Source organism: Atractosteus spatula, chromosome 10 (assembly GCF_055471065.1).
Source record: "Atractosteus spatula isolate fAtrSpa1 chromosome 10, fAtrSpa1.hap1, whole genome shotgun sequence".
Classification (NCBI taxonomy): Eukaryota; Metazoa; Chordata; class Actinopteri; order Semionotiformes; family Lepisosteidae; genus Atractosteus; species Atractosteus spatula.
This window is the reverse complement of record NC_142715.1, coordinates 18578563-18650416: the sequence shown is the minus strand read 5'-3', so window position 1 is coordinate 18650416 and position 71854 is coordinate 18578563. Positions and strand designations below refer to the sequence as shown.

The window sequence follows — 71854 nt, the reverse complement described above, 5'->3', positions numbered from 1 at the left end:
ATTGTGGGAAGAGTTTTAGTCAATCAAGTAACTTTAAAACCCACCAGCGCATTCACACAGGAGAGAGACCGTTCAGCTGCAGTCAGTGTGGGAAGAGTTTTAGTCAGTCAAGTAGCTTAATAGCCCACCAGCACATTCATACAGGAGAGAGACCATTCAGCTGCAGTCAGTGTGGGAAGAGTTTTAGTCTAAAAAGCTACTTAAAATCACACCAGCGTAGTCACACAGGAGAGAGACCATTCAGCTGCAGTCAGTGTGGCAAGAGTTTTAGTTGGTCAGGTGGCTTAAAAAGGCACAAGCGCAGTCACACAGGAGAGAGAGTGTTCAGCTGCAGTCAGTGTGGCAAGAGTTTTAGTCGGTCAGGTGGCTTAAAAACCCACCAGCGCATTCACACAGGAGAGAGACCTTTCAGCTGCAGTCGGTGTGGGAAGAGTTTTAGTCTAAAAAGCTACTTAAAATCACACCAGCGTAGTCACACAGGAGAGAGACCATTCAGCTGCAGTCAGTGTGGCAAGAGTTTTAGTTGGTCAGGTGGCTTAAAAAGGCACATGCGCAGTCACACAGGAGAGAGACCGTTCAGCTGTAGTCAGTGTGGCAAGAGTTTTAGTCGGTCAGGTGGCTTAAAAACCCACCAGCGCATTCACACAGGAGAGAGACCGTTCAGCTGCAGTCAGTGTGGCAAGAGTTTTAGTTGGTCAAGAAGCTTAATAGCCCACCAGCGCATTCACACAGTAGAGAGACCATTGTAGCAGCAAGGTTTATTAAAATACAGGAATTAAGTTTGCTGCTCCCTTGCCAGTCTCTCTCTCCCTCATCTCAAGTGGTGCTTGATACAGAGAGGTCATTCCATTTGGTTCACATTTAAGGTGTTTTTTCTAGCTGATAGAGTGTCCTGATAAGGAACAACTCCCAAAGCTGAGACACATCAACCACCCTAACAAATGGTCATCTCTGATGCCTCACTGTCTGGGAGATTCCAAGGGAGAGTCTCATCCCAAGTGGTTTACAACCCCAAGGTCAGAGTGCATGGTTACTCATCCTCACATGGGGAACCAATAAATGTAGGCATCCTCTCACGAGGCACCAAAAAATGTAGGGGTTTGTGCATTTACTGGGACAATTGTTAATCGTTCCAGTTAGTCACAAAATGATTCTTGAATGTCCATGGATCTTCCAACCAATGAGCGACCGTAGTTCCTCCAGGTACAACTCCAGCTCCTCTTGGACATCCTCAGACTCAGCTCAGACAGTCACGTAACGGCCAGTGTGTCCCAGTGCCAGGACTTTTCCTTGTTCGAAGAGTTGAGAACGGAGGTTGCCAGCATGTAACCAAAGGATCCACCCGAGGTTAGCCCAGCAGCAAGCCTCGTGAACCCACCGCAAACGCTCACCTGATCGAGTGAACTATGGTCAGAGCTGTGGACAGCTGAATATCAGTACTCAGGACTCGCGCTACATCGGGAACGAACCGGTCTTCTTCCTGTCAAAAGAGTGTGACTTGCTCGGATCTGCAGTCACTTTTCTGTGTGCAAACTCTGCTAGTTTCAACCAACACTAACTAGCCGGTCTTCAGAGAGCATCAGCAGCGCACCGCAGCAGAAATCTCTCCCTCCTTCTCCTTCTCTCACGTCGAACCAACACTACCTGGCACCGGGCCAGAGAGCGCCGATTGGACACGGCAACAGCCAGCCACTGCTTCTTTGCGTCTGCAGGAGATCTGAATCCCCACAGAGCGGGCGAGTATTCAATGTTCTGCATTACAGCTCGAGAATTCAATTGTTACCTCAACCAGAGTTGATATCAATTTAATTCATATGAGTCATGTACTTGCTTTTGAGTATCTAATGTACAAGTTGTAACAAAGTTCATTTACAAAATGGTCTAAATGAATGATATACGGAATGTATGTCCCTCTTGGTTTGTAACTCTTCGTGATGGAATGTATACCTTTTGTATTCTGCTAACCCTCACTATAAGATCTGTTATGTTTAAATGCTCATTTTATGCATTAATAAATGTATTAGTATCCGAGTGTGTGTGTTGCTGAGTTATCCCGCAAGGTCGGTTTTCTAATAGCCATCAAAGCCATTTTCTGACTTAATGCTACAATTAATAATTGTCCCTGTAAATGCACAAACCCCTACATTTACTGGAGCCTCGTGAGAGGATGCCTTCAAGCTCCTCCAGTCAGGACAGGAGGATCTACTGTACACAGAGAGGGGTGGGGGTGTGAAACAAGCTGATAACCTGGCTCTCTCTCCATGCACAGCTGGATCAGCTTCTCCAGTCAGGACAGGAGGCTCTACTGTACACAGTGAGGTGTGGGGGTGTGGAACAAGCCGATACACTGGCTTCCCAGTGGGCAGTGATTCGTCAAATATACGTATATATCACAGCAATAATATAGCTACATGTATATATACATTGCCGCGACGTATAATCAATGTTGAATTGCAACCGTAAAATTGACTACATTAATAAATACATATATAACGTCGAAAACACATCTAAGACAGTGCCAAAGGCTTTTATACATTGTTTGTGCCGCATCTAGGAGTATATGGCAATCTGCATAGTGTACGAAGTAAATTATTTTCACAGTAATTAATTTATTTACACAGCTTTGCATACAAGGGTTTTGCGGAGGGGTCTCCCCCCTGCCTGAAAAACAAAAAGTAAAATGTTTGAGTGCCTATAGATTTTCTATTTTTATTTTCTTAAGAAAAGTTGATACCATATCCTGGACACCCCGTCCCCCATCAGAGCCGGTGCCCAGGGCGTAGGGGGCGTCTGAAATTCTGATATTTCGGGTGAAATGGAGCTGTACGGTGCAGCTACCCAAATGAAATCTCGCAGCTATGCCATTGATTAGTGCTTCATGATAGAAGATAAAGACTAGCGATCTGGTATTTGCGATGAAGTTCAGTTTCACATTTTTCGTCACTCTCGCGGTTTGGATTGCCTGGACCGAAAAGTACCACAAGCGTTCATTTTTGCAGCTACATCAACGGAGGTTCTGAATCGTTAAGAAAAAATAGTTGTAAAAACCAACAGAAAGCACAGACTGCTATAACTAGTCCTAGTTATATAACGATTTTAAGTATAATGATAAACTACTGCAAGGAATCGGTCCACCTGAGCAAACAGGGTCGTAATGTTGACACACTAACGACACTGATGCAGTACGTGCCCTTCCTGGACAGAGAGTCCTCCTGCACATCAAACAGTCCGAATGACTGTTAGTGTCAATTAGTGTTGTCTGACCATTGACAAAGTACAACTATTTTATTAGGGCGCAAGTTAAGTAAATCCTTTTGCCCAAAACTGAAGGGGCGACACTCCTCCCTCCCCCCGTGATGCCAAGCCTGTCCCCATCCTATTCCATAATGTCATTATATATAATACCTTACAACAGTGACCTATCCTTACTAATTGCATGCGTTAAAATTGCACATCAGGGGGGCACATAACCGCGATGTATTATCAATGTTAAATTTCAACCATAATATCGATAACATTAATAAATGTGTAGTGGTTTGATGGGTTTACTGAGACAATTATCAATTGTAGCAGTAATCACAAGGTTGTTCGTTGGGGCTTTTAGAAAATCAATCGTCAGAACAACTAACAACGCACACACACGGGTTTAATACACGAGATACATTTATTAATATAAACTGTGCACCAAACATATACTAGTCTGCCTGGATACGAGCGGCAGACCTTACTGTGAGGGTTATCAATATACAAGGTATATAATCTCGAAGAGATGCAAACACAAAGAGATACACAACAGAGAATATATGTCAATATATTTCGTTCGGTTACCAAATCGCTAATCAGTGTTATTACCCACTGTTACTCTAAACTCGGAAGTAAATACATTACTCATGAATTAAATTGATAACAACTTGTGTTGAGGTACAATTAAATTCTCGAGACGCAATGTAGGACATGGGGTTTACTTATCCACTGTGTTTGGATTTGGAATTTCCCGGCACAAACACCAAACCAGCTGACAGGCTCTGTTGCAGCGGTTGTCCAATGGGCGTTGTGTTGGCGTCCTCTGGCTACCGGCCAACCAGTCGAGGTGCAGCTCGGAGTAGGACGGGCGGAAGAATCTGACTGCGGCGCGCAGGGCAGTCGTTGCTCCGAGGGGATCTACCAGCAGTCCGGCTGGCTAGTAGAAAGTCTCTATGCACAGAGTGTGACCGCGAGTCTTCACAAGTCACTCTTTTGCCTGGGAAGAAACTGGTTCGTTCCCGGTCCAGCGCTGCTTCTGAATAAGCTATTCAGGTTGTCGACGAGGGTCCAACTGTAGGCTGCCGTTGATCAAGCGGAGCATTCACGTTGGTAGAATTCTGAGTACGTACGGGATCCTCGGCCTCGCGCTTAGAACAAAGTCCAAGTCCTTTTGCAGACAACAGCAGTTGTCACGTGATTGTCTCTGAGGATGCGCGAAAATGGCCAAGGAGAGCCCAGAACTGAGCTTGCTCTCCCTTTTTGATCAAGACCCAGATGTGTGCTGATTGGTTGAGAGTTTGGCGGGCATTGGAGACCCATGTGGTATTACCAGTCCCTGATTGGTTGGTCAAGGTGAGATATAAGTCACTTACTCTTGACACTTAGGAATGCAGTCCAGATGTCCATTCGGCACTCCCTAGACAGATAGGCGCCAGTGGATGACCATTGATCATGATGGCCAGGCTTAGCTACTTGCATCCCCGTCTGGGAGCTTGCTTCTTATCAAAAGAAAAACATCTTAAATCAGCTTGCCTGAATTCTTTCTCTGTGGCTGCACCACAGAGATGGAGGGTGAGATGGGGCCTCCTTTAGGAGCATACCAACGCTTAATTCTGTCTTATTAACAAGCATTGCCGCTACATATCCCCCCTTTTTGAAGGTCACGAGGTCCTGAGGCGTTGTTGCCTTCAAAACAAAAACAGAGTTAAGTGATGTTTGTTGTACCACGGTGGGTTCTACCACCCAATATTCACATTACCTCTCGAGAATTTGTACAGGAAATAGTGTTGGAAAGAACATTGCGTATACCTGCTCTCAGTTATAAGGTACCTAGGAATGAGGCATTGGGCATCATCATTAGCTCTAGACCTTAAACTTCCGGCAGTTCACTATCAGTATCGGATAGCTCTGCAGCAGGCAGACGTTTGGGAGTGGTTACCTGATTTCGGTGATAAACCATTGCTCCCTTTGTCTCATTCAAACTACCCCGCAAGGCTTTGATACAAGAGAACAGCATCCAACACATTACCCCAGCCATGATCCAGCTACCCAGCAGCAGTGTCAAGATGACCACGTTTATTGTTCCTAGCGCCCCAGAGGATCCACAACGACTGTGCTTGGGACCTACCAGTGTAGTTTTTAAGTTTGTGTCGTTGAGAACAAATTCGACTAACTGTACACCCTCAAGACTTACTGTCTCTTGGATTCTCTCATCCAAGTCAACGCTGTGTCCTCTGAAAGCGTCCACAATCTCGAGTTCCGTTTCATACAGTTCTGACTCCAGGTAATACAGTGCTAAATCGTTGAGATGCACTATAGCTCCTTCAGGAACTTGTAGAAAAACTGTTTGGTTGGGTAGCTGCACTTCGGTAGCTGTATCATGTCTGTCATAGGTTATTGTAACAGTTAACTGTGGTGTGCTGACCAGCCATTTCTTTCCCACCTGCTCAACCTGGGGTTTGTTAACCTCACTTCTGCTCGTCACTGTGGCTTTACACTTTTCAGTGGCAGCCCCCTTTCTGATACCACACAACCTCTGAGTTGTGTCCCTAAGGAATGGCTTACTTGGGCATACCCAGTGGATATCCTCGGTTGATATACACAGTTCCAGGTTTGGAACAAGATACAAATTTGGGTCATCCTCCTGGTAAGCTACGAGCGGTGGGGTGGTCAACTTCACATGCATGTCCCCCCTCCAGAAGCCAACGTTCGATGTAGACTTGAGTCTATAGATATCCTTGCTACTCACGATGGGAAGGTTCAACAGGAAACCTATTTCCTTGGCTTCGGGGTTGACATGTATAGGAATGGCACTGCCTAGACTGTATGCAAGATGTACCTGCAATGGCTGCACCATCTCAGAAGTGGTTGTCCTAAGTACTTCTTCTACTAAGGACAGTGGAACCCAGTAAGTTGGAATCTGTCCCATGGCTAGGCTAGTTATCGTGGCACTAAGCTCCCTAAGCAAATCCTGCATCAGCATCTTGACCTGTTGCACGTAAGCATAATCCCACTGTAACACGTCGACAATCCTGCCCACGGTGTGGAGGGTGTTATTTAACACTGCTGCATGAAGGTTTACTGCTAATATTGTGCCCTGTAAGGTTTTCCCTAGGCTTTCCAGCCGCTGCTGCTGTTGATACAGCCTGTCCTGAATTTCTGGCATTTCCTTACGTAACCCAGACACCTGCCTTCTCAGGGTGGTCAGGGTGACAGTGTTAGCAGCAAACAGACCAGCTGAAAATAGCGAGCCCATGGCGGAGGCCGCAGCAATCAGACCCCCCAAGAACCTTTTGGGGCGGCTGAGGCCTGTCATCTCCTCCTGGCTGACTGTTGCCTTCCTCAGCTGGCGGAGCATGTGTATAGTGTCTAGCTGGGCATGCCATACAGCATCCTTAGCCCACTGCCTGCCATGATAGGACACCCTACTGTTCATGTTGATGTGCTTCCGAAACACATCACTTGGGTCCAGCCGCACATACACTCGCTGAGTATATGTTCTGCAATTTGTTAACAACAATCCGGGAGCGTCCTGCAGGACTATGCCGGTAGGAGGACCGGGTTCCACAACTTCAAGGGGCTGTGTCGAGGCGATCCACAGCACTGTCAGGACCAGCCGTGGCAGTTTTAGGATTCCCATTCTGGAACACAGATGAGGCACATGGTACAGTTCCACTATAATTTTGAATATATTTTCCTAGGAGGACCTACACTACAGTACCTAACTACCTGCAGCTACAAAGGGGCACCCCCCTCTTGATCGGGTTTAGACTTTTGACCCTATTCTGTGTCCTCCGGCGCCATTTGAGGTGGGCGATACAACCGGATTCTATAAGTGAATCTCTGGTCACTTATAGACCAGAGATTGCCTTCCTTTTTCAATCCGAATTCGATAAGCTACCGGTGATACCTTATCGACAATCTCGTGGGGTCCTGTCCAACTGGGTAAGAACTTCCGGGCCACCCCTGTGGGTTTGGCAAATTGGAAGTACAGGACCTTGTCTCCTACTTGGAGTTCCTGGTTAACTGCCTTTCGGTCATAGTATGCTTTCCTACCCTCTGCACTCCTTCCCAGATTGTTCTGGGCAAAAGCAAAGGTTGCCTGCAGATGTGCTCGCAGGTCTGACACATACTGATGGGCCGTAGCAGCCCCCGTCGTGCTCAGGTCCTCCACCCCATAAAGACAGTGTAGGGGAAGAGTCATCTTCCGACCTGTCATCATCTCAAAAGGTGGGACCCCCGTAGAGCAATGGGGCGTGGCTCGGATAGCCATCAGAACCAGGGGCAGCTTAATGTCCCAGTCCCTACTGCTGGTGGAGACAAACGTTTTGAGCATACTAACCACCGTTCGGTTTGCCCTTTCTGCCTGGCCCGAGGATTGAGGGTGGTAGGATATATGCAACTGGGCCTTGACCCCAAGCATATTCCACAGGGTTGCCATTACTGTAGCTGTGAAATGGGTTCCCCGATCCGAGTCCACGGTCAGGGGGAGTCCCCATCGACTGAACACATGGTTCACCAACAGCACTGCAGTTGTCTCTGCCGTGTCGTTGGGTGCTGGGAGGCACTCAATCCATTTTGTGAATGCACACGTAACAGTGAGGAAATATTTGTTCCCTCTGGATGACCTCACCAGCGGCCCCACCCAATCCATTTGTAGATTGGACCAGGGGAATGTCATGCCCTTTTTCTGGAGTGGTGCACGGTGCAAGGGCCGTGATGGTTGGAACTGGCTACACGTCAGACACCCCATTACATACGCGGCGATGTCTTGGCCCATGTGAGGCCAGAATGCCACCTGCTGGATAGTGTCGTACATGGCCTTGACCCCCCGATGGCAGCGGGGAACTACCCACTTTGGGACACCTTGTGCAACTGGTACACAAACCAACAACCCCTTTATAATTTTTAGGTTGTCTTTCACCTCTGCCAGCTCCTTCAGCTCCGGAGACTGGCTCAGCACCTGCTCCGAAAGAGGTTGACGCACTGGGTCAGCGATATGCTGATACATTTGCCCAATTGCTGGGTCCTGTTTCTGCATTTCCGCAAGATCGGTGTTAAAACCCTGTGACCCAAGCACTACAGATTGAGGGTCAGCTCCGACATCCTGTCTAGCCCTGCTTCAGGTGACCGCCTTGACCTCAGCCACGGTTTCTGGGGGTAGCCATTCCTGCTGGAACTGCCAGGGTTTACCCTCTAAGGCGCCAGATTTGGCCAGCCGGTCGGCCTCATCATTCCCGTCTTTGTCGGGTCCCTTCACCTGGGAGTGTCCCTTCACCTTCCTCCAGTAAACCATCATTCCAGCCTCGGTCGTGAGCTTGTCACTGGCCAGGAACAACTCTTTGTTCTTTACTTCCTTGCCCCGGGCATTTTTCATGCCGTTACCCTTCCAATACGGAAGATGGGACACGAAGCTATGTCGGGCGTAGTTCGAGTCACTACAGATGACAAATTGTTTAAGGCCATTTGTCAGGGCCTGCTGGAGGGTGATCAGCACCCCAGCTACTTCCGCATACTGACTAGTCTTTGGTCCTAGCTTAAAGCGGGTCGGCCCACAGGAAGTATTGTCTTGCCAGACTACTCCTACCCCTGCTAGCACCTGCTGTTCGTGGCGAAAAGAGCAACCGTCAACATAGGCCATGGGTAAGCCCTGGCCCACGTTCTCATCGTAGTACCGATGATTGTTCGGTAGCTCAGCAGCGGGAATTGTTTCTGGAGCTTCCATGTCAGTGTCACAGCCGTGACACACTTGGCCCAAAGCCAGGCCCTGTTCCAGGTACATTTTCTTGCTCTGTGCATAACGTACCTCTATCTCATAGCCTTGTAGGGCCATCATCCATGCCACAATCCTGCTATTTGACACCCTGCCCGCTTTCAGTCTCTGGCTATGCAGGAATGTCACAGGTTGGTGGCAGGTTTCGATGATGATCTTTTGTCCCCCTACATAACTACGGAAGTGTTCTACCGACCAGACCGTAGACAACAGGGCCTTCTCGCAGTCCAAGAACTTTTGCTCCACTGGGCTCAGGGCTCGACTGGCATACGCCACCACCCTTCGTTCTTGGTCATATTCCTGACTCAGAGCAGCCCCAAGGCAGTGCTCTGAGAACCCTGCTTCAAGGTAGAAGACCTTATTTTTGTCAGGGGAGGCCAAGCACGGCGCACTACCGAGTCTGCGCTTCAGCTCCATCACAGCCTGTTCTGAGGAAGGTCCCCACTCAAAGGGCACGTCTTTCAGCAACAGCTTGTGGAGGGGCCTTGCTATTTCAGCGTAATCCTCAATGAACTGCTGGGAATAATTACATACTCCCAGAAAGCTGCGCAGTTCAGACAGGTTAGTGGGTGACCTCATATTCTGGATAGCTTGGACTCTGCTGGACTGTGGCTGTATGCCTTGGGCTCCAACCAATAGTCCCACGTACTCCACTTGGGTCCTACACCACTGTCCCTTAGCCAGAGACAGTTTGGCCCCTGCACGGGAGAGCTGGGTCAACACATGCCTGATCTCGGCCATGTGTTCTTCCCAGGTCTGACTCCGCATCAGAATATCGTCCACATAGACCAGGTTGCCCCTGGCGGCTGCATCACTCATGGCTTTGTGCAGAAATATGTTGAACTCCGCTGGGGAGTTGGAATACCCAAAGGGGCATCGATTCCAGGTGAACTGCCTGTTCCCAAAGGAAAAGGCCAGTTTGTACTGGTCTGTCGGTTCTACCTTAAGGGTCCAGAACCCATTGGCCACATCCACTGTGGTGAAATATTTCGCTGTTGTCACCTTGGCTAACTCCTGATCTAGGTAGATCATTGGCCATCGTGACAAAGGAACCTGTTTATTCAGCTGCCGGTAGTCAATGGTCAGACGCCACTTACCATTGGGTTTCAGCACCGGCCACACTGGGGAGTTATAAGTGGAGTTACACTCCCTTATGATCTGACGCTCTAGTAGAGCATCCAACGTCTGCTTTATGGACTCGTATGCCGTGAGGGGAATGCGATACTGCCTGACATAGGTTGGGCGGGTGCCAGGGGCCGTAGGAATGCGCACTGTGTGCAAATCTGTCACCCGGCAGTCATAGGCGTCCCGTGCAAACACTTCCTGGAAATCCTGGAAGATCTGACGCAGCTGCTGACGCTGGCTTTCCGTTTCCAGGGCATCTGCCTTACCAACCTGTTCCTGTACCTGCTCTAGGAACCCCGCTTTTGACGGCATGGCGGTATCCCGGGTCGCACTCTCGGCTGAGTGGTCCGTCGGAACACCTGCGTGTACTGTATACACAACCATCTCATCCTTATCGCTAAGGTCCACTCTGCACACCTCCTGGTTGCAGAATCCCTCTATTGGCACAATTGCAATCATCCGTCGGGGGTAGGTGTAGTACACCTGCTCGGTTCCCCCCTCCCTGGCCAAGGGACCAGGGAGCTGCCCCAGTACTGGGATGGCCAGTTCGAAATCATAGAAACCACTGTCAATTACCAGTCCCATGTCAGTGCGAGCAGGGATTTTGACATCTTGTTTTGCTATGTTCTGCACCAACAGGCAGGTGGCTCGGCCATTCTGTTCCAGTCTGGGGGTACCACAGACTGCTAGGTTCAGTCTGATAAACTGAGCTGATGGTTGGAAGAAAACCATCTCAGCATCCATTCTCTGTCCCTTCTTTAGGACAAGGCGTGCCGGAAACCCTGCTGTTGACACAGGAACGATCACGTCCGATTCGTTTACTACCTGGCAGGCCTGAGGAATCGTCTGACCTGACCGAATGTTCTCGGGGTCGCCGCTTAGAGAGTGGGCATCTGGGTTCACCCGTGTCCACAGCACACTGTTTACTGTGTCCAGCTGGGCGCCCAGTCGAACCAACAGGTCTGCACCAATACAGACCGAATGGGTCAGCTGAGGTGCTACCTGGAAGTAGTGAGCAAACTTCCTTTTTCCGATGGAGATGGAAGCTGCACAGCTTCCTTTGCTCCAAATGGACCTATGAGGTGGGGGTGCCCACCACAGAACCTGTGATTGCGTCACCAGGGTCACCTGACGGCTTCGCAACAGGTCCTCGAACAGACCTTCACTGATTATGGACTTCTCAGAGCTGAGGCTGAGAATTACATCATCAACCTGCACTTCTGCCACCTGGACCCCTCCCACCACCATGGGGTGGTAGTCCTGGTCCCCCTGAGGTACCAGGGCGCACAGAAAGGACTCCTATTCATTACCGGACAGGGAGATCCACTCTTCTTCAGGGATGAAAAAGGGGTGTGCTTTACCTGGCGGGTCAAGCAGCTGCTCGGAGCACTGCTCCTGTAGTTGGGAGACCATGGGAGTGCTGGCCTGGGCAGGACTTCCCTGTAGTTTTGGAAAGCAAGAAGAGGCATTTATTTCTCGTCCAGAGGAACCAGGAGGATCCTCCAACTCAGCTATAGTGTTCAGTGGGCACTGTGTGATCACAGCATAACCACTGAACCCCCCTTTTTGCTGTACGACAGGCTTAGGGTTTTTGACCTGAGCCCACAATTTTCCACGCTGGCAGTCCACCAGAGGCTCCAGCCTGTCAAGCAGGTCTTGGCCAATGAGTAGTGGCTCTGTTTTAAACCTAGAGATGTAAACAGGATGCACCACATTCATTGGCCCGAACCTAAGTGCCACCCACACTCGGTGTGTGATCCTGGCATGATCCTGGGTATAGCTGGAAATATCTATCTTACACGGTTCTACCTTAAGTCTGATGCCTTTTCCTTTTGCTACTCGTTTGAGCTCGCTGAGTAGATCGGCTGACATCAAACTAATTTCAGCCCCAGTGTCAATCAGTGCTTCTCTATCTAAGACGTTTTCAAGAGAAACCTTGATATAAATACGCCTTGCTTTGCCTTTCTGGCTGAGATTCCCTAGGAATTGTTGGAAGCCTGCCTTTTCTTTGACTTCAGGGGCGGAGTCAGCGCCCAACTCAGAGTCACAGCCTTCTTCCAGGCAGGAACCCTCCCACCCAATCAGATAGACTGAGGGAGGGGTTTGGGATGGATCCCCGCCTCCTCCAGTGGGAGGGGGCGTGGTCCCCCTAAGCTCATTCACGCTTCCGGCATTCGGTGCGGAAGGTTTACCCTGTCCTGATCTCTCAAGCAGGGCTTGTTCAAGCCTGGCCAGGCGGGTTGCAGTCGACTCCCTTCGTCCAGCCTTATGATAGGCTCTGCCTGTACCCTTGCCTTCCCCGTAGCGCTCACGGCGGCTCTGACGCTTAGTGCGGTCCTGCCTGTCTATTTTGCGCCGGGCCTTAGCGGGCTCAGGAACCTCAGCTCCCTCGAGCTGAGGCGAGTCGTCAACCCTGCTGGCTTTAGTGGCGAACACGGCCGTTTTAGCAGGTTTTCGCTCTGAGGACGCAGAGACTTCAGCTCCCCAGGCTTTTTGAGCCAACCTTCTAATGTCAGCCATTTTCATCGCTTTTGCATCAGTGTGCATCACAATCATTTTCCTGATTGAGGGATGCAGATTAGCAATGAATAAACCTTTGAAATTCACGTTCTCTTCGCAACCCTCTTCATTCCGCCCTGCAAAATAAGTGCGCCTAAGCCTCTCAAAATAGTCGCGAGGGGCTTCAGCTTTTTCGTGCTTAATATGATGCGCAGCGGCCACGGCAGCTATGGGATCGATAAAAGCCGAAAATTCTCCGATCATTGCCTGACACAGCTCCTCAAAGCTATTACAGACCTCCGGTCCTTGTCTAGACATCCACTCGTGGACCGCCCGGCTAGTAGTTTTCCTTACTAACATAGCCTTTTCCTGTTCGGACGCTCCGGGCATAAGCTGCAAAGTATATCTCAGCTCGTCGATGTAGGTTTCCACATTATTCCCTGACACTGACGGGTCAAACTTTTCTACCTCTTTGGCTAACTGCCTCAGGGAGTGGAGGTTAATTTTTACGGTTTCTCCGCGGGCAGGGGGTCCATGTCTGAATTGCATCGCCCCTGCGTCTCGCGCAGGACTCGGCGATCTCCCCCATGCCGATTCGACCACAGACCCTGGCCGGGAGAAACCTCCTCCCGGCGTGCTGGGTAAGCGCTCCGGGCTGCTAGGTGGGCTGGCATGCAAGTGGAATCTAGCCTGTTTTGCTTCCAGTACGGCAGCATCTAACTCCTTTTGCCTTTTCTGGCTGAGCTCATTTAAACTCTCAATCTCTTTTTCTTTTTCTTTCAAGCTCGCTTCCAGGTCTCTCCTAGCTACCTCAGCCACAGTTTCTCTAGCAGACAGGTCATCTAATTTACCTAAAACTTCCCTGAGTCTGTCTTCACTTTCCTCATTTTTCACTCTCTTTTCTCTGATTATATCCAACAACTCAACTCGCTCCGCCTTATATCTTTCTAGCTTTCCCTGAAGCTTTTGAAACTTTGTCAGCTCGGACAAGGACAGTTCCAGCTGTTTAGCTAGATTTAAGGCGAAACTCGATAGGACCTGAACTGCGTTCACGGACCCTCCTGTGTTAAGCTGGTTCGCTACCTTAGCTACTAAATCTATTTGCAGCTTCTCAATATCATCAAAGTTCAACTTTTCGATACCGCTCCAGTAACCAGGATTGTCGTCGCTAGAAATAGTGCTTATAAGCGACTCCACTTCAGACATTTTAGCAGCCATTGTCATTACGTCAGAGAAACTTTAAGAGTATTACTGTTTTTCTTTTACCAAAATAAAATATGGAATCTAAACACCGGAGCAGATGGATTTCCAATCAGCACACGTTACACTAAACGCTAGAAATCAGGGGGATTTCTTTACGCAGTTATCAGCACACCCGGTATTCGCGTATAGAAGCCGCGGTGCTGTGCTGAACTTGAACTCACAGCAATATCAGTTATTCTGTGCGATTGATTCTCATTTCATTCTAAACTGCCCACCCAGGGACGCCAGTAAATGTAGTGGTTTGATGGGTTTACTGAGACAATTATCAATTGTAGCAGTAATCACAAGGTTGTTCGTTGGGGCTTTTAGAAAATCAATCGTCAGAACAACTAACAACGCACACACACGGGTTTAATACACGAGATACATTTATTAATATAAACTGTGCACCAAACATATACTAGTCTGCCTGGATACGAGCGGCAGACCTTACTGTGAGGGTTATCAATATACAAGGTATATAATCTCGAAGAGATGCAAACACAAAGAGATACACAACAGAGAATATATGTCAATATATTTCGTTCGGTTACCAAATCGCTAATCAGTGTTATTACCCACTGTTACTCTAAACTTGGAAGTAAATACATTACTCATGAATTAAATTGATAACAACTTGTGTTGAGGTACAATTAAATTCTCGAGACGCAATGTAGAACATGGGGTTTACTTATCCACTGTGTTTGGATTTGGAATTTCCCGGCACGAACACCAAACCAGCTGACAGGCTCTGTTGCAGCCTCTGTTGCAGCGGTTGTCCAATGGGCGTTGTGTCGGCGTCCTCTGGCTACCGGCCAACCAGTCGAGGTGCAGCTCGGAGTAGGACGGGCGGAGGAATCTGACTGCGGTGCGCAGGGCAGTCGTTGCTCCGAGGGGATCTACCAGCAGTCCGGCTGGCTAGTAGAAAGTCTCTATGCACAGAGTGTGACCGCGAGTCTTCACAAGTCACTCTTTTGCCTGGGAAGAAACTGGTTCGTTCCCGGTCCAGCGCTGCTTCTGAATAAGCTATTCAGGTTGTCGACGAGGGTCCAACTGTAGGCTGCCGTTGATCAAGCGGAGCATTCACGTTGGTAGAATTCTGAGTACGTACGGGATCCTCGGCCTCGCGCTTAGAACAAAGTCCAAGTCCTTTTGCAGACAACAGCAGTTGTCACGTGATTGTCTCTGAGGATGCGCGAAAATGGCCAAGGAGAGCCCAGAACTGAGCTTGCTCTCCCTTTTTGATCAAGACCCAGATGTGTGCTGATTGGTTGAGAGTTTGGCGGGCATTGGAGACCCACGTGGTATTACCAGTCCCTGATTGGTTGGTCAAGGTGAGATATAAGTCACTTACTCTTGACACTTAGGAATGCAGTCCAGATGTCCATTCGGCACTCCCTAGACAGATAGGCGCCAGTGGATGACCATTGATCATGATGGCCAGGCTTAGCTACTTGCATCCCCGTCTGGGAGCTTGCTTCTTATCAAAAGAAAAACATCTTAAATCAGCTTGCCTGAATTCTTTCTCTGTGGCTGCACCACAGAGATGGAGGGTGAGATGGGGCCTCCTTTAGGAGCATACCAACGCTTAATTCTGTCTTATTAACAAGCATTGCCGCTACAAATGCATACGTTGAGAAAATATCTAACCCAGCATATTTTCCGGTTATATACCACAATGCATTGCTAGTATTCGTTGGTCACCATTTTGGACACGTTTTTCAAATGTAGAAGATTGAAGTATTCGCAGATATCTCAGCAGTCCTCTTTTGACGAGTAAGTATGAATAATAATAATACTATCTGAATACAAACAGATCTTTCTTAATATTATTTTGATTAAAATAGTACGTGAATAAGCAAAAAATGGCACATAAAAATAGTGTGAATGGGGAAGATGACACAAAATCGTTTTGCCGTTTCTCTAATTATTCTTATTCTATGTTGTACTTTCAAACTTTGGGTACTCTTTAATTAGGACAGACTTTATTGCTCAACTGCTATGATGCAAGCTAAATTTTATACATTTATTTCAGCTTTGAGCTTAGTAAACCGTTTCATTTTTGAGATTATACTAAAGAAGATATTAATCATCATTTATTTGGGAAGTAATATTATATAAGTTTCTCCTAGCTGCGGTGCTGAAGTCCCACCCTACATCAACAGAAAAAGAAATAAAGAAGCACGCAATACGTTACTTGACGAATGCATATGCAAGGCAGGGGGCCAGTAGATCTGGACACTGAAAATAATAGGTTTCTGGTTCTGTTAGGACAATTAGACAGGGTTTGCAAATAGTGGACAAAAATCGTCTTAACTTCCATTGTAATATTTTTTTTCTTGGAAATATAGAAGTTGTACATTTTAAAATTTATATTTGAATCAAAATGAGTTAGTGTGTTAATGTAATTAGTTTGTGTTTGTCATTACTATACTGTATATTGCCATGTTACCAGAATTTGTAGCTGAAGTTTAAGACTAGTTTTGTTTTTTATGGTTATTGCCCATATGTTGATTGTTGATTGATTGTATACAATGTATAATTTGAAATACATATTTTTCAGGTGTGAATGTGTATTTTCAGAATAAATTTCTAAAACAAATCATTGGCTTGATTTACTATTTTCTACACCTGTAAAACCTATCTTTGATGTATAATAGACCTCTACCCATATATGTATAATAGTCCTCTAAAGTTATCTGTATAATAGACCTCTAACCATATACGTATAATAGACCTCTAAAGTTATCCATATAATAGACCTCTAAAGTTATCCATATAATAGACCTCTAAAGTTATCCGTATAATAGACCTCTAACCATATACGTATAATAGTCCTCTAAAGTTATCCGTATAATAGACCTCTAACCATATACGTATAATAGTCCTCTAAAGTTATCCGGAACTCCAACCATATATGTATAATAGTCTTCTAAATTTATCCGTATAATAGAACTCCAAACATTTACGTATAATGAACATCTAATCATAGACGTATAATTGACGTATAACAATAGACGTATATTAGAATTTCATTCTAGACGAATTGTGGACCACATTTAGACGTCTAAGGTATGCATTTAATAGACGTATATTATACGTCTTTTGCCCACTGGGGTGTTTTTGTATCCACGCAAAACCTCGCATGAAAGTGAAGTTGATAAATTTTACTTGCAAAATATTTAACACGTTACAGTGCCAAACTATTAAAATACATCAGAAAAGTACCCGAACTCATCCAATTTATGCATTTGAAACGAACGGATGGGGGACTTTAACATGCCTTTCAGGAATCTGGAAATTCACTTTTAGGAGTCTTCGGAACTCTGGACCCAGATGTGCTCGTACAGTGAGGAGGAGTGTTTTGACTTCCTGCTTTCAGCTTGTGCATTGTTTCTACTTGTGACCACCAATAGAGAGACGCTTTACCGGTTCACAAAAACGTCCCAGGAGTTTTCTGGGTTAAGAGGGAAGAATAAATGTAATAAATGGAGATGTTATAGCCTCTGGGGAGTATGAAGGCGGTTTAGTGAGGTGGTGGTGTGTGGAGGGAGGAGACGCGCATTCCGCACGGGCAGCGCAGAGCAATGAGTCGCACCTGCTGCACGCCGAGTCCTGTCCTATATAACCGCTGAGCTCGGACACACACAGCATCTCCAGCCAGTGCTGGGGATGGAGATAAAGGTAAAAACTGAAGAAATGCTCAAGCAAGCACTTCAATGGATTGAACTGAGAGATGCATTTCATGATGCACTTTTCACTGATGAAACAACAGTGGCTTTGGAACAGTTTTCAAGGTCCATGGCTGGGGGTGGAATATCTAGAAGAGGCCCAGGACAACTTCTTAATTTCAAAGGAATAATGGATCGGGAATTCTTCGAGGAAGTCATGATCAAACAATCTACTGCCCCATACATCAGGGAGCACTTTGGATCCAGGCATCATTTCTGTCAGGACAACGATCTGAAACGCACAGCAGCAAAGGGAAGACTTAAAGCAGAGGAAATAAACTGGGTGAAAACTCCAGCAGAATCCCCAGATTTAAATCCAATAGAAATGGTATGGCATTCCCTGAAAGACTATATTTGGGGGGAGGAAGCAAGAACTCCTCAGAGCGATAAAAAAACTGCGACAATTTTAATAACAGGCGGTTTTGTGTTCTTCCTTAGATTGTTGAGTGCAAGGGGATACATTCGAGAATGTGATTTCATGAAGGCTTTTGTTCTGTCTTGCTTTGTCAGATTGTGAATCAATAAAATCATTTAATTAAACATGCCTTTCCAATTTTAATTTAAAAAATAGTATGAAAATGTTTTCTTGACCCTGGGGGGTAATTATAAACGTAAATATTAAGCCCCAAAATAAACACACAGTAATAAATAACGTTTTCTACGTTGACCTTTTTATTAAGTGATAGACAACAAGCAGGGCGATGACTTTCTATGCAAGCTAGTAGAAGAAATAAGTAGGAGACTCGAAGCTCAGCAACAACAGTAATAGAGTGTGTATTCTCCTCACACGGTACAAAATAGAACAATGTAGAGCACATAACGTGGTTATGTATCGGAAATGTTTACAAATATTGTGGTAATTGTGCAGTATATGCTTCTGGGAACACATTTGTTTCTCTAGCAGGTAATTGCTCACATCTGCTGCCGTAGAGTGTTTTGGAATCTACATGCTCTCCCCCCATAGTTATCAACAATGAAAATGTCTCTGGAACAGGCATACTGCGTGGATGATAAAGCGAAGACTGGGGGATCCCAAATCACCTGCTACTGAAAACAAGTGTTTGACATGTGAATGTGATGCCTGTGGCGCACCGAGTGCGTATCCTACAGTGTGAGTGCATTTCCACAGCTATTAAAAATGGTTGATCAATTTAACATTCCGGGTGTGGCAAGTTTTGACTGTTTCCTATCAGTCTTGTGTGAAAAGGAACCCCTCGTTCATTGGAAGGTTCACCTGTTCTACTCATATATGAGCCTGCACTGCAACAGCCATAGTATGGAGTCAAAGACTTTTTATGGGAAGACACATGGTGCATCAGCTGCTCGGGCTTGTAAAGTGAGAAGGGTAATCAAATCCAGAGAGCTTCATTTGAAATATCTGATTATAGTGCAAAATACCATATATTTTTGCTGTGTTAAATTATACATTCTATTATAAATATTTATTTGCACACTGGCTATGTCCCTGACCTCTACAAACGATATATTGATGACTGCATCGGTGCCGCCACATGCTCCAACGATCAGCTTGAGTTCTTCCTGCACCATTTCACCAACTTCCACCTGTCCCTCAAATATAGGGTTAACATATCTTCCACTACTCTTCCGTTTCTAGACATCAACTTCTCCATCAACTACCCCCGACTGTCCACTTCAGTTTATTACAAACCCACGGATTCACACAGCTACCTCCTGTACAGCTCATTTCACCCCAAACACACTAAAAACTCTCTTCCTTTTTCATAGTTCCTTAGGCTACGACGATTATGCAGCGACGACATCGACTTCGAGAACCAAGCCCTCGAAATGTACTCCTTTTTCATCAACAGAGGATACCCCAGCAGTGTGATTGACAGGGCCCTTGCCCAAGCCAAAAACACCCCCAGGACCATCAACCCAATCAGGAACTCCCACCGTAACAACCGCATTCCTTTGGTGCTTCCTTACCACCCTAACACACTTCCTATCCCCACGACCATTAACCACAACTTTTCCATCCTACAGGATGATCCCTCCATTGGGGCCCTCTTTTCTGATCACCCTATCATCTCATATCGCCGACCACCTAATCTGCGTAACCTCCTTGTTCACAGCTCCCTTGACCGTCCCCAACAACCATTCACACCAGGAACTTTCCCTTGCAACAGAGCTCGCTGTATCAAACCTGCAAGTACACAGCCACCACCACACGCATTCAAGGCCCCTCAGGACAATTCCAGATCACCCAGATGGCATATTGTACCTCCAACAACTTTATTTACTGTATCTCTTGCAGTAAATGCCCCGCCATCTACATTGGTGAAACAGGAAGGAGACTCGGAAACCGCTTCAGAGAACACGTCAGGGCTGTGAAGATTAAAGATCTTTCCAAGCCCATTGTTTCTCATTTCACCTCTGACGGCCACGACCACTCTAATCTCTCCGTCTGTGTTCTCAAAGACGGTTTTCCGAACTCAGAAAGACCACCGAAACCAAAATTATTCTGCAGCTAGGATCACACATTCACATTCTCCCTTCCCTTAACGACAGACTACTGTTCTTTTAAATTTTCTCCATTCATTGGAAGTTTCATTTCACACCTCTCTGCACCCATTCTGACTTCACACCTCTTGATTGGCCTCTCTTTCTGTCCCCTGCTCCCGTCTCTCACTCCTCCTCCCTCCCCACCTTTGTTCTCCCGCTACTTTACCTTTGCCTACTGCCCTGTCTCTCTCACACCTGAAGAAGGCTCCATGGCTGAAACGTTGTGTTCTTTTTCTTCTTTTTTTCAGCATGGAATAAACCTATTACTTGTTCCTTTGCAGCCTACGCATGCTGACGCAGCTACCCACCAATATTAAATGTACTTGCCGCCACACTACCATGTGCACTGGCTCAAAAGTGATCTCGGCAGACGTTGTTCCCTACATAAAGCTGAAAGTGCCAAAGAGAATTTCTCTTGAGAAAACAAAATATTTTTTCTTCCTTGATGTTAAGCTGACAGCCTGTCTTTTAGAATGTCTATCTCTAAACACCTCACGCAGCCTCTCAACAGACTAACAAAAAGAGCTTTTACTGATCGTATTGCATGTCTTAAAACACTAACATTTGGCAGTGGTGGGACTCGAACCCATGCCCCCAGAGAGACTGGAGCCTAAATCCAGGGCCTTAGACTGCTCAGCCACACTACCTTCCACCATGCCCATCTTCCTCACGTTGCTGGCTTGGCCTGGGGGGGCTTCAGCTCTTGTCATCGGATCTAATGGTATCATGACATGTGGAAGTGACTGCACCTTCATCCTCCAAGCTGCTTTCAATAGCACAAACGGTACTTTCACCAGCACAAATGTAGCAATAACGAAAGAGGTGGGATTCATCCTTTGTGCTGTTTGTAGGGGCGCAACTCCACTGGGATCTACTGAATTGAAGAGCAAAAATCAAAATCCTCTGCTATTACTGTTGCTTTTTTCATAGTTTCTTCAAATCCTTCATTTGAACGTCAATTTTGAAGGATATTGATGATAATACCACATAAATTGTGGTTTTCCTGTGATCGCCAATTTTTTTCAAATACCAGCCTTTTTTACAGTTCCTTGCTTGTTTCACAAGGTGTAATTGCCCCCCTCGCATCCTCAGCTAACATATTTTAAAATTACAATATATTATACAGCATGCATGTTTACATTTATATTAAAATTAAAGTAAATATACCAGAATACATACAGTGCTAACCCAATAATTCTTGTGAGGTTCTCCAACAAATCTGCCTTGTTATTTTAACATGTTTCAGCTGAGGGCGCAACAGGAGTATAAATGAATTTTCCCGCCAGCCATTCAAAGACCAAATTCCATGAGTGAACATTATTTTCTCAGACATTGCCAGCATTGGACTTTGCTGGTGGTATTGAATTACTGTATGTCCACAACTGTTGTAGTAGTTTCTTCTTGAAGTTCGACTCGTGCAAAGCACTCGTAATATCATAGGTGTTAAAGTTTCGCTGAGTCTAATCGACGTAATTGAAGCTGTTTTGTTATTCTGTTGTAAAAGCCGAAACCCGAAACAATAGTAGTGTTAAGAGGAAATGCCTCCTAACAGCTGACAAGTGCTCCTAGTTAGTGTCATGGTGTGTATCCCTGCCTATCATTGGGAGACGGGTAGCTTTTTTAAACTCAGATTCCAATCTTCAATGCTTTGTGTGAGAGCTTACATAACTTTCCTTTTCTCACTTTTTCTGACGACTATTCCAAAGGGGCACCCTGTCAATTCCGAATACTTTTCAAAAATCTGCCTGCATGTTTGATCACTGTCATTTCATTTCGAAAAAGTTCAAATAATGATCACGAACAAAAAAGGGATAAAGATGCGAGTCAATCTTGAATCAGAGCTGGGTGACACGGTCTTCTGTTCTGATATGGTTGTACGAGAAACAAGAGGAATCGCCAATCTCCTATAGAACATGAGTTGAATCAGGAGTGAGACATTTCGTATACTTGTGCATATGTCAACGCCAGACCTACATCGTAAAACTAAATTAAAAACTAACATTAAGTTGTCAGAGACATTCATTTATATACAAACAAGAGACAGACCGAGTAGTAATTCTACATTAGTTCAGGTGGGTAAACCTGAACTAACTAGCTAATAAACCTATTAATAATTCTACATTAACGTGTCCTACACTGATCAGACTAATTGAAATGGTCTGATTCAGAGCCTGTGCAGTTCGTGCTTATTACAACAACGCCAGTTCTGAACCCTCATCACCGAACTGAGCACAAGTTCAGCTGTTCTCCAGCTTTGTTACGCATAGTTTTTCATTGCAATTAAGTTCAGAGCAGGAGCTGATCTCCAGACAGTACAGTGTTAAGTTGTCTGCAGCCTCATGCGAATTTCGACAACTTTTCCCAAAGTGTTTTCTATAGATTTCAGGTGCAGTTCATTTATATAAAAGAATGTAAGTGGTATAAACACAATGAGCCAGACGGCAGTCGAACCTATAATCTTCTGACGCGAGGCCTGACGCGTTATTTATTACGCCACTGACCCTGCTATTGGAGGGCCAAAAAAACACGTTTTCTATATTTTTGTCTGTTTAAAAATCACTCTAAAAAAGACAAAGGGTTTGTGTGTCACGCTAAAATTCCGCTTCATTTCGAATGCAAATAAAAAACGTTTTGTTCCAAGAAATCGTAAATTTGTCACATCCTTCATACTATACTTCTCTCTTGTATTAGTAAAGCATTTTGATTTAAACTGAACACACCTAAGTGTATAGGTGTATAGGTTTCATCTATACACTTACACATAATAAGTATACGAATAAGTACTCGGAAGAAGCTGCAGCTCAGGTATTAGAGAGATTTAAAATCGGATCGGAGGATTTAGAGTCCAGACTGCAAACCGACAGCTGACACAGGTCTTCTATAGGACCGTTTTGATTTCCTCTACTTTGTCCCCGTGACGTCATTGTCCTGCTCGCAGCCGAGCCCGACGCACGTCTGGTTTCTGTCGCTGGGTGCACACCCTACGGTCCATGCAGGTCCTAATACCCCAGTACAATGACGGGGACACTAAACTGTAAACAGGTGCCGTCCTACCGGGGTAAAGTTAGCTTGAAATTCGAAAACGATTTTGGCACGCCTGTAGCGTTTACACGAAACCTCTTAGAATCACGAGAATACTTGCTTTGTGTATAAAATACATTGTGAATGCTTTCTCAGCCTTTACTTTTTCGTTTATATGACATTTTTTTGACCAAGCACGAATATTCTTTTGTCCATATCTTCGCAACGGAAGCACAGAACGCCTTCAAACCAAATGCATTTTAAAGACCACGACGTGGATATTTCCACATCCTCTACATCAAAGTATCAGTGAGCTAATTATCTTTTTTTAAACCGCCGGTTTTTCATCGACGCGTAATTACGCACTAACTGGAACCCGGGGGACCGCTGTATACACAAGTTCACAATGCGAGAAATACTGTTCAATACGGCTTCATGTGAAAAACCCGTATATAACCATAGGCAACAGAATAGCGCAGTCTCCAATTACTCAGACTGTAAGCTCGGGAATTCTGCCGTGACCTGGATTCGAACTGGGGTTGTTGTGGCCACAACGCAAAGTACTGATCCCTATAGGATCACGGCGAGTTACCGAGACACACATGGGTGGGCGGAAAAGGCTGTGCTCTCTTCGTGTGACATAATTCAGAAAAGTCCTGACGTTGCATTTCAACTGAGCCCCAGTATACATCGACCCTTTGACAACTCTCTTGCATGTTTTCTCATAATTATGTAGTTCGCTTGCACGATGCCCGGAACAGTGTGGTTGTGTGCTCCCCTAGGGTCTCGCAGTTAGGATTCCTGGTTTTCACCCAGGCGGCCCGGGTTCGACTCCTGGTATGGGCACGTGTCAGTTTTGCCTCCTGCTTTCCAAAAGATCAGCACCGTGTACGAAGGAGCCACATTAAAACCACTCGAACGTGCAAAACGTGCGAGAAGAGGGGGAGCTTGTTTCCAACCGAAGACTTCTTGCGTGTGAGACAAACAAACAGTTATACAGTTAATTAAATCATCAAACTGGCTGAGGAGCTGAGAGCTCGGTGGGAAATAAAACCAGGAGATACTCTTCAACCTTCAGGATCAGGCGTCTGATCCTCCTGGCTTCTATTCTGTGGAGATTTGTTTAAAATGCTTAAAAGAGCTCATTACAGGGACTTGTGCCCTTTCTCTTCTGCTCTACGGAAGTATGCTATAGAATTATTTTAGTCTGTGAAGTAAACTTTTTTTTTGGTTTAATGAATTTTATTCCTTGGTTTGTTGCTCTCCATTGCCAGCTGTTACGAATCGCCTTTATTATTGGAGATGTTATATCTGTAAGAAAAGCCCCCTGGGCTCCGGACAGGAGTCTCCTCCAGCGGAGACATGTCTGCTCCGTCAGAAAGAGCGCTGTGACGTCATGGACACCAACTAGAGCACCAGGATCAGAGAGCGAGACTGCGGGAGGCGAGCGGAGCGCACGGAGGAGAGTTATTGATCACTTATCTATCGACAATTAATTAATTCAACTGAAGAACCATAGAATAATCGATTAACTTCACGGATTGGTGAGTACTAATTCTTTTCCCATTTTGACCCTGTTTTTAATATCTAGAAAACAGTCAATACAACCTGTGACGATCAATTACCATAGTGCCTTTAGTGTTAACAATGTTCAATCCGAAATGAAAGAACTATTATTCAAATGATTGTTTAGGAATTGTATGCTAGAATTTAAAAATTATGTTTCAAGTTGATAAATTTGTGTAGGTAACAGTTTAAATGCATTTTCCCACTGTTTACAAATCATCAGTATGGTAACCACAGCAACAGGCGCCACGTCACTGCCCACGGCTAGGTGTCTCGCCTTCGTCACAAAGAGCGGTGTGACGTCACGGACAGCAACTAATACTAATATTAGTGTCTTCATGTTAAAATTAGTGTGAGTACAATCGGTAGTTTTAATATTAATGACAGTTTTCATGTGAGTATTAATGATGATAGTGCTATTGATTGTTTTAATGCTAGTATTCCTGTTAATATTAGTGATAATTACAGAGATAAGGTTAGATTATTTACACTAGTAGTCATGTAAGTTTTTAGTGATAGCATTACTGTTATTATTAGTATTATTAGTGTAGTAGTATTTTGTGTCAGTGTTAGAGAGGATGATAGTGTAAGTCTTAGTGATAGTGTTACTGTTGCAATATTAGTGGTATTTGTATTAGTGTTATTTATAGTGTACTTGTGAGTGCTTCCTGCTTTTACTTCAACGCGTGTCCTTATGTTGAGTCGTGTGCCGTGCAGAGGCTCTGAAAGCGAGAGCAATGAAAAGGTGCACAATCCTGTGAAAGAAGACACAGTGAAAGGCAGTCCGATCCTCTAAGGAGGTAGAAGCAGAACTAGCAAGTGTAAGACGGCTAAGCCCCCTCTCTTTAAGCCCAGGTTCAATCTGTCTCCCAGAATCACCAGGGCGCGGGCACACACACACCAGTACCGTTGAAGTGTTCTGCTTCATTTCTAAGGGCTACTCAACATTCACTCTTACCCCGAGAAAAGAAAAGAGAGCGTCCCAGCAACAACAGCTCGAGTCTAAGCAGCCCCCATCTCCCCTGCTCCGCTCCTCTGCTCTGCTCTGCGGCTCCTGCGGAGTGGAGTCCTACCTGGAGCCGTGTGGCAGGCGGTGGCTCCCGTCGCTCTGTCTGTGCGTCGTGTCCAAGCGCTCCTGGGAGGAAGACAGTGCCCTGCCACTCGGAGGTTTTCCACGGTCTGTGTGAGGAGGGGCAGGTGTATCCAGTAGCTTATCGAGCGGAAGCCTGGGGCGTCGGAGAGCTGTGATCGTGCAGACTTTGAAGTGTCACCTCTTTGTCTGCTTTCCCACCCCCCCTCCGCCCAAGTTCTGGTCCAATCTGGCCTGGCAACCCCTCACACCTGCACGTGTCACAACCTAAGGTGTGGTCATGAGACACCCGTGGGGTGTTGTTCTGTTCATGCTAATTGTTTCCTGCCTGTCGCAGGCAGGAGTCCACATGAGCAAGATGCGCTGGACAGAGCTCAGAGGGCGCAGCTGGGTGGCTTTCCTTCTGAGTGACGTTCCTGCAACACTCTCCCGCTCCTCTTGGTGTGCTCATGCCGCAACACAGGAAGGCTGGAGCAGGTGGCTGTGGGCTGTGTGCACCGCTGAAATAGCTCAGTTGGGAAACCAGGTGGAAATTGCAATTGGGCTGTGCCGACAGACCAGGAAGAGCTCTGTCGGCTCAAAAGCAGCGCAGCACCTGCGAGAACAACAGAAAGATTAGCATCCAGCGGGGGCCTCTTAGTGAGCCGAAAGTCTCATCAAGAATCGGCTCCAGCAACAGGGCTGGGCGCATTGTTCCATTCTCCGACCACTCTCGGTGTAAACAAGTCCCTTCTGGTCTCTGCTTGAAATGCACTTTCCTGCATTTGCTTTGGTGTAACTGGCTTCCCCTGCATGGGCGAATGTGAAGAAGATCCTTAGTAAGTCATTGAAGAAAACCAAGAAGAGGTCGGAGTGGCCTCTGTCATTCATCAACCATCCAGTCAGGCAGTACTCCTCCTATTCTGCCAGGACCCGGAATCGAACCGGGGTTGTTGCGGCCACAACACAAAATACTGGCCACTATATGATCACAGCGAGTTACCGAGACAGAAACAGGGGGGTGGGAAAGGATGTACTCTCTTCGTGTGACACTAGTTGGAAAAGTCCTGACGTTGCATTTCAACTGAGCCCTAGTATACATCGACCCTTCGACACTCTGAGTGCCAACTCTCTTGTGTGTTTTCTCCACCAAGCAGGTCATGAAGGCAGCAATTACAGTTTGCTTACATGACGCACTCACAACATGGCTGTATGCTCCCATATGGTCTAGCGGTTACGATACCTGATCTTCACCCAGGTGGCCTGGTTTCAGCTCCTTGTATGAGAACGTGTCAGTTTTGCCTCCTGCTTTCCAAAAGATCAGCACCGTGTACGAAGGAGCCGTATTTAAACCACTCGATCATGTGCAAAACGTACGAGAAGAGGGGGCGCATGTTTTCAACCGAGGACCTCTCGCGTGTGAGCCGAACTGATCATCGCTGCAGCTCGGAAACCTGCAGGAGGTGGGAGGGGTGACTCTGGTAGACAGTGTTGACCTTCGGCAATAGGATTTATACTCTCTAAGATGATATTTGCACTTTCTGGAGTGGAGATTTTCTCCAGTTCAGTAGCCCGATTTTGTCGATTGTGTGGAGAGGGCTGTAGAATGTGGGGCCGCCTTTCCTGCTCCGTCCATGACAGGCATGCTGGGCTCTGGTGTGAGAGCGCGGTCAATCAGTGCACTCCAACATAAATACTGGAAGCAGCTGAATAGCTTTGGTGAAGCTCAGCGCTTGGCCACTGGGCACGAATTCCCATCGTTCTCTTTCTCAGCCCAAAACGCAAGCAAGACACCAGCAGCAGCCCCTGCATGTTTCCGTAGTGTAGCGGTTATCACATTCGCTGTGTGACTCTGTTGGTGAAGCTCTTCTGTGCCTAGACCTGTAGGAGGAGCTTCTCCCAGACAGCCCTGTCAGTCTCACAGTGCACATCCTCTCCCTGAGACACTGACACAAGGAGGGTCGGGACCTCAGTTTTCCGCCTCCCCCAAAGGACGGCGCCTGTTTGCGCGGTAGAGTGTCGCCATCAGGGTGCTGGGGCATAAGGAAGCCACATGGACCGCAGGGTGAGTGCTCCGTACTGGTCCCAGTAACACCTCTTGCAGGAGCAGCAGCAACCTGAGCTTTTCCGGGGGGAATCTCCCATCCGGGTGCCGGCTAGGCTCACACCTGCACTTGAAAAGGCCGACAAATGACTCGTTCCCGCCGGAGCTGAATGTACCTGCATGTGTCGTGTCGTCTACTTCCCCCGCCCCGCTGTGTTTGCTGTATTGTCTTTGAAGCCGGCCCCCGAGACGAGACGGGCTGTTCCTGTGCCCCAGTTAACACTTTACAGGTGCCATTCCCCGGCATTGTGGCCATTGTCGGTGGTCACATGCGATAAGATAAGGTGGAGGAGGGCGGGGCATGCCCAGCGCCAGACATTCAAGGAGGGGGCTGTGCGAGGTGAGGTGAGGTGCGACACGCCGGAGCCCCGACGCTGCTAATGCGGAGCACTTGTTGAACTGGCATTGAAAGGACGTGTGCGCACGGAGCGAGCCTTCCCTGCGGCGGAGCGTGGAAACTTTCTCCCCGCGCTGCAGGAGTTGTGTGCGCTGCAGCGGTGCCGAGAGAACAGCACAGAAGGCAGCAGGCTCTGGAGAGCGGGTAAGAGACAAACCTTGTGGGCAGGCGAGCAGGCCCGTTTTTTGGAAATTGTTGAAAAGGCTCCGGTGTTTGTTCGGTGTGTGGCAGGCGCACGACGCGAGCTTGCGTAGCGATCTGCCGGTCTGGTGTTATGCAAATGAGGCCGAATTGCGTCCCGGGACATGCTGCGAATGCGCATTGGCGACTGCAGATGTGTAGGAAACGGCGCGCTCGTTTTCTCGTTTTGCCCACCCTTTTGAGTGTTAGTGTGGCGTGTGAGTGTGCGAAAGAGTGGGCCCAGCAGGAGGCGGTGGTGTGCGGGGCGAAGAGCTGGCCTAGGCTGCGCGCTTTGTGCTGTGGGTGCGGGCCGCTTGCAGGGGCTTGTACAGCTCATACTTACCTGGCAGGGGAGATACCTTGATCAAGAAGGAGGTTCACCCAGAGCGAGGCTCGGCCGTTGCACTCCGGCTGTGCTGACCCCTGCGAATTCCCCAAATGTGGGAATCTCGACTGCATAATTTCTGGTAGTGGGGGACTGCGTTCGCGCTCTCCCCTGATGTGCTTGGTCCAATATCAGATACGGAAGAGTTATGACACCACGAGCTGCGATAAGATACCAGTTCGAAAGGAGTCGATGCCACTGCTGGTTCCCGGTTTCTTTTAGTTAGAGGTCCGGAGAAGCATTTCAAGCTGGTTACGCTACTCCTTCCGGACATTCATTCCCTTTTCAAAGTCAGTCATTTTGCTGTAGTCTGCATTATTTAGGCTGATTATCGAGGTTAGCCTTTATTTGGTCATGGGAGCCTCGGTACTGTATGCTAATTCTCAAGACAGTTTCACCCGTTTTCTGATTGCTAGGTTCTGTACCAGTGCAGACATGTCAAACAGTGAATGGCTGTACCTCTATTGTATCCGTGCTCAATGAATGAAATCAGTAATAAATGAATATATGTATAGTTATACGAAAAACAAGTGGTTTATCGACTCATCTTCATTTGCAGATTTAGAGGCAGCTTCGATATTCGTTTTACAAATGGGTTTTTTTTTTATATGGGTCACACACATGCCATAGCAACAAAACATCTCTAGAGATGAGGCTATAGATCACCTTTCCATCCTCCAGGTTTTCCTCCCAAAACCTACGGTACCAACGGCGACCCCTGCTGGCCGAGAGAGCAAAAGCTTGCAGCACCTGGTATTCCCAGGCAGTCTCCCATCCAAGTACTAACCAGGCCCACCCCTGCTTAGCTTCCAAGATAAGACGAGATCGGGAACATTCAGGGTGGTGTGGCCGCAAGCAAAAGCCGTGGCGCCTGACTTGCTACTTGAAGCTGTGTGTGGCTGGGGCTCCGCACCCCCCGAGCGGGACTGAAGGATCGTTCGTGTGCAGCTCTTTGGAAAGGAGCTTCTTTCCAAATCGCATTGTGTGCCTGGATGTTGGCGAATGTGCTCCCTTGTGTTGACTTGTCCCGCACTGGAGGAGAACAAACAAACTGCTCGGAGGAGCACAAGGCAAGTCTTCACAAGACAAAAACCTCCAATGCACAGCACTCAAAACATTTCTGGGCTGTCGCGTGTTTATTTCAGCACATAAAGCGCACCAGTCCAACACGTCGGCTGGGCGCGCGGCACCTCCGCCCACTTGTGGCCTTGCGGCGTCAGAGCAAGAGGCTCCTTCTTGCTGCCTTTCCGCTGTGTTGCAGAGCCCTGAGAGGGAACCTGGAGCGCACACTTTGTGGGGGGCGGGAGACCGCGTTCGCGCTCTGCCCCCGATCTCTTGCGCGAGTGCTTAATCTCACGGCGCCAGCCAGCGGCCAGGAGACAAGTGCAATATCGCGGGACAGGGGGGCCTCGTCATTGATTGTTACATATGAGACGGGGATTAGGAGAAGACCCCGACTGATTGGTAAAGGGGAACACTAACACCAGAGTGACACCCGCGGCGTCTCATTTTGAGAGACGCCCTGGGATTTCTTAATGGCCAAGGAGGGTCGGGACCTCGGTTTTACGCCTCCCCCGAAGGACGGCGCCTGTTTGTGCAGCAGAGTGTCGCCATCAGGATGCTGGGGTATAAGAAAGCCACACAGACCGCAGGGTGAGCGCTCCCTACTGGTCCCAGTCACACGTCTTGCAGGAGCAGCAGCAACCTGAGCTTTTCCGGGGGGAATCTCCCATCCGGGTGCCGGCTAGGCTCACACCTGCTGGGCTGCCGTGGGTGAGCCCAGTCGAGAGTCGCAGGGTGAGATCTAGTCACCGGGGAGAAACGATACAAGCGAAGGATTACTCGGCTCCCAGCACTTGAAAAGGCCGACAAATGACTCGTTCCCGCCGGAGCTGAATGTACCTGCATGTGTCGTGTCGTCTACTTCCCCCGCCCCGCTGTGTTTGCTGTATTGTCTTTGAAGCCGGCCCCCAAGACGAGACGGGCTGTTCCTGTGCCCCAGTTAACACTTTACAGGTGCAATTCCCCGGCATTGTGGCCATTGTCGGTGGTCACACGCGATAAGATAAGGTGGAGGAGAGCGGGGCATGCCCAGCGCCAGACATTCAAGGAGGGGGCTGTGCGAGGTGAGGTGAGGTGCGACACGCCGGAGCCCCGACGCTGCTAATGCGGAGCACTTGTTGAACTGGCATTGAAAGGACGTGTGCGCACGGAGCGAGCCTTCCCTGCGGCGGAGCGTGGAAACTTTCTCCCCGCGCTGCAGGAGTTGTGTGCGCTGCAGTGGTGCCGAGAGAACAGCACAGAAGGCAGCAGGCTCTGGAGAGCGGGTAAGAGACAAACCTTGTGGGCAGGAGAGCAGGCCCGTTTTTTGGAAATTGCTGAAAAGGCTCCGGTGTTTCTTCGGTGTGTGGCAGGCGCACGACGCGAGCATGCGTATCGATCTGCCGGTCTGGTGTTATGCAAATGAGGCCGAATTGCGTCCCGGGACATGCTGCGAATGCGCATTGGCGACTGCAGATGTGTAGGAAACGAAGCGCTCGTTTTCTCGTTTTGCCCACCCTTTTGAGTGTTAGTGTGGCGTGTGAGTGTGCGAAAGAGTGGGCCCAGCAGGAGGCGGTGGTGTGCGGGGCGAGGAGCTGGCCTAGGCTGCGCGCTTTGTGCTGTGGGTGCGGGCCGCTTGCAGGGGCTTGTACAGCTCATACTTACCTGGCAGGGGAGATACCTTGATCAAGAAGGAGGTTCACCCAGAGCGAGGCTTGGCCATTGCACTCCGGCTGTGCTGACCCCTGCGAATTCCCCAAATGTGGGAATCTCGACTGCATAATTTCTGGTAGTGGGGGACTGCGTTCGCGCTCTCCCCTGATGTGCTTGGTCCAATATCAGATACGGAAGAGTTATGACACCACGAGCTGCGATCGGATCACAGTTTGAAAGGAGTCGATGCCACTGCTAGTTCACGGTTTCTTTTAGTTAGAGGTCCGGAGAAGCATTTCAAGCTGGTTACGCTACTCCTTCCGGACATTCATTCCCTTTTCAAAGTCAGTCATTTTGCTGTAGTCTGCATTATTTAGGCTGATTATTGAGGTTAGCCTTTATTTGGTCATGGGAGCCTCGGTACTGTTTGCTAATTCTCAAGACAGTTTCACCCGTTTTCTGATTGCTAGGTTCTATACCAGTGCAGACATGTCAAACAGTGAATGGCTGTACCTCTATTGTATCCGTGCTCAATGAATGAAATCAGTAATAAATGAATATATGTATAGTTATACGAAAAACAAGTGGTTTATCGACTCATCTTCATTTGCAGATTTAGAGGCAGCTTCGATATTCGTTTTACAAATGGGTTTTTTTTATATGGGTCACACACATGCCATAGCAACAAAACATCTCTAGAGATGAGGCTATAGATCACCTTTCCATCCTCCAGGTTTTCCTCCCAAAACCTACGGTACCAACGGCGACCCCTGCTGGCCGAGAGAGCAAAAGCTTGCAGCACCTGGTATTCCCAGGCAGTCTCCCATCCAAGTACTAACCAGGCCCAACCCTGCTTAGCTTCCAAGATCAGACGAGATCGGGAACATTCAGGGTGGTGTGGCCGCAAGCGAAAGCCCTGGCGCCTGACTCGCTACTGGAAGCTGTGTGTGGCTGGGTCTCCGCGCCCCCCGAGCGGGACTGAAGGATCATTCGTGTGCAGCTCTTTGGAAAGGAGCTTCTTTCCAAATCGCATTGTGTACATGGATGTTGGCGAATGTGCTCCCTTGTGTTGACTTATCCCGCACTGGAGGAGAACAAACAAACTGCTCGGAGGAGCACAAGGCAAGTCTTCACAAGACAAAAACCTCCAATGCACAGCACTCAAAACATTTCTGGGCTGTCGCGTGTTTATTTCAGCACATAAAGCGCACCAGTCCAACACGTCGGCCGGGCGCGCAGCACCTCCGCCCACTTGTGGCCTTGCGGCGTCAGAGCAAGAGGCTCCTTCTCGCTGCCTTTCCGCTGTGTTGCAGAGCCCTGAGAGGGAACCTGGAGCGCACACTTTGTGGGGGGCGGGAGACCGCGTTCGCGCTCTGCCCCCGATCTCTTGCGCGAGTGCTAAATCTCACGGCGCCAGCCAGCGGCCAGGAGACAAGTGCAATATCGCGGGACAGGGGGGCCTCGTCATTGACTGTTACATATGAGACGGGGATTAGGAGGAGACCCCGACTGATTGGTAAAGGGGAACACTAACACCAGAGTGACACTCGCGGCATCTCATTTTGAGAGACGCCCTGGGATTTCTTAATGGCCAAGGAGGGTCGGGACCTCGGTTTTACGCCTCCCCCGAAGGACGGCGCCTGTTTGTGCAGCAGAGTGTCGCCATCAGGATGCTGGGGCATAAGAAAGCCACACAGACCGCAGGGTGAGCGCTCCCTACTGGTCCCAGTCACACGTCTTGCAGGAGCAGCAGCAACCTGAGCTTTTCCGGGGGGAATCTCCCATCCGGGTGCCGGCTAGGCTCACACCTGCTGGGCTGCTGTGGGTAAGCCCAGTCGAGAGTCGCAGGGTGAGATCTAGTCACCGGGGAGAAACAATACAAGCGAAGGATTACTCGGCTCCCAGCACTTGAAAAGGCCGACAAATGACTCGTTCCCGCCGGAGCTGAATGTACCTGCATGTGTCGTGTCGTCTACTTCCCCCGCCCCGCTGTGTTTGCTGTATTGTCTTTGAAGCCGGCCCCCGAGACGAGACGGGCTGTTCCTGTGCCCCAATTAACACTTTACAGGTGCCATTCCCCGGCATTGTGGCCATTGTCGGTGGTCACACGCAATAAGATAAGGTGGAGGAGGGCGGGGCATGCCCAGCGCCAGACATTCAAGGAGGGGGCTGTGCGAGGTGAGGTGAGGTGCGACACGCCGGAGCCCCGACGCTGCTAATGCGGAGCACTTGTTGAACTGGCATTGAAAGGACGTGTGCGCACGGAGCGAGCCTTCCCTGCGGCGGAGCGTGGAAACTTTCTCCCCGCGCTGCAGGAGTTGTGTGCGCTGCAGCGGTGCCGAGAGAACAGCACAGAAGGCAGCAGGCTCTGGAGAGCGGGTAAGAGACAAACCTTGTGGGCAGGCGAGCAGGCCCGTTTTTTGGAAATTGCTGAAAAGGCTCCGGTGTTTGTTCGGTGTGTGGCAGGCGCACGACGCGAGCTTGCGTAGCGATCTGCCGGTCTGGTGTTATGCAAATGAGGCCAAATTGCGTCCCGGGACATGCTGCGAATGCGCATTGGCGACTGCAGATGTGTAGGAAACGGCGCGCTCGTTTTCTCGTTTTGCCCACCCTTTTGAGTGTTAGTGTGGCGTGTGAGTGTGCGAAAGAGTGGGCCCAGCAGGAGGCGGTGGTGTGCGGGGCGAGGAGCTGGCCTAGGCTGCGCGCTTTGTGCTGTGGGTGCGGGCCGCTTGCAGGGGCTTGTACAGCTCATACTTACCTGGCAGGGAAGATACCTTGATCAAGAAGGAGGTTCACCCAGAGCGAGGCTCGGTCATTGCACTCTGGCTGTGCTGACCCCTGCGAATTCCCCAAATGTGGGAATTTTGACTGCATAATTTCTAGTAGTGGGGGACTGCGTTCGCGCTCTCCCCTGATGTGCTTGGTCCAATATCAGATACGGAAGAGTTATGATACCACGAGCTGCGATAGGATCCCAGTTCGAAAGGAGTCGATGCCACTGCTGGTTCCCGGTTTCTTTTAGTTAGAGGTCCGGAGAAGCATTTCAAGCTGGTTACGCTACTCCTTCCGGACATTCGTTCCCTTTTCAAAGTCAGTCATTTTGCTGTAGTCTGCATTATTTAGGCTGATTATCAAGGTTAGCCTTTATTTGGTCATGGGAGCCTCGGTATTGTATGCTAATTCTCAAGACAGTTTCACCCGTTTTCTGATTGCTAAGTTCTGTACCAGTGCAGACATGTCAAACAGTGAATGGCTGTACCTCTATTGTATCCGTGCTCAATGAATGAAATCAGTAATAAATGAATATATGTATAGTTATACGAAAAACAAGTGGTTTATCGACTCATCTTCATTTGCAGATTTAGAGGCAGCTTCGATAATCGTTTTACAAATGTTTTTTTTTATATGGGTCACACACATGCCATAGCAACAAAACATCTCTAGAGATGAGGCTATAGATCACCTTTCCATCCTCCAGGTTTTCCTCCCAAAACCTACGGTACCAACGGCGACCCCTGCTGGCCGAGAGAGCAAAAGCTTGCAGCACCTGGTATTCCCAGGCAGTCTCCCATCCAAGTACTAACCAGGGCCAACGCTACTTAACTTCCAAGATCAGACGAGATCGGGAACATTCAGGGTGGTGTGGCCGTAAGCAAAAGCCATGGCGCCTGACTCGCTACTTGAAGCTGTGTGTGGCTGGGGCTCCGCGCCCCCCGAGCGGGACTGAAGAATCGTTCGTGTGCAGCTCTCTGGAAAGGAGCTTCTTTCCAAATCGCATTGTGTACCTGGATGTTGGCGAATGTGCTCCCTTGTGTTGACTTGTCCCGCACTGGAGGAGAACAAACAAACTGCTCGGAGGAGCACAAGGCAAGTCTTCACAAGACAAAAACCTCTAATGCACAGCACTCAAAACATTTCTGGGCTGTCGCGTGTTTATTTCAGCACATAAAGCGCACCAGTCCAACACGTCGGCCGGGCGCGCGGCACCTCCGCCCACTTGTGGCCTTGCGGCGTCAGAGCAAGAGGCTCCTTCTCGCTGCCTTTCCGCTGTGTTGCAGAGCCCTGAGAGGGAACCTGGAGCGCACACTTTGTGGGGGGCGGGAGACCGCGTTCGCGCTCTGCCCCCGATCTCTTGCGCGAGTGCTAAATCTCACGGCGCCAGCCAGCGGCCAGGAGACAAGTGCAATATCGCGGGACAGGTGGGCCTCGTCATTGATTGTTACATATGAGACGGGGATTAGGAGGAGACCCCGACTGATTGGTAAAGGGGAACACTAACACCAGAGTGACACCCGCGGCGTCTCATTTTGAGAGACGCCCTGGGATTTCTTAATGGCCAAGGAGGGTCGGGACCTCGGTTTTACGCCTCCCCCGAAGGACGGCGCCTGTTTGTGCAGCAGAGTGTCGCCATCAGGATGCTGGGGCATAAGAAAGCCACACAGACCGCAGGGTGAGCGCTCCCTACTGGTCCCAGTCACACGTCTTGCAGGAGCAGCAGCAACCTGAGCTTTTCCGGGGGGAATCTCCCATCCGGGTGCCGGCTAGGCTCACACCTGCTGGGCTGCCGTGGGTGAGCCCAGTCGAGAGTCGCAGGGTGAGATCTAGTCACCGGGGAGAAACGATACAAGCGAAGGATTACTCGGCTCCCAGCACTTGAAAAGGCCGACAAATGACTCGTTCCCGCCGGAGCTGAATGTACCTGCATGTGTCGTGTCGTCTACTTCCCCCGCCCCGCTGTGTTTGCTGTATTGTTTTTGAAGCCGGCCCCCGAGACGAGACGGGCTGTTCCTGTGCCCCAATTAACACTTTACAGGTGCCATTCCCCGGCATTGTGGCCATTGTCGGTGGTCACACGCGATAAGATAAGGTGGAGGAGGGCGGGGCATGCCCAGCGCCAGACATTCAAGGAGGGGGCTGTGCGAGGTGAGGTGAGGTGCGACACGCCGGAGCCCCGACGCTGCTAATGCGGAGCACTTGTTGAACTGGCATTGAAAGGACGTGTGCGCACGGAGCGAGCCTTCCCTGCGGCGGAGCGTGGAAACTTTCTCCCCGCGCTGCAGGAGTTGTGTGCGCTGCAGCGGTGCCGAGAGAACAGCACAGAAGGCAGCAGGCTCTGGAGAGCGGGTAAGAGACAAACCTTGTGGGCAGGCGAGCAGGCCCGTTTTTTGGAAATTGCTGAAAAGGCTCCGGTGTTTGTTCGGTGTGTGGCAGGCGCACGACGCGAGCTTGCGTAGCGATCTGCCGGTCTGGTGTGATGCAAATGAGGCCGAATTGCGTCCCGGGACATGCTGCGAATGTGCATTGGCGACTGCAGATGTGTAGGAAACGGCGCGCTCGTTTTCTCGTTTTGCCCACCCTTTTGAGTGTTAGTGTGGCGTGTGAGTGTGCGAAAGAGTGGGCCCAGCAGGAGGCGGTGGTGTGCGGGGCGAGGAGCTGGCCTAGGCTGCGCGCTTTGTGCTGTGGGTGCGGGCCGCTTGCAGGGGCTTGTACAGCTCATACTTACCTGGCAGGGGAGATACATTGATCAAGAAGGAGGTTCACCCAGAGCGAGGCTCGGCAATTGCACTCCGGCTGTGCTGACCCCTGCGAATTCCCCAAATGTGGGAAACTCGACTGCATAATTTCTGGTAGTGGGGGACTGCGTTCGCTCTCTCCCCTGATGTGCTTGTTCCAATATCAGATACGGAAGAGTTATGACACCACGAGCTGCGATAGGATCCCAGTTCGAAAGGAGTCGATGCCACTGCTGGTTCCCGGTTTCTTTTAGTTAGAGGTCCGGAGAAGCATTTCAAGCTGGTTACGCTACTCCTTCCGGACATTCATTCCCTTTTCAAAGTCAGTCATTTTGCTGTAGTCTGCATTATTTAGGCTGATTATCGAGGTTAGCCTTTATTTGGTCATGGGAGCCTCGGTACTGTATGCTAATTCTCAAGACAGTTTCACCCGTTTTCTGATTGCTAGGTTCTGTACCAGAGCAGACATGTATAACAGTGAATGGCTGTACCTCTATTGTATCCGTGCTCAATGAATGAAATCAGTTATAAATGAATATATGTATAGTTATACGAAAAACAAGTGGTTTATCGACTCATCTTCATTTGCAGATTTAGAGGCAGCTTCGATATTCGTTTTACAAATGGGTTTTTTTTTATATGGGTCACACACATGCCATAGCAACAAAACATCTCTAGAGATGAGGCTATAGATCACCTTTCCATCCTCCAGGTTTTCCTCCCAAAACCTACGGTACCAACGGCGACCCCTGCTGGCCGAGAGAGCAAAAGCTTGCAGTACCTGGTATTCCCAGGCAGTCTCCCATCCAAGTACTAACCAGGGCCAACGCTGCTTAGCTTCCAAGACCAGAAGAGATCGGGAACATTCAGGGTGGTGTGGCCGCAAGCAAAAGCCACGGCGCCTGACTCGCTACTTGAAGCTGTGTGTGGCTGGGGCTCCGCGCCCCCCGAGCGGGACTGAAGGATCGTTCGTGTGCAGCTCTTTGGAAAGGAGCTTCTTTCCAAATCGCATTGTGTACCTGGATGTTGGCGAATGTGCTCCCTTGTGTTGACTTGTCCCGCACTGGAGGAGAACAAACAATCTGCTCGGAGGAGCACAAGGCAAGTCTTCACAAGACAAAAACCTCCAATGCACAGCACTCAAAACATTTCTGGGCTGTCGCGTGTTTATTTCAGCACATAAAGCGCACCAGTCCAACACGTCGGCCGGGCGCGCGGCAGCTCCGCCCTCTTGTGGCCTTGCGGCGTCAGAGCAAGAGGCTCCTTCTCGCTGCCTTTCCGCTGTGTTGCAGAGCCCTGAGAGGGAACCTGGAGCGCACACTTTGTGGGGGGCGGGAGACTGCGTTCGCGCTCTGCCCCCGATCTCTTGCGCGAGTGCTAAATCTCACGGCGCCAGCAAGCGGCCAGGAGACAAGTGCAATATCGCGGGACAGGGGGGCCTCGTCATTGATTGTTACATATGAGACGGGGATTAGGAGGAGACCCCGACTGATTGGTAAAGGGGAACACTAACACCAGAGTGACACCCGCGGCGTCTCATTTTGAGAGACGCCCTGGGATTTCTTAATGGCCAAGGAGGGTCGGGACCTCGGTTTTACGCCTCCCCCGAAGGACGGCGCCTGTTTGTGCAGCAGAGTGTCGCCATCAGGATGCTGGGGCATAAGAAAGCCACACAGACCGCAGGGTGAGCGCTCCCTACTGGTCCCAGTCACACGTCTTGCAGGAGCAGCAGCAACCTGAGCTTTTCCGGGGGGAATCTCCCATCCGGGTGCCGGCTAGGCTCACACCTGCTGGGCTGCCGTGGGTGAGCCCAGTCGAGAGTCGCAGGGTGAGATCTAGTCACCGGGGAGAAACGATACAAGCGAAGGATTACTCGGCTCCCAGCACTTGAAAAGGCCGACAAATGACTCGTTCCCGCCGGAGCTGATTGTACCTGCATGTGTCGTGTCGTCTACTTCCCCCGCCCCGCTGTGTTTGCTGTATTGTCTTTGAAGCCGGCCCCCGAGACGAGACGGGCTGTTCCTGTGCCCCAATTAACACTTTACAGGTGCCATTCCCCGGCATTGTGGCCATTGTCGGTGGTCACACGCGATAAGATTAGGTGGAGGAGGGCGGGGCATGCCCAGCGCCAGACATTCAAGGAGGGGGCTGTGCGAGGTGAGGTGAGGTGCGACACGCCGGAGCCCCGACGCTGCTAATGCGGAGCACTTGTTGAACTGGCATTGAAAGGACGTGTGCGCACGGAGCGAGCCTTCCCTGCGACGGAGCGTGGAAACTTTCTCCCCGCGCTGCAGGAGTTGTGTGCGCTGCAGCGGTGCCGAGAGAACAGCACAGAAGGCAGCAGGCTCTGGAGAGCAGGTAAGAGACAAACCTTCTGGGCAGGCGAGCAGGCCCGTTTTTTGGAAATTGCTGAAAAGGCTCCGGTGTTTGTTCGGTGTGTGGCAGGCGCACGACGCGAGCTTGCGTAGTGATCTGCCGGTCTGGTGTTATGCAAATGAGCCCGAATTGCGTCCCGGGACATACTGCGAATGCGCATTGGCGACTGCAGATGTGTAGGAAACGGCACGCTTGTTTTCTCGTTTTGCCCACCCAAATTGAGCACGGATACAATAGAGGTACAGCCATTCACTGTTTGACATGTCTGCACTGGTACAGAACCTAGCAATCAGAAAACGGGTGAAACTGTCTTGAGAATTAGCATACAGTACCGAGGCCCCCATGGCCAAATAAAGGCTAACCTCGATAATCAGCCTAAATAATGCAGACTACAGCAAGACGACTGACTTTGAAAAGGGAATTAATGTCTGGAAGGAGTAGTGGAACCAGCTTGAAATGCTTCCCTGGACCTCTAACTAAAAGAAACCGGGAACCAGCAGTGGCATCGACTCCTTTCGAACTGGGATCCTATCGCAGCTCGTGGTATCGTAACTTTCCCTTGTCCGATATTGGACCAAGCACATCAGGGGAGAGCGTGAACGCAGTCCCCCACTACCAGAAATTATGCAGTCGAGATTCCCACATTTGGGGAATTCGCAGGGGTCAGCACAGCCGGAGTGCAATGGCCGAGCCTCCCCCTGGGTGAACCGATTTTTTAAGAACTTTATTTTCTTTTCATAAAAAAATTCAGGACATCACAAATTAGAAAGGTTTACATTAATATACATACTTAAAACAGTATATATGATCACATCTCATTACATTTTGACATGGTACCAGTTACATAGCAACAATTTTCTTTTTTTCTGGTGCAAATCACATACTTTACTTAAACTTGATAATGTTTTTCACAGTTTCTTGAGATATTGACCTATGCTCTCTATTTCCCACAGATTTTCTGCTTCCTCTCTCCCTTCTCTCCACAGATCTCTGAAGTAATAGTTCTCTCGGGTGATGAACAGGGCCAGGCTACCTGCTGCCTTGACTGGGACCTCGATGCCTTTAAAGAGCCCCATGTTCCTCATTCTCCACAGGGCGTCTTTCCCACTGTTCACCACGGCCCAAATCCTGTCAAACACGTCAGGAGGAAGTTTGACAGGAGAGATGCCGTATATGACGAAAGCAGCGGTCAGGGTAAATTGGAGCGAGAGAGCTTGCAACCAATCTTCAAACAGTGCCCAGAAGGCCTTAGCAAAAAAGCAGGACCACAGGAGATGGGTCACAGTCTCCTCCTCGCCGCAGCCCACCCTAACCCAGCGAGAGCTGGGGGTGAGGCCCCTACGGTACAAGAAAGTTCGGACTGGTAAGCACTGGTGGGCGACACTCCAGGCTAAATCTCTGTGAATATTGCACAGAAACTTAGAGGATGTGTGTTTCCACACCTTCCTTGTTTGGGCTGATGTTAAAATGCCCACAGGGGTCTGCCTATTCTTCTGCGGTGCAACGAAATCTTCCAGTTTTTGGACGTTAGAAGATGTGTGTTTCCACACCTTCCTTGTTTGGGCTGATGTTAAAATGCCCACAGGGGTCTGCCTATTCTTCTGCGGTGCAACGAAATCTTCCAGTTTTTGGATGCTGACATCTCGGAGGGGAATATGGCCAATTGGGTGAGATCTTAGAAAACTTTTAACTGTCCCATAAATTGCAGGGCATGTGTCAGAGAGTGGGACATCCAGCTTGGGTCTGACACCCCACACTCTAAACACCTCGCTACCTACCCAGGGCCTGGCAAAAAAAGTCCAGGTACGCGCTTCAGGTGCTGGTGCAAAGCCTCTCAGCACAAAGGCCAGGAAAATGCACAGCAGCTTCATGGCAATATCTGGGACAGACTTCCCCCCTGAGAGTAGCGGCCTGTACATTATTTCCCTTCTGAGTCTTTCCTGCTTCCCACCCCATAGAAAATGAAACATCCATCACCTCAGCACCGCTGCAACATGGTGTGGGATTGGGAAGATAGAAGCCAGAAAATTCAAGACAGGCAAGAGCTGGGCTTTTATGACCAGCACCTTCCCTGTCATGGTGAGGTTTCGGTCCTTCCATTCATCAGTTTTTTGTTTAAGATTGGCAATTTGATCTGCCAATTTACTGTTCCCATCTCTTCTCCAAAATACACCCCCAGGACCTTAATTCTCTTCTCTTGCAGCCTGAGATCATGTCCTTCTTTTGGCTCCCTCCAGTTCTGATAAAAAATCTCACTCTTAGATTTGTTAATTTTTGCAGAGGAAGCCAAAGAGAAACGATCACAGCACTGCAGAGCTCTGCTAATTGAGGCATTGTCAGAGAGGAGCAGGGTGATGTCATCCATTTATAGAGATGTCTTTACCTCTCCCCCCCCACTTCCAGGCACTGGTATCCCATTAATGGCCTGATCCTGGCGCAAGGCACAGGCTAAGGGCTCCATAGCCAAAACGAATAACAAGGGGGATAATGGGCAGCCCTGCCTCACCCCTGAACAGACTTCAAAGGGGCATGATCTATTGCCATTAACCATTACTCTGCTGTTGCTACCTGTGTACAGCAGGTTAATCCACTTTCTCATGATGGGGCCAAACTTCCTGTGCTCAAGTACTGATGTTAAGTACTGCCAGTTTAGTCGGTCAAAGGCCTTTTCTAGGTCTACACCTAAAATGCACAGAGGGAGGGAGCGGTCCTCTGAGTACAGACAGACATCCCTCAACAAGGCCAGGTTGTCGCTCATCAGGCCTCCTGCTATCCCACAAGTCTGTTCTTTCCCTACCAGTGAGGTCACTACATTTTGTAGGTACAGGAAAAGGGCTTTGGACAGGATCTTAGTGTCCACGCCTAACAGGCTGAGGGGTCTCCAGTTCTTTATGTCATTCTTTGCTCCTTTCTTAAACAAGAGAGAGATAGTGCCTTCTCTTAAGGAGTCAGGCAGCAATTCTGTCTTATAGCTTTCCTTGTAAAGGAGCTTTAGCGGATCCTGAAGCAGATCCCAAAAGGTGCAATAAAATTCCTTAGGGAGCCCGTCAGCACCCGGAGTTTTCCCCTTCTGTAAGCTCTCCATAGCCTGTCTCAGCTCTTCTACTGTCAAATCCCTCTCAAGTACTTCCCTGTCTTCTTCACTCAAAACGTTTTCTAGCTTTGAGGTAAAAAAATGAATTTCTTCATCCTTTACCTCTGTACAGTCTTAAGTAGAAGGCCTCGATGCAGGAGAGGATAGCACTCGGCTCTGTTCTCTCTCTTCCCTCCTCATCAACTACACTTTCCATGACAGACTTGGAGCCTACCACTTTCCTGAAAAAGAAGCGAGTACACTTCTCATTTTCTTCCAAGAACTGCACTCAGCTTCTTAACAGCACTCCTCGACTACTTTCTTCCGCTATGCTCCGGATGTCCTTTTTTAAAAGGGTGATATCCTCGAGCACATTGAAGCCACTGTGCAGCATCATGTAGAGACGCTGCAGCTGCCTCTGTTTCCTGGCTAACACTCCTCTCCGTCTGGCAGCCTTCCTTCCCTCAGCCATGAAAGAAGCCCTTGTCCTCACCTTCACCTCCTCCCACCACTCTCCTACTGACCCATACAGACACTGCAAGGACAGTCACTGTGATAGTTTCTCCTTGTAGCGGGATACTACCCCGTCGTTCTCTAGCAGCTTTGTGTTGAGTTTCCAGAGGCCTGGGCCAAAGACAGTCCCGCCCTGGAGTTCCTCTCTACACCCTAAAGCTTGGTGATATGAGAAGAAGACAGGCTGAAGAGTGACCCCAACAACTTTCACTCTCGCTGAGACAAAGCAATAGTCAATTCTGGAGCTGCTATTCCTCCCTGACCATGTATATCCTGCTGTTGTGGGATATATACATCTATATGTGTCTGAGAGTTTAAAGTCTTGAACTAAGTTTTGCAGGGCCAGTGAGCTGGAATCCAATTTTATCGGCCTTTTGGCTAAGATCAAGTTCAAGTGGCATGCCCGCAGTTCCTGTCTTTCCAAAGTTCTAGAAGGCGATCGAAGATCCTGAAGAATGCTTGAGCTGGTATCGCCCTAGGTTGAGCCTAGGGGGTTAAGGCCAAGGAGCAGCTGAGCTGGGTGGGATCCGGCAGCAACGTTCTCTCTCTCTCCTCTATCCTCTCCCCTCCCCCTTTCTCTTGCTCCGCCTCCTTGGCCTCTTGGCTGGGAGTAGGTACTCGTGGCCTGCCCGCAGTGCTTGCTTTCTTCCTCGACACTCGGAAGCGCTATCCGCTCCCTCTCTCTCTCTCTCTCTCTCTCTGCCTCCTTGGCCTCTAGGCGGGGAGTAGGTACTCGTGGCCTGCCCGCAGTTCTTACTTTCTTCCTTGCGACTCGGAAGGACTATCCGCTCCCTCTCTCTCTCTCCTCCTGCGCCTGCACCTAGCTGGGCTTTGCACACAAGGACAAATGCCAGGGCTCCCTTGCTGCTCCTTTAGCAGCTAAACCCTCCTCTCCACAGGACCTTGCTCTCTCTCTTTCTTTCCTTTTTTCTTTGTTCTCCTTTCCAGATGGCAGACAAGAAGACACTGATCCGGTTCCACTGGACCAAGAAAACAGAGACGATGACAACTGCGAAATCCTTTTTCATTACCTTCCTGAGAGGGATCCTGCAGTTGGTGGCCGGAGATCTCTACTGCCTGCAAGACAACAAGGCAGAGAGATACATGGAGGCCTACATGGCCACGGACGCCTCATATGAAAAGGCAACGAAAATGATCAGAGAAAAAGGTAAGCACCCCCTTCACCAATGCAAGGTAAGCAAACCTTCGTTTGCGCAGGTGGTGGAAGCCGGCCGGCAGAAACCGGTCTCAAGACAAAGGGAGAGAGGTGAGAACAAAGAACCCGCACCTCCCCCGCAGAGAACCGAAACTGCCGAGGCCACACCCCCAGCCGCACCAGTGCCACAAGATGGCTGCCAGGACGACAGACAAAATGGCTGACCAGAGAAAGGGCCCTAATAACTCCCAGCAAGAAGGGAAAGAGAAAGCGGGAGAAGAGATGCAGGGTGGATCCACCTTCGGAAGGACAAAAGAAAAGAGTGGTAAGGGAGAACCGTTTCCTCATCCTAGAGGAAACGGAACTTTCTTCCCCTGAGGCCCAGGAACAACCGGAGGAGGCAGCCCAGGAAATGGAAACCCTCCCCCCTGAGGCCCAAAGACGACAGGAAGTGACAGCCCAGGAAACAGAACCCCCCTCCCCCGAGTCCCACGGACAACAGGAGGAGGCAGCCCAGGAAGAGGTAACCCCCTCCCCCGAGGCCCAGGGACAACAGGAAGAGGCAGCCCAGGAAGTCGGAACCCCCTCCCCCGAGGCCCATGAACAACACGAAGAGGCAGCCCAGGAAGTGGAGCCCCCCTCCCCCAAGGCCCAGGAGCAACTAGAGGTCCCCGAAACTCCTGGAGAAAGGGAAGAAAAAAGCCTTCCCGAAACGGTGGTGGAGAGTACCCTCAAGGAAGACGAGGATTACTTTGAAGCCGCCCTGGAGCCGGGACTGATGGTAGGACTGGACCTGTCCAGCATGTTTACCTTTCAGTCCCCAGCGAGACCTGGAGGGAGCCCAGCATATTCCCCCCAGGACCCGAACAAGAGGAGTTACATCTAGGCTAAACAGTGCCCAGATGTAGACTCCCAAGTTTTCCACTGTAAGCACAAAGAGAGGAGGTTCAACTTTCACTTGTTTAATCATGATTGTGAAACTTACCTTTCTAACAACTAACGTGAGAGGGCTGATAGACCCGTTGAAAAGACGAGGAGTCTTTCATGATCTGGCCTCAAAGTCTTTCTCAGTTTGTTTCTTACAGGAGGTCCACCTGAAGGATGAAAGCGACAAGCTGACATTCACCAGGGAATGGACAAAGGGAGAATCATGCTGGAGCGTAGGAGGGGTCCACTCTTCCGGAGTGGGAATCCTCCTCGGAAATCCAGAGATGACGCTGGTTTCCTCCTTCTCGGTGGTGCAGGGCCGGATCCTGGTCGCAGACATCGACTGGATGGGGCAGAAGTTGAGAGCAATTAACGTCTATGCTCCAACAGAACTCTCTATCTTGAAGGAAGTGTTTGCTGACCTGGCCAGCTGCTGCACCACCAACAGACAAGTGGTGCTTGGCGGGGACTTCAACGTTGACCGGGAGAAGGGGAGCGACGCTAGCTCGGCAGAGCTGGAGTCGCTACTCAAGAAGTTCTCCCTGGTAGACAGTTTCAGACGGTGCCGCCCTAACGACACCGGAACGACATGGAAAAACTCCCGGGGAGTGTGCAGCCGCCTAGACTACATCTTTCTGCACACAACCTGCTCCCTGGAGTTGGCGACGGTGTCCCCGGAGTGGTATTCCAACCACGAGCGCTTGACGGTGGTGGCTAACACCAACCTGCCAGCATTCAGTCGTGGGTACTGGAAGCTGAACCAGGAGATACTGGAGAAAGACGACTTCAAGGCACTGTTTCATAAAGACTACGTGAGCTGGGTTGATCTGAGAGACGGCTACAGCTCCATGGTGGAATGGTGGGAGTCGGTGAAAGACAGGACCCGAACCCTGGCACAGACGTACTGCAGATGGAAGGCGGCCAGGGAGAGGAAGGAAGCTGCACGACTCCAGAGACAACTAGAGGAGGAGTACAGCTCGGCTAACGGGGGAGGAGCCTTCAATTCAGCCCGGGCACGGGACCTGAAGGAGAGGCTCCGCAAACTCAATCAGGTCCGAGGAGCCCAGAAAAAGAGGGTGATCCACGGCCTGAGACGGGGAGATGGAGAGGAAGTGCTGGACGAGAGCGACAAGGTAGAAGCGGCCACCGCTTTCTACACGGAGCTCTTTTCAGAAAAGCAGACGGAGGTGGAGGCAGGCGAAGGCACGAGTACCGGAGGAGGTGAGGGAGGACTTGGAGGGTCCGATCGCGGCCGAGGAGCTAAAGGCGGCACTCTTGTCCATGGAGAAAGGCAAGGTGCCAGAGCCCTTAGCAGAGACGGTGAGACGGGACCCTGGAGATACCGGGAGGCGCGGGGGAAACCCTGAAGATCTCCCAGTACGCCGATGACACGACGCTGTTCCTGAGGTCAGACAGGGGGTTGAGGAGGGCCCTGCAGGTCATGGAGCAAAACTCCAGAGCCTCGGGGTCGAAACTCAACCGCCGAAAGAGCAAACTGAAGTTCTTCGGGCCCTGGAAGCACAGGACGACGGCACCGGAGGGTCTCGAGCTCTGCACAGAGCCCCTCAAAATACTGGGGGTTTCCTTCCAGAGCCAGGACAACGAGACCAACAACTAGACCAAGAGGATCGCCAAGGTGAACGCGAAGCTGGGTCTGTGGAAAACGCGGTCGCTGTCCTACACAGGGAAAGTGATGGTGTTGAAAGCAGACATCCTGCCGGCTTTGGTTTACCTGGCGGTGGTGTACCCGCTGCCGGCCAGACTCAGACGAGCGCTGCAAGGGATGATCTTCGGCTTCGTCTGGGGCGGCAAGTACGAGTACATCACGGATGTGTCAGCCGGTCGAGGAAGGGGGTCGAGATGTCCCACATTTCCCCATGAAACTCGACTGCATCTTCTACTGCAACCTCTGTCGGGCGCTGCGGGAGCCCATCGGACCTCAGGAGGAGGACGAAGCGCCTAGTCGCCAAATGGGGTTTCCCCACGGCGAGGGAGCGCTGGAAAGGACTTTGGGCCCTATACAGGGATTAAAGGAAAATAGCAAGTGCTAGGTTTGGAGGAACTCTGTTAAATGCTCAAATTCGCCCCCACTTGCAAAGATTGATAACTGACAATCAATCTCCGTTACGTCGTTGTTTTTTATTACATGGAGTGTTAATATGTGTGAGATGTTCCTTTTGAGATGTTTTTTTTTTGCGGAATAAAGTATATTTTGTAGAACAAAAAAAATCTTATGACAAGGTTTTCAAGTTATCTGTTGAACTACATTCTAATAGGTGAGGTCACATTCCAGGTCATTTCTTTACGTTTTTTGTTTCTGGAGCAACTGTTAGATGAAATGTGCTAATATGTAACCTAACTCCAGTGTGAATAACTAGAAGAGGGGAGCAGCTCCATTCCAGACCAAGGGAGCTTTGAGATTGGCTGGGTCAGATCTCTCATTTGCATATCTGATTTGGAAATATAACACTAAACCCCTTCTTGCATGGATTTAACTTGCACCCAAGAGTCACCTACTGTGTATTGCTACTTATTTTTTTATGATAAGTGGTGATTACCAGTTGACAGGTTTTATTTGTTGAATTATAAATGGTTTTGTATTATCACCCTGAATGGCCTGTACTCGAGGTTTGGTAGGGTATGTGTTTTCATTTCATTTACCAAATGGAATTTTTGCTCTTTTAGTATTTGTCTAGAAGGCTTTCTGAAGTCAGGAAGCCCATTTATTTGGTGAAAAAAGATTCTGTATTAATATTAATATTTCTCATACAGCATAAATAGGGTCTTCTATTAATAAAAAGATCTTGCACTTGGAAATCTTAATAAAGCTGTGTGCTTCCATACACTCGAGCAGTTTTGATTCCTAATATTCAACCTTAGGTGAGGGAACGTGTCTTTTTCGCCTTTTGGTTTCCAATTGATCAGCACAGTATAGAAAATAGATTCATAAAGCAACGTCAGCAGTGACAAATGTGCGAAAAGTGATCACTTGTTTTCGCCCGCTTTCAAACTGAAACCCTTTGGTGTGTTAAGAGAATGTGATAACCACTACCCTGCGCAAGGTGGGAATGGGTAACTTGCAGAGAGTGTTGAACTTCGAGAAAGGACTTCTCTCAGGAATATATTTCCACATTCTGAAGAGGAGATTTTCTCCATTTCTGTAGTCTGACTTCCTCTATTGCTAGAGAGCTGTAGAATGTGGAGTCACCTATCCAGCTCTGGGAACAGTGTGTAGATAACAGGTTTGTTACTGCCTGATGAGCACAGTAAATTAATACAGCAGAATAAACACACTGTGAGTATTTGAAGGGAATTAACAATCTTTTACGTCTCGCCACGTTCAGTGCTGCTGTCATTTCTGCAATATTGTGATTATCACGTTCATCACACATGCACAAGATCCCCTGTTTGAAATCGGGCAGAAACAGGTGTCTTTTTATCCTCTCACATTTTGCACTTCTGCCAGTGTTTTATGGATCTTGTTTTGTCTTATTGCAAGAATTCGCATTTCCTGTGTCATTCATGATCAAGTCAAACACCCAGCAGATCATGTCACCTTTCAGATAGTCATTCTTCTGCTTCCTAAATTTCCTAGAGACAGGTCATTTCAGCAGAACTGACAAACTTGGCAAAGCAACCTGATAAGACCAGGTCCTAGAAGTCACTACTCAGTCAGTTACTGCTGCCGAAATGCAAGCCCTTCCTCGAGCCTGAAGAAGTTGATCCTACATTACTCATGAAGAAGATGTATCTACCAAACATCAGAGAGCTGAGCTGGATCACTTTCCTTCTGAATGACGTTGCAGTAACACTCTACCACTCCTCTTCGTGCACTCATGCTGGAACTTTGGGAGGCTACTGCAGACAGCAGAGGTTGGATCATACACAGAGGTTGAAATAGCTCAGCTGAGAAAGCCTTAGACTGATGCTCTAAAGGTTTCTGGTTCAATCTGGGGTTTTGGTGTTTTGTTTCGTTGCGCCATTTGTTCCTCTCTGCAATGCCCTGTGTCCAAAGTCACACTTCCCTTCATCAGCCTGATTCCCAAACTAGAATCTTTGTGTCCTTGAGTCCCTCTTTTACCAACACTGATGAAGTACAGAAATAACTTAACATGTTTTGCACTCCTTATGGTGTTTTATGGTGGGACCTGTATTTCTCTATGAATTTCCTTAGTGACAGCCCATTTGTTTTCAATATATTTCTGGTGAAGTTATTACATCGGTCTCCCCTGGTGGCTTGTTTTCATATCCCACTTCTGACAAAGACTTTTCTTATGTCACTTTGATGGGAGTACAATTGGAAAAAAAAAACTAAAATGTGTGTAGTTGTTTCCATATCAAACCCATCTTCCATTTTATACAGTATTCCACAGGAGTGAATCAATTCCTTGTTTAATTTTGCAAATGACCGTGCTGTCAAAAAAACTAAATTCCTATGTAACCAAGGAGTTGCTGAAAAGCAACTTCACTTTGATGTTTTGTGTTGTTATAACTAATTCATCTCCTTTTTAAAAAAATAGATTTCTGTAGAAGAAAGGTGTCTCACACTAAAGTTTAAATTGTAAACAGGTCATAGAAAAAGCTCCTTAGCTCCCTGTCAGGAATCAAACCCTACTCTCCTGTATGACAGGCAGGGATTCTCACCATGGTTAAATTGCAACCGTAATAATATTGACAACATTAATAAATGCATATATAATTGAAATTGAAAACATATCTAACACAGCATCTTTTCCGGTTATATACCACAATGCATTGCTGATATTTGTTGTTTGCCATTTAGGTTAAATACTGTCATGTTTTTCTCAGCAATCGTCTTTTGATGCGTAAGTATAAATAATGATAATACTATTTGAATACATACAGGTCTTAATATTATTTTGATTAAAAATAGTACGTTAATAAGAAATAAATGGCATATAAAATAGTGTGAAGGTGAAGATCACACAAAATCAACTACAAATGTGGGAATTTTACATTTTTAAGATTATAAATTGCATGTAGCACATTAGCAACACTACAGTAATGCTAATATAACAATAGTGTTAAAAACTCCTGACCTAATTCCTTACAAATGCTGATACAAAATGTGAATGATTTCAGAGTTTCGGGTATTGGGTCTCCTGATAGAGATCAGAGATGAACTGAGGCATGCGGGAAAGTGTACAGAACTGGTGAACTCACAATTCTACTTCAAGAGGCTGAGCACAATGGAAGAGTCCTGTACACACAAGTGAGTCCTTGACAACATGGACAATCAAAACCTACTGGTATGATATTATATTATCTCTGTGGTGTAGAAAATATTCACTACTAGTATTCTAGGTTACAGATAGGTCATTATTATATTATATCAGCTTACATCTGATTAATAGGATCCATCTCTGGCATACATTCTTATTTTTAGTTTATAATGTATAATCTTGCTAATCTTTTAATGCCAAAATAAAGTGTTTTATAAAAAGCTTCATGTTCTAAAAAATTACTACAACTTTTGAACTTTGAAATATGGCCACTTTGTATTCTAGGACTAAGCAAATACTGCAGAAAAGTGGAGTTAAAATGTGAAAATGTGTAATGGGTATGTCTGATTAGTTGATTAGTGAAGATCCAGTAGTAAAAATAACTTCTAATATTATTTCTAATATAATATTATTTCCAGATAAACCAACTTTGGAGAGTAGGCAACAGTGATGTCAGAGAGAGTGTGTTCACAGTGTTGTCAAGGTATTGCTTATAGATTTTTTAAATGTTTTTACATTACATTTTTACTTTGATCAAGTTAAAATATAAACAAAATTTAGCTTAAAGATACCTTGTTAACCACTGAATTTGCAAGGTGTAAAACTGCTAAATTGTCTCTTAAAATATAAGGATTACAGTAGTACATTTGATACTAAATATTTGAGTAAATAAACAATGAGTGAAAACTCGCTTGAGAAATGTCTAAGCTCAGTCATAATTTGGTTTTCAGACTTAATACAAATGAACTGATGGTGGAATTCAACTTTGCTGGCACAAACCAGAAAGATCAAAGACAAAAGAGGTGCCTGGGAGACACAAATCTTTTTAGAGCAATTAAAGGTACTCTTATTCTATGTTGTACTTTCAAACTTTGGGTACTCTTTAATTAGGACAGACTTTATTGCTCAATTACTATGATGCAAGCTAAACTTAATACATTGATTAAGCTTTGAGCTTAGTAAACCTTAATGGTTCTTTTTTTAGATTATGTTCAAGAAGAGATTAATCATCATTTATCTGAGTACTAATATTATAACATTTTTCCTAGCTGTGGTGCTGAAACCCCACCCAACAGCAACAGAAAAATAAATAAAGGAGCACACAATGCGTTATTTGAAGAATGCATATGCAAGGCAGTGGGCCTGGAAGTCTGGACACTGAAAATGATAAGTTGCTGGTCCTAACTGTTAGGACAATTGGACAGGGCTTTGCAAATGGTGAACAGTAAAAATCGTCTTAACTTCACATTGTAATAAGATTTTCTTGGAGATATACAAGTTGTAAATTTTGAAACTTATATTTGAATCAAAATGTGGTTTTGAGTTAAATATTAGCATGTTCACGTAGTTAGTTTGTGTTTGTAAATATATTGCCATGTTACAAGAATTTGTAGCTGAAGTTTACTAGTTGTGTTTTTTTTATTTTTGATGATTAGCCATATGTTGATTACAATATTGTATATAATGTATAATTTGAACTCAATATTTTTCAGGAGTGAATGATTGTATATTTTCAGAATAAATTTGGAAACCAAATTATTGGCTTGATTTACTAATTTCGATGCCTATAAAACCTATCTTTAATGTATAATAGACCTTTAACCATATATGTATTATAGTCCTCTAAAGTTATCCGTATAATAGAACTCCAACAATTTATGTATAATGGACATATAATCATAGATGTATAATTGGTGTATAACAATATACGTATATTAGAATTTCATTCTAGACTAATTACGGACCACATTTATACGTCTAAGGTATGTGTTTAATAGACGTTTATTCTACATCTTTTGCCCACTGGGATTGACCTTCTTGAGACTTGGTGGGAATACAAATACTTTGCATGTATCGAATTATAGCACGTAACAACCGAGTACCTGAGTTGATATCACCGGGCAATTTCCAATAATGACCAACATCATTAACTTCAAGGAAAATAAGAATCACACATGGAGTTTTATCTTGGAATGGAGGGCGGGAGAATTCGTTTATACTCCCGTTGCATCTTGAGCTAAACTATTTTTAAAATTTTGCAGATTTGCTCAAGACACTTGTAAGAGAGTTTTCATGAAGACGTACGTCGGCTAGCTCTCCACTGTTAATTGACAGGACTTTTGAAGAAACTGTTCTTATACAACCAACATACAAATTACACATCTTAATGAACATGAAGGGAAATCTGTGTTGTGAATAATATAAAACTGTCACTACACATGATTGAGTCCTTGAGTCTGCCACCTAAGACCACTCGGCCATCCTGACAAGCAGTGGAGGCTGGGGTGTTGAATGTGCCCGTTGTTTTGTCGAAGGATTATTAACTACTACTGACAGTTCTTTTCTTGTTATTACAGAGATTTCTACATTGCAAGACAATTGACGATTTAGATAAAGGAAAGTCTTGGTAAACAAAACAGGAACGGAGGGGATTCAAACGCGTGATCTTTTGTTTACAAGACCAACACCTTACCACATGGCCACCGCACCTCCCATGTCACTTGTTTTTCCCATCAAGGCTAACACGTTTTTAAAATAAATAAATTAAATCTTTGTGCACAAATTGCAATATAGGAGGAGTAAAACAAATATGATTATTATATGATTGTTCAAATTAATTCTACTGAAACTGATTAAATCACATGGAAGCAACAACAACAAAACCGTTATTCTTAACAAGGAGATACTGGGCAGCAGTGGGATTCCAACTCACGCCCCCGAAGAGACTGGAGCTTTAATCCAGCTCCTTATAGCGCTCGGCCGGGTTACCCTTGAGAGTAGTTTTTCAGCAGTTTTAGTCTGACTATGTGGTGTTATGATGTGTAGAAGTGACTGCACCTCCTTTTTCTAAGATGCTTCCTCTCACTTGGTGAAATATTCAATTCTTTTGCCCTCTGAATATAGTTCTTCTGTGGAGCAGGCTTCAGACTTTGCGTATAGCGTAGATACATGCAGATATTTTATTTTTACAGGAAGACGCATTCCGAAACATATCTCTCCAGTTTTAGAAACATTTTGAATAGCGTATTTTTTAAAAGGCACAAACCGTATTTTAATTGCAGACTGTAGATCTGTGCAAATCGTACTCGATTTGATTGTGATTCTGAAATACTTCTAGCAAAGATATTCAGGTTCCCATGAACCTTTGTTAAAAAAAAAACTGCTTTGCGTCCAATCTCTGATGTCAATATAAACTCGGACGTGATGTTCTGTAGATGTGTAGTGTGCCTTTCCTCTTGTCGTATTCAAGAGTATTCACTGCGTGAGCTCCTCACTGCGTGTCTTGTACTCTACTGTGATTTCATTTAGATTATCTCCGTGGAGTGCAGTGACAAGATCGTCTTGAACATTTTCGGTTTGTGAAAGGAAACACTAAAGAAAATGCAAGTGATGAACATTTAAAATAACCACAGTACAGCTAGAAGAGTGAAAGATACAAGACGATTTATAATGACATTCACAATAGATTTAAGGAAAGCACAACCGCCCGAACAGGGACTTGAACGCTGGACCCTCAGATTAAAAGTCTGATGTTCTACCAAGCAGTTTCATCTGTGTTTTCAGCTACAGAAGCTCCCTGTTGAATTTATGTTGGTTCTTGTGTTACGAACCCAAGCGTGCAGCATTTGTGTCAGCAGTACTATACAGGTAAGTCGAATACACTTTCAGGGGCTGCATCTGTAGCACTTCATCTAAGAGGATTGTTAGAGCACAGTTACATTCACCCACCCAACTTATTCTTTGATCATCTAAGAGGATTTTTTTACTTTCGCACACGGTTACATTCGCCCACACAACATATAATCTCTGAATGTCCAATGGCTCAATACCCACTTTTTCCCCTGGGAACCACCAGTGTACAGTCCCATCCCATTCAAAAATATAACAGATATACTCAATTGATATATTCAATTAACAAGTATAAAAAGATATTATGAACAAGAGAACTCTTGATTATACAGATCCAGGTTTACACAATTAATTTCATGCCTACTCGAAGTGCCTGAAGCCTTGCTCTGCTGTTTTAAATATACCTCCAAAGCATTTAGTTGTGTTAACTACCAAATTATTTGAACTAATTTAACGTTATATTCAGGAAATTCAGAGAAAGTCTTCAGACTTGTCGTGGCTGTTGAAGAAGCCACCTGTTGAATCTCACCAGGGATTTCTTGAGAGATCATTCAGCGAGCAAGTCCTCCTTCTGCACTCCACACTGAGCTGAAAGCTGCACGAACTCCTCACTGCGTGTCCTGTACCGTTGCAAGTGCTCTCGTCTAGATGTGGAGCACAGCGACAAGAACACCTTGAACTTTTTCCATAAGTGAAGGAAAATTCAAAAGAGCATGAAAAGTATGGATTGTATAAAATATCCATTGGACAACTCGAGAAAAAACTGAAGGACTAAACAACGACTTTTGATGATTACAAGAGATTCAAGAAACACAACCGTCCGCACACGGGCTTGGATCCTGAACGCTTAAGTTAAAAGACAAAGACTTTCTTAATAATTTCTTATTATTACATACCCACACATACACTTACAAATATACAACTACACACTGACAGACACCACACACTCACAGACACACACCATACAAACACTTTCACAGACATGCATTCACAGAAACAAAGAAACGCTACAAATACTCACAGACACACTTATAGACACCACACACTCAGAGACCCCACATGCTTACACACTAACAAACACCACACACTTACAGACACACATGCACAGACACCACATACACAGGTATCTACAGATACACGATAACTAACATTAACACAAATAACTCCTCATATTACAACAGTAACACTATCACTAAGACATACATATAACAATATCAATAACATTGACACAAACTACTTATAATAACAGTTAAGCTATCATTAAAACAAACACTACTACTACTGTTAATACTCTAACAGTAACACTATAATTATAATTAATATTAACATGAATATGAACATTAAAACTAAAACTATCAGTATCGCTATCATCATTAATACTCACATGAACACTAACATGAAAACTACCAGTTGTACTCTCTAATATTAACATGAATACACTAGTATTAGAATTAGTTGCTACCCATGACGTCACATCGCTCTTTGTGACGAAGGCGAGACACCTAGACGCGCACAGTGACGTGGCGCCTATCGCCGTGGTTACCATACTTATGATTTATAAACACTGGAAAAAATGCATTTAAACTGTTACTTACATACATTTATCAACTTGGAATATAATTTTCTAAGCTCTAGGATACAGTTACCTAAATAATAATATGAATAATCATTGTTTAATTTCAGATTGAACATTATTAACATTAAACGCACTATGGTAATTGATCGATACAGTCTTTATTGACTGTTTTCTAGATATTTAAAACAGGGTCAAGAACCGGAAAAGAATCAGTACTCACCAATCGGTGAAGTTAATCATTTATTCTACGGTTCTTCAGTTGAATTAATTGGTTGTCGATAGATAAGTGATCAATAACACCCCTCTGTGCACTCAGCGCACCTCCTGCGGTCTCGCTCTCTGAGACCCGGCTGGTGTCTGTGACGTCACAGCGCTCTTTCTGACAGAGCAGAGCGCGTCTCCGCTGGAGGAGACTCCTGTCTGGGGCCTGGGGTGGCTTTTCTTACAGATATAACATCTCTAAATGAAAACACACCGGGCTGTGAAGAGAAGCGAATCATAACAGTTGGAGAAGGAGGAGAGCGACAAAACAAGGAATGAAATTCATTAAAAAGGAAAAAAATAGTTTACCTCGCAGATTAATGCGTTACAAAGCGTTCCCGTGTGGAGCAGCAGAGAACAAGCACGAGTCCCTGAAATGAGCGCTTTTAAGGGTTTTACACGAATCTTCAGAGTATAAGAGCCAGGAAGATCAGACTCCTGATTCTGGAGGTTAAAATGTGTATACTGGTTTTATTTCCACCCAGCTCTCACTTCTATAGGTGGTCTGATGATTTAAATTAACTGTATAACTGTTACAAGCCTTAATCTAATTGTAAATTTATAAGACTGTCTGTGAGACACTTCTGAGAGCAGCTGAATCCCAGGGCTGGTGTGGAATCACACACAGACAGGTCTTCTGTGTGATCTGAGTCCCACTGCTCAGAGCTACAGACTGGTCAACTGGTCACTATTGTAGACATGACCTTTAGACCATTGGCTACTGATAATCAATATACTGATCACAGTGTCACTGCTGGTGTTTATTACATAAATACTAAGATAATTCCACACTCACTTGTGTTATAAAATATTTATAAAACATGTTTGGAGGCTGACATACAGTAAAGACAGTAATACTGAAGGGATGGAGGTCCTGGAAAGGGTTAATAGAAACTTCTTGCTTCTGACCTGGAACAGAGCCCACAGCTGCCAGATGAGTGAGCCCTGAGCCCAGTTCACAGAGGAGAACCAGGAGAATATTGATTTTTTATTCTACCTCTGAGAATTTTTCTTCTTTGCCAAGTGGTGTTACATTCCCTTCAGATACTCTACACAGACTGCCAGAGAGAAGAGGAGAGAGGTGAACAGATAAGAGCAGACAGAGCGAGAGAGACATACAGTACATCTTGATTTACTTTGAAGCAAGTGTTCATTTCCTTTCTGGAACAAGCTATTTCTGAACTTCAAGAAATTCATACAACTTCCGAAAGATAAAATACAAATCTTGCTTATCCACTTTCTCCACTTAAAAGTGAAGAAAAACAATGGCAGTGCATCTCCGTCGGCTTGATTTAGCTTAATACAAGTATTCACTTCCTTTTCTGGAAATTACAGCCTGCGAAAGATGAAATAAAGTTCTTTATTAATCTTCGTCAGTGCAGAAGAAATACTGCCGGCTGGCAGGAAAATGCCAGTATTTTATTTTCTTTAACTACAAACATATGAATGGTGAAAATGTGTCCCTGTGCAGCTATTAAACAGAGAGCTGGTGGTTCAACCCTACTCAGGGTTGGAGATTTAAAACGGTATTTCGGTTTAGCGAAGGTGAAAGTTTACCCACCCAGACGTTTGTACTTTCCAGTTCTTCCAACCAAAATTGACAAAAAACTGTTTTTCACACTGTGTCGTACGTGTGCTGAAACAAAACAGACCACCCCCTGCGAGCACAGTGATGAAGATCGCGTCTTGACTGGTGTCTGGTGCACCCCGGAATTACAGATGGCCTTAGATCTGGGGTATAGAGCGTGTAAAATTTACTAAATTTGACATTTCGAAAAGGCCTCCCACGATCTTTTTTCCAACTACAACAAACTGCATCTGAAAGGGAAACAGGAAGCTTCGGGGTTTTCAGAGTGGTGTACAGATGTCGGGAAACAACAAAGATATATCAGCGAATATTATGAAAAAGAGGGTGTCTGGCTGGACCCCGGCAACATTAAAAAGAATCCGGCCAAAAGACAGCTTTCAAAAATTGCCTTGAACAGTTTGTGGGGCAAGTATGGGCAAAGAGACAATTTACCACAGACCACCATTGTGAGAAAGCCCGATGAATTATTCAGGTACTTATTTACGCCATATCATGAGGTGTCAGCCTGTGAGTTTATCGATGAAAACACAGCCTGTGTTACGTGGAAACACACTAAACACCACTATACAGGCCATTCAAACACTAACATTTTCATCGCTAGCTTTAAAACCGCCTATGCCCGCTTGGAGTTATACAATCTGCTAAATGCTTTGCAAGGCTGCTGTCTGTACCACGACACAGATTCCGTTATCTTTGTGAGCCGGGAGGGTGAGTGGAATCCGGGGCTGGGTGACTACTTGGGTGAGCTGACCAGCGAAATCGCTGCTGGACAACACATCACCGAGTTTGTATCAACAGGACCCAAGTCGTACAGGTACAAACTGTCTGGAGGGAAAGCCTGTTTAAAGGTAAAAGGCATTACGCTCAATGTGAACATCTGTGAAAAAGTTAACATTGAGAGTCTGCGGGACTTGGTTTTTGACTATGGCGTTAACCCTTATGCAGAGTGCCGGGAATTTAAACACATTTCTATTCAACAGCCGATGATCGTGCGTGTTAAAAAGGATTGGCGCATTGAGACCTGGACCTTAAAGAAAACCCAGAAGGTGGTGTACGACAAGCGGGTGCTGCAAGAAAATTTGACATTGTTGCCCTACGGATATTAACACGATGGATGTCAGGTTAAAACACCCTTTTTCATGCATTTTGTCCGGACCCTCGAATTGCGGTAAAAGTTATTTTATAAAACAGCTCTTGGAGAACGGTGATACCGTTATGACTCGTAAACCCGAAAACATAGTCTGGTGTTACAGCTGCTGGCAACCTCTATACGCTGAGTTGCTTGTGAAATTTCCATACATTCAGTTTATAGAAGGACTACCAACGTCGTTTTCCGGCGACCAGCTACTGCCGCAGGGTAGAGTAAATTTGATAATAGTTGATGATTTGATAAAGTCTGCGTGTGAAAATAATGAGATAGAAAAAGCTTTTACCAAATACGTACACCACCGAAACCTCAGCATCATGTATATCGTCCAAAATGTGTTTTGTCAAGGATGGAAAAGTAGAACCATTGCGTTAGATACAAAGTACATGGTGCTGTTTAAAAACCCTAGAGATAAACTACAGATTACAACCCTGTCCCGGCAGATGTACCCCGGTAAAGCCACATTTTTTTTGAAGCGTTCGATGACGCTACTAAAAAAACCTTTCGGTTAATTGTTGGTGGATTTAAATGCCGACACCCCAGATGACTATTGCTTGCGAACAGGTCTTTTCCCTCCAGGTGTAACCACGGCTTATGTATTTAAAAAATCTAAAAGTCGGTGATCTCGCAACCACAGACTCAGTCGAAAAAACACGTTCAGGGCATTGTCATGTCGTTCGGAGAAACCTGACTCTTACATTTTCTGGTGAAAGCCAGCCCCAGTCAGCGGAAAGCTATTCTCTGCGGGGCTACAAATGATCTTGTACAGGCCATAGCTGAAATCGCCTTGAATACCTTGAAAGGGAACATACCGTTATCTGCTAAGCAGTTTGGGACCCTGAAGAGAAAGCCTAAGCTTATAAAGACTTTGAGTCAAAAGGGTCTTTCTCTTAAAAGAAAGAGACTCTTGGTGAACCAGTCTGGTGGTTTTATCGGGACCCTGTTGAGTATTGCAGTACCATTGATTACGGGGCTTGTACAACGTCAATAATGGAGCATGCTGAAAAATGTACCTGGTACCTCAGAAACAGCTCGATCGACTCCGAGAGCAGTCTGGGCTTGAGGGCGATGTAAGAAAAAGAACAACCCGTCAGTTGGATGATGAAATGAGAGACATTCTTCAGAACTCACATCTGGCCGAATATGAAAAAGTGAAATTGTACAGTGAGGTGTTACAACCGTATTTGACATTAGTACGCCAGGGGACTTCCAAAAAGGGGACTTTAACTGTTGTACTACCGGAAAATGCACCCGCCGAGCTATCACGCAAGTTAGCACAACCGCCGTCATCGAGCGACGCTGACTTTGGGTATATTTTGGACAGCGTGTCTCAGCGGTTCCGGAGAAATGCCGAGATATTGTTAAAGACTATGGCCCGCAATGAACCATTAATAGCCTGGAATGAAAAGGGGGAATTTGTGTACAAGGGGGCACCCGTTGAGGGCTCTCACATGATTGGTCTTGTCAGGGCTGTCACGCAGCAGCAAGCAGTTGTGGTCGGTAAGAAGCCAAAAGGTTGGGATGTGTTCATGGAGGCTATGGCAGAAATCAACATGCCGGGCACCTTGCTAGCCAACGCTGGTAACCGAGAGCTACTTGAAAAACTCAAGGCTACCCAGTTGGGTTGTGCAGCATCGGTCAAAACTTTAAAACAACTGGTAGAGATGTCGACGGCCGACCCGGTCTCTAAGATAACCGCAGAAAGGAGATGATCATTAATACCTAGACCCACATGGTTGACTTTGTAACATTTTTTCTGTGGGTATGTGTGTTTGTGATAAATGACTTGAAATGTATATTAAAAAGCGTGAGCAATGTAGTTAAAAATGTTTGTAATAAAATGGCTTGACTGTAACATGTATTATAAAAAGCTTGAGCAATATAACCGCAAATGTATAATAAAAATATTGAATTGATTTTAATTCATATTTTGCATTCTTTTTTAAATAATAACCACACAGACAATGAAATGTTTCGATTTCATTTTTATTTTAGACGGTCGATTAACATTTATGACATGTTTTAAATTGGCGTAAACAGCCGCATTATTGAACATTCCCAGTGGGCAGTGATTCGTCGAATATACAGATGCAGCCATTCAAAGTGCGCGTTACAGACATGTACCGGAGGTAATTGGCTACGGCGTCGCGCATTGTGACGCAAGATGACGCGCGGTACCACGGTACGTGATTGGTTGACCGACAGGGGCACTCGTGGTCCATTGGTCTGTCGTAGAAAGACTTACAGTAAACGTCTTTGCTGTGCCCGTTGTAGATATTGAATTTTACCACTGAAGGGAAATCTTAGTAGCTGAGCATAAAAAGAATAGGAGCATACTGTAACGCGTGTGAAGGCCATAAACGATATTAATTTTGGAACATAAACATACAGTATATGGCTGGTCTTGGTACTTTAAAGAAAAATACACACCAGTATTCCATTTCTCCCTAAACATTTTAAGCATCGAAGTCTTTAACTAAAGAGATACCGGAGTCAACAAGCATACTTTTAGAATTTGATTAATAGGGAATATAATATGGAATCGCGTATCTAAAGAATTTAATAATGATATGATTATATTCGTGTACTGCGACAGGGCTGTTTCGCCTCCCTCTTCATGTGACTTCCCCTGTAGCCTACTGGTCTATGTGCCCACTTACCAACTCACGGGTTGTGTGTTCAAATCCAGCTGGTGCTGGACTTTTCTTTTAACAAACATTTCTTCGAAAAAATAGAATAGCGATATTATGGACAATCAATTGACTTTTATATTTCAAAATATCACAACATGATCGATTCTAAGTCATTTTTGATAACAATGGTCACCCTCTTCCCTTCTGACAACGGTCCCTGCTTCTGCTTCCTGCTTCTATTGTGTGTGTGTGTGTGTGTGTAATAGAGTAAATTTTTATAGAGAAATGGAGGCTGGACAGTATGCGATACAATATAAACATTTATATTGATTTAAATCGTGTTTTGATTTAAATCGCAAACGCGTGTTTAATTATATGTGTTTTTTTAATCATAATCAGGCTAATGCAACATAAATTGATACAGTATTTCTGTCTTATTTTAAGTAAATAAAGTGCATTTTTGCACACTATATGTGCAAACGTTTTATGATATGTCGCTGTTGTGAATGTCTGTGGACATGTGCTGGCTGGACAGGTGGCTCCACTGTACACAGAGAGCTTAGAAGACAAAGATATCAATTTATTTTAGTCAAAAATGTATATATCACCTTTAAAAGTGGAATCTCAAAGCAAAGTAAATACCCAACACTGATTGAACCCATCTGCCATGCTAATAAAACACCTTGAATTGAATTGAGGGAAAGAGGGGGGGATGGCGCGTGGCAAATAAGATACACTCCACAGGCATCCACAACAGCAACATATGAAACGTTTGCACATATAGTTAAGTTATTACTTGGTTTTCAAAGTCGGGAGACATTAGAGGCTTGCCACACCCGGACTGTTAAACCAACGCATTAGCACGTCAAAGCTCATTGAGGACCCGGGCGCAATAATTGTTTTGTCCCTTGATTTACTGATCTGCATTAATTATGGAAATCGAGTTCCTGCTCTGTGCAGACAACCTGGTCCCACTGTCGCCCACAGAACAGAGGCTGCGCCAGAACCTGGCACTGCTGGAGCTGGACAAGACCAGAGTTATGGTTTTCCAGAAAAAAAGCCAGACCTCAGGGAAACAGGTACAAATTCACACTTAACAACACATTAACACCTAACAACGGGAGCAGGGACGAATTAGGCCAGTACCCACTATTGTTAAACATACAGAAAAGGATATTAAAGTATTGAATATTAGTATTGGATTTAGTATTAGCCATACAGAACATTAAAGTGCCCCTTTTCCATTCAGTGGGTGCCTGAGCCGCTGTGTCCTATCTTCTGACAGTCGCCGTTGTGAACAAACATTTCTTTGAAAAAATTAGACGTTTCCCTTGGTCAGAGATATAAATATATAATATATAAATAAATTTAACTAACGTGAGATAGCGTGTGAAAAAGTGGTAGTTTAAGCTTTTCTGCTAATATAATATGGAATCGCGTATCTAAAGAATTTAATAACGATATGATTATATTCGTGTACTGCGACAGGGCTGTGTAGGGCTGTTTCGCCTCTCTCTTCATGCGACTGTACCAGGAAGAGGATTTCTTTCTATTCGAAACGTGTATTTTAAAAGTTTAAGAAGTAAAAACCTTACAGCGTACACAGATTTCTAAACTGATCAGGATCGTTATCTTTGTCTTATGCATAATAATGTTCACCGCTCTGTCCAGCAAATTAATAATAAACTTTATTTTATATAGCGTTTTAAACGAATAAGTAATTAGATTGCTCATAAACCTAATCACTTGCTTTTTCTTTTTATTTAGGCTCAGATTTCAACTATAGATCGTATTATTAATAACCATAATAACAGCCAACCAACAAAAACAACCATATAAACATAATACCAACCAAAAACATAGATAAAAAACCACAATACAAAATCAAATATATCAAACCATTATACTCTCGCAAATTCCTCCAATTACCATAATCCCGCCCCTTATGCAAAACCAAACCCTCCCCCCATCCCAGTTTATCCTCTTTATGATAAACAAAATCCACCTCAATTTTCAACATAAAGCATTACACAAAATTAATACCTCAACACTCCATACTCAACAACGATAATTCACAAACAGCCAGAACATGTAACTCCACATTCCCAAACAGACCTCATTTCCATAGCCCCGCCCCTTATGCAAAACCAACATCCCTCCCCTGTTCTCTCCCTCCCCTGGCGGTTGTGATCGTTTTTATTTTCAAATAAATTTTAGCAAAGTCATGTATTTTAAAAATCTTAAGATTTTTATATTTATGTCTTAATTTAGTGGTTTCATTAGTGACAAAGGCTAAACTTTCTTGGAAAAATGTCTTTTATGTAAACCATGTTTGCTATTAATTCATTCATGGCTAAAATATGTTCATTGTCTTCAAATGAAAGAAGGGTTCCTTTCGCCGTGGTCAGGTTGAAATCAGAAGCTTGCCACGCCCGGACTGTTACACCAACGTATTAGCATGTTAAAGCGATTTCATTGAGGAGCCTAGCCTTTCTTAACTAGTACTGTACTTACTGGATTTTTGAGGGGGGGGAGGTGTCTTTCGCTGTGAAACCAGTTTAATTAGTCACAGCCAGCACTCCTGCAGAGAGGGGGGTTGTACTTGCAGTGTATACAGTAGATGGGAAAGCCAGAGCCGACCTCTACGCCGCCCACGTGTTATGCTCTTCCTTAATGTCTAAGCCGGAACACATAATTATATCTCATTTTGTATTTCTTAAAAAAAAAATCGTTTGCCCAGCCTAACAGTATTGTTGTTATTGTTTTTAACCTGTAAAGTGCTTTGAGGAGCCACCTTTAAAGGCGCCATATACGATAAAGTTCATTATTATTACTATGGTTAATTTGCTGGACAGAGAGGTGAACATTATTACACAGAAGACAAAGAAAGCGATTTATGTTGCATTGTGCATTGTGCTGCTGTAATACAGTTTTAAATAATTAAAAGTCTAAACAGTATCAGCTTTGTTTATGGGTTTTAAATAAAGGCGATTTAAACGCGATTTAAATCAATATAAATGTTTATACTGTTACGCCTAGGTGACTATTCATTGTTATTAAAATGACTTAAATTAGAACATGTTGTGATATTTAGAAATATAAATTTGTTTGGTGCGAGTGAGGTTTTTTCCCCCAACAACTTTCCAGAGGAGCTATAAATATTTTAAATAAATACACACAGTATTGCTCATAAGGTCTGCTATTTGAGGTCCAGTTATTTAGATGCATACATCTTATTTTATCTCAGCTTTTCAGCTGAGATACACAGATCATACATAAACAATGCAGTAAAAAATGTCTCATCAAGTATTTAATCATTAGGTATAACAGTTTCCCTTTAGGCCTCTGAAAACACCACCTTTTACCTTGTGAATACCAGTACCTCCTAATTGTCTAAAGGGTTTATTTTAAATTTTTTTTAAAAAACTGATGTGCTGAAACAGTACAATTAAACACGCTCTGCAGAAAAGGGGATGGTTGTTAGGTCAGCTTCAGTTTTACACGTACAGTACACATTTGATTTCATTAAAATTATGAGGTACCCTGTATCTGCAGGACTCAAGAGGCTCTCAGTCATGTCACTTTGCAGTTGATGTCTCCTAGAGGTTCCTAGATTCTTATTGTAAATAAAAGGAACAGCATACAGTGGGACTTTTCAAAAACGGGGAACAAATTTCAACATCCGACTGCACCGAGCACACAAATATTGGTTCTAGGCTCCTGAATCACCTTTGGTCCCTGGATCATTGCTTTTAACCATTTACACAAGGTTTTTACTGTAAAGCACTTTCACAGCTCAACATAAATGGACCTTCTGGAGCACAGGCTTTAAAGGAGCTTTTTAAAAAAAACAGACTTTGCCTTTCCTGTTATAAGCTATTCTTTTAGCATATGACAAGCATGCCCTTATTATGGCGATATCCTCCTAAACATTGGAGAAATAACTCTAGAAGTTCAATTAAAACAGAAATGCTTCAAATCACTTGGGATACAACAAAAAAGTGGTGTATTATAAAGTGTGTTAAAAATGTTGCTAGTTTGTTATCATACCTTAGATTATAATAAAACCTCACCATTTAACACCAACAGGTGTTTTCTTGAAGTCTGCTAGCTTCAAAGTTTATGGTTTGGCTTTTGTGTATAATGATAGTGAACTGCATTGGAAATGTAGGAAAGTAAGCATTAATAAGCAGGAAAATTAAACCAAGAAACACCTAAAGTACTGGACTATATTGCAGATAAACTACCGATCTACCTTTTAAGCCTGTACAACCTGCAGAACTCCAGCTTTAATTGATTGGACTCAATAGCCTAAGTTTTAAGGTTATCCTTACAAGTGTGGAAAAGCATGGGCGTAATGTTGCAGCTTTCACTGTTGTTTAAGAAGTTGTTTTTTCCAGCTGTACATGAACATTTCTGTCTTGAGTCTTTCTTAACAATATGTAACAGTGTCTGGTATCTACTGTGATCATTATTTCATTACTGAAGTAGCCTTTTGATATTTGCACAGTATTTTTTGTTGCTATGGCTGTTTTCATATTCGTAGTTTTCTTCTGTTAAAACTTAAAATCTCTCACATTAAATTGGCTACAAATGCAAGAATTCAACCAAATATTCTTACTTGTAAAATGTCTACTGTTGCATTGCAGTTAATTAATGTAGTTAGTCCATAGTCGGCAATCTAAACTTTATTGTTAAGCTTTAATGATTGATGTTGTACCAGTAACCTTTAGTAATACTATAGTACTTCACAAATGCTTTGTGTGTTTGGAAATCTTTTGAGTAAAAGCCTTATAAAAATAGGTTTAGTTTTTACAGGACATCACAAAGAAATAGGATGGTATAATTCTTATAATTGCTTTTTGATTGTATTTGGAAGATTATGGACTAAACAGACTTCAGGGATGCCAGTGAATCATTGTGCTATTTGGAATTATTCCAAAAATCAAGTGACCTCTTTGCTGTAGTATCTTTAGTATTATTTATTTAGTATTAATAAAGAATAGATTTATTAAAGTCGTGCCATGTGTAAGCGGGATATGTAAAATAATGTAAAATAAAGTTTTTTATTATTGTTATAGAGAAACATGATCAGATTTCCCCTGGTTCAGAAAAAAGACGATTAAAATCTGTAATCTTTCCACTTGTATGTCATCGGACATTAACGAGTACAACCCCCCTCTCTGCCGGAGTGCTGGCTGTGACGAATTAAACCGGTTTCACAGGTATTTTCAAAGTAGGAAGTACAGTGTTAACTAGTAGCTAGGCTCCTCAATGAAATCGCTTTAACATTGCTAATGCGTTGGTGTAACAGTCCGGGCGTGGCAAGCTTCCAATGTCAACTCGACTCAATTGGAAGACAATGAACGTATTTTAGCCCTAAATGAATTAATAGCAAAAAGTAGCGTGTCTCCCATATGGTGCTGGTTATGTCCTTTTCCCTCTTCTACATGGCATAGAACATAATCCTGTTCCATGAAGAAGTTGCAACATTTATTCACACAGGATGCTTCTGTCTGTTTTTTTCTCATGGTTAAGTTTAAATTTTAAAGTTTGTTAGGAATTGCATGTAGTGAATACCATCTAACTACAAATATATACATAAAGCAGAATGTTTATTATTGAATTATGTGTTTTTATTGAGTATAATCATTATAAGCGAACACAAGTGTAGTAATCAGCACCACAATCTGAATTAAGACTCAAAATTAAAATGTGTTTGTCTGTTTCAGGTGATGTGGACACGCGCTGTTTGGATAGAGCAGGAGGGGGAGGTTGAGGGAGTCCTGCCCTCAAACTGGGTGGATGCCCGAAGAGAGTTTGTGTGGTGGCCGAATGATCCAAAGCAGGCCACAAGAGAAGGCCAACCCTAATAAAGATACTTGGGTTACCTTCAAGGTCATTGAAGTTAAACAAACATCAGGTATAGCTTTCTTTGAAAAAAAGAGCAAATTCCTGTTAATTCTTATAAATTCCGATTGAATATTTACAGTAACTGTCTATGTACATGTATTAGTGCAACAATACCTTTTTCATATTTGATCATACATAATGTAAATATAATTGTTTGTAGACAAGAAATCAGAGTGTGATCACTTTGATTTAACCACCTCTGTTACAGATGGTGAAGACGAGGATGAGACACCCAATCCAAAACGCAAAAGTAAGAAGCGGGTGTTCTCCGATTACGTTGATGGTATGTAAAAGTAACAATCTCAATAGCTATATTTTTAACCAGTTATTAATATCAACTGATGCCTCATTTAGCTTGTACCTTGTTATTGATTTTTTTACAACCCTTTAAAATAAGTCATTTTGAAAGGTGTTCTGTATGAAAATGTTAAAAATCTTATCAGATTTGTTGATCATGGAAATTGCTAAGAATTTTGGTTAGCTATGTTAAACTAGTTTTCAGTATTATATTGAAATATTATAATTTTCTATTATATTACAGACTTTGATTCTGATCCTGGTACTCCAAGTACGTCCATTTCTCTGCCTTCAAAGTTCCCAAAATAAAGGAAATTAATTTATTGTAAAAAGTTACAGATCAAGTTGATTAAATAATTTAATTTGATATGAAATATTTTACTGCCATATCTTTTCTGTTTAGAAAAGAAGAAGCCACTGAAGCTGCCAGTGCTACCCCCCAAACTGAGGTTCTCTCCTAGGAAGAGAGTCTCCCAAACCTCACTCAGCTGTTCAAGTACGCTTAAAGGTAGGTTATTGCAATCAAAGTTAAAATGTTTTCTTAATGTCCTTAGAAGATAATCATCATCAATCATATTTAAAGACAAGTTAACACTATTCTTTATGTTATTGAAGCCCAACAATCAAAGGTGAGAACCTCCCCAAGGAAAAAAAACGGTGCTAAGTTCTGGCTTCAACATTCCTGAAGTTATTACTACATTTTTTGCCTACATCTAATTACTCTATGAAATTCACAAGTTAATTTTTTTTATTACGTCTGAGGTTATGTCACTATACTTTCCTAAGTCTGGAGAACTGTCTACCATAAGCGAATTATATTAAAAGATTATTGGACTTGTGAAAATTTTACGTCCATACTTAAATATTAAGTTAATCTGCAATATTATATTAACAGCCCAGGTAGTCCAAATTGTGACCTCACCACGCAAAGTTCGAAGCCCTAAGCAAGTTATAAGACCAAAGTCTTCAACTGAACCCCAGAGTCACCATGCCTCCTCAGCTTCGCACTCACCCTCGCCTTCTCCCTCATCTCGATCAGCTGAGGAAATAATGGCTTTATAAATGTTTTAACACAAGGCTTTGTAGACAATAGTACATTACTTGTATCATATTTATTAAATTATTAAATTTAAGAATAGTTTATGATCCCTCTGCATTTGATAGGTATGAGATTATTGTTAACTTTTTAGTTTCTAGTATCAAACCAGGATTGGCCAGATGGCAGAAATGATCCTGGAAGACTGTCAAAAAGTATGTATTTTTTATTGTATAAAGTAATAAATAAAACTACCCATATTATAGTTTTACACAGAATGTATTTTAATTATGTGTAGGCTCATACACAATATAAAAATATGATGTGTTTTACCACAATGCTACAAACGACACAAACATATTCAAAATTGAAGCTATTTTTTAAAATAAATACACCAATGGAGTTTAATTGACATTGTTTATAGAATCCTAGTTCAATGACAAACTAAATGACTAAATTGAAATATTGAGTTGTGTGATAAAGTAAATGTTTTCCATAACTGAATTCTTTTCAGAGTCTCCCAGGAAGAAGACCACGTCCAGATCAGAAGAGAAGAGAGAGAGATATCCTCTTTCAAAAGGAAGTAAGTACAGTTAAAATAAACTACAGATGTGGGAATTTTTACATTTTAAGATTATTAATTGCATGTAGCAACACTACAGTAATGCTAATGTGACAATAGTGTAAGAAACTCCTAACCTAATTCCTTTTAAATGCTGATATAAAATATAAATAATTTCAGAGTTTCAGAAGCAGGTATTGGGCCTCCTGATAGAGATGAGGGATGAATTGAGGCGTTTGGGTAGGTCCACAGAACCGGTGGACTCCCAATTCCACATCAGGAGGCTGACCACAATGGGAGAGTTCTGTGCATACGAGCAAGCACTTGACAGCATGGACAATCAAAACCTGCTGGTACGATATTATATTCTCACTGTGGTGTAGAAAATATTCACTACTAATGTTTTAGGTTTCAGATAGGTCATAATTTTATAGCCTACATCTGATTAATATGATCCATCTCTGGCATACGTTCATATTTTTAGTTTATAATGTATAATCTTGCTTATCCTTTAATGGCAAAATAAAGTGTTTTCATGTTCTAAAACGCTACTACAAGTTTTTTTCACTTTGAAAAATGGTCACTTTGTATTTATAGACTGAGAAAATACTGCAAAAAAGTGCAGTTAATATGTGAAAATGTGTTTGTTTCATTGAATGGTCATGTGTAATGGGTATGTCTGATTAGTTGATTAATGAAGATCTAGTAGCTTCTAATATTATTGGTAATATAATATTATTTCCAGATAAACCAACTTCAGAGAGTAGGCGGCAGTGATGTTAGAGAGAGTGTGTTCACAGTCTTGTCAAGGTATTGCTTATTGTTTTTTTAAAATGTTTTTACATTACATTTTTACTTTGATCAAGTGAACATATCCACAGAATTGAGCTTATAGATACCTATGTGTTAACCACTGAATGTGCAAGGTGTAAAACTGCAAACTGCAAAATTTGATCCTAAATATTTGAGTAAATAAATGTTGAGTGGAAAAAAAGTCTAAACTAAATGTCTGAATTTGGTTTTCAGACTTATGACAAATGAACTGATGACAGAATTCAACTTCGCTGGCACAAACTGAAAAGATAAACAACAAAAGAGGGGCCTGGGAGACACAAATCTTTATAGAGTAATTAAAGGTACTTCTATTCTATGTTGTACTTTCAAACTTACTCTTTAATTAGGACAGGGTACTCTTTAATTAGGACAGACTTTATTGCTCAATCGCTATGATGCAAGCCAAATTTTATCCGTTTATTTCAGCTTTGAGCTTAGTAAACCTTATTGGTTCATTTTTGAGGTTATACTCAAGAAGATATTAATCATCATTTATTTGAGTAGTAATATTATATAATTTTCTCCTAGCTGCGGTGCTGAAGTCCCACCCTACATCGACAGAAAAAGAAATAAAGGAGCACGCAATGCGTTACTTGAAGAATGCATATGCAAGGCAGGGGGCCAGGAGATCTGGACACTGAAAATAATAGGTTTCTGGTCCTGTTAGGACAATAAGACAGGGTTTGCAAATGGTGGACAAAAATCGTCTTAACTTCAATTGTAATATTTTTTTTCCTTGGAAATATAGAAGTTGTACATTTTAAAATTTATATTTGAATCAAAATGTGGTTTTGAGTTAGTGTGTTAATGTAATTAGTTTGTGTTTGTCATTACTATACTGTATATTGCCATGTTACCAGAATTTGTAGCTGAAGTTTAAGACTAGTTGTGTTTTTTATGATTATTGCCCATATGTTGATTGTTGATTGATTGTATACAATGTATAATTTGAAATACATATTTTTCAGGTGTGAATGTGTATTTTCAGAATAAATTTCTAAACCAAATCATTGGCTTGGTTTACTTGTTTCTACACCTACAAAACCTATCTGATGTATAATAGACCTCTAACCATATACGTATAATAGACCTCTAAAGTTATCCGTATAATAGACCTCTAACCATGTATGTATAATAGTCCTCTAAAGTTATCCGTATAATAGACCTCTAACCATGTATGTATAATAGTCCTCTAAAGTTATCCGTATAACAGACCTCTAACCATACACGTATAATAGTCCTCTAAAGTTATCCGTATAATAGACCTCTAACCATGTATGTATAATAGTCCTCTAAAGTTATCCGTATAATAGAACTCTAACCATATACATATAATAGACCTCTAAAGTTACCCGTATAATAGAGCTCTAACCACATATGTATAATAGACCTCTAAAGTTATCCGTATAATAGAGAGGACAGCTCCGTCACGTCTTTTACGATGCTGCTTTTTTTCCCTTGCGTTTTTCTCTTCTTCCCACGTTCTCTCTCTTCACTGCCTTCGCCTCCGCTCTGTTTCACTTCAGTCTTTCACTCTTGCTTCCTTCCAATAAGGACGGAGCTGCGGGAGAAAGGGCGCCATAGAGGATCGCTGTGGATAGCTGCTGCTGTGCTTTGACACCTGAGCTCCGTGGAAAACGATCTCAATACAATTCTGAAAAACGCGACTCCCAGAACGCCAGCCGAACAAGTCTCCACAGCCGAAGCGCTGTGTCTCTTTTCAGCTGGCGATAAACCTTTTCTCGATCCTTTGCGGACTTGTAAAACTGTTCATGATCAGAATAAAAAATGCTCACGCTAATACACAAGCACCCATGTCTCGCCAAAGCTGACAAATGAACAGACGGAAAAGCCGCACTGCACACATGAACAGGGGAATGAGCGAGCGAGCAGGGATAATGCGCCTCCTGCACTTAAGAGCTTACAGCACCTGGTATTCCCAGCCAGTCTCCCATCCAAGAACTAACCAGGCCCGTCCCAGCTTAGCTTCCGAGATCAAACGAAATCAGGCATGCTCAAGGGGG

At 45.3% G+C, this 71854-nt stretch overlaps 1 protein-coding gene, 7 non-coding genes and 4 pseudogenes across 8 annotated transcripts in view; 6 read left to right on the top strand and 6 right to left on the bottom strand.

Annotated features, from left to right (window-relative positions):
* LOC148825626 (uncharacterized) overlaps positions 1-749 on the top strand; it is a 4947-nt gene extending 4198 nt beyond the window's left edge. The window contains exon 2 of the mRNA XM_088926332.1: positions 1-749. This exon is cut by the window's left edge and continues 984 nt beyond it. Coding sequence (XP_088782458.1) covers positions 1-749 — 749 coding nt within the window.
* Positions 750-28808: 28059 nt separating this feature from the next.
* On the top strand, positions 28809-28972 carry LOC148825625 (U1 spliceosomal RNA). Its single transcript, XR_016093113.1, has one exon. It is a non-coding gene; the product is annotated as a U1 spliceosomal RNA (small nuclear RNA).
* Positions 28973-29596: 624 nt separating this feature from the next.
* LOC148825624 (5S ribosomal RNA) lies at positions 29597-29715 on the bottom strand (annotated as a pseudogene).
* Positions 29716-31556: 1841 nt separating this feature from the next.
* LOC148825623 (U1 spliceosomal RNA) lies at positions 31557-31720 on the top strand. The gene has a single exon (XR_016092510.1). It is a non-coding gene; the product is annotated as a U1 spliceosomal RNA (small nuclear RNA).
* A 622-nt stretch (positions 31721-32342) lies between these two features.
* LOC148825622 (5S ribosomal RNA) lies at positions 32343-32461 on the bottom strand. Its single transcript, XR_016093039.1, has one exon. It is a non-coding gene; the product is annotated as a 5S ribosomal RNA (ribosomal RNA).
* A 1841-nt stretch (positions 32462-34302) lies between these two features.
* Positions 34303-34466, top strand: LOC148825621 (U1 spliceosomal RNA). The gene has a single exon (XR_016091883.1). It is a non-coding gene; the product is annotated as a U1 spliceosomal RNA (small nuclear RNA).
* A 621-nt stretch (positions 34467-35087) lies between these two features.
* LOC148825620 (5S ribosomal RNA) lies at positions 35088-35206 on the bottom strand (annotated as a pseudogene).
* Positions 35207-37047: 1841 nt separating this feature from the next.
* On the top strand, positions 37048-37211 carry LOC148825619 (U1 spliceosomal RNA). Its single transcript, XR_016091980.1, has one exon. It is a non-coding gene; the product is annotated as a U1 spliceosomal RNA (small nuclear RNA).
* Positions 37212-37834: 623 nt separating this feature from the next.
* Positions 37835-37953, bottom strand: LOC148825618 (5S ribosomal RNA; annotated as a pseudogene).
* Positions 37954-40025: 2072 nt separating this feature from the next.
* Positions 40026-40189, bottom strand: LOC148825617 (U1 spliceosomal RNA). The gene has a single exon (XR_016092272.1). It is a non-coding gene; the product is annotated as a U1 spliceosomal RNA (small nuclear RNA).
* A 7586-nt stretch (positions 40190-47775) lies between these two features.
* On the top strand, positions 47776-47833 carry LOC148825616 (U7 small nuclear RNA). Its single transcript, XR_016093273.1, has one exon. It is a non-coding gene; the product is annotated as a U7 small nuclear RNA (small nuclear RNA).
* A 23915-nt stretch (positions 47834-71748) lies between these two features.
* The window catches only part of LOC148825615 (5S ribosomal RNA), a 119-nt pseudogene continuing 13 nt past the window's right edge, over positions 71749-71854 (bottom strand).